Genomic DNA, 70,002 nt, shown 5'->3' with positions numbered 1-70,002 from the left:
GATGAAATAAGCTGTATTTGAGATACTAGAAGGTATTGGTGGAAAGCCTGAAGTGTAAGGGCATGAAGAATTAGTGAAAGAAAAAATAAACAGAGAAATTGAAGAGATACAGGGGAGAGCAGTTTCAAGCATCTGCTTTCCTCCCCCCCTCCCCTAAAACATGTTGGTAGATGCACTGATAAGTAGAGTATAGAATGTTAACTTTAGAGCCTCAACTGAAATGCGCACCTCAATTGATAATAATCTCCTCAGTTGAGAAGAGTTTATATAAGAAACAGAGGAGAGTGGTTTTAAATTAATACTCATGTTCACTTGTAACTAATTAGTTCCTTTCTAAGTAGCTAATTAGCTTAAATGTTTGGCTCAGGAGATCCAAATCCTCTGGGGAAAGAACCTGCTAGTTCTGCCACTTGTGGAACTACTTGATTGTCTTAAATGTAGATATTCAAATGTTTTGCTTCCTTAAGCTAATAACAGCACCTACAGTCATAGATCTAATGCTCTAAGAATGAACTTCAAGGTTGCAATTTTCAAAATGTTTTTAAAAGAGTCCAGTGGAGGTAGCTTTACTGACTTCTTTTGGTTTGCTGAAGAGTAATTCTTCTGCATAGTTTAACAGAAATCGCTGCATCCGTACAGATTGCGATAATAAACTCTGAAATACAGGCCTTTTTTAGGGAGGGTAGGTTGGTCATGCAGACTAACAACATTTTGACTTTATTTGGTTATTTTTGGTTCTGTGATGTTACTTTCAAAACGGATACTCTGATGCCTAATCTGTGACTTGTCAAGTGGCTGAAAGTATTGAAAAATCCCACAGATGCAGGGAGTGGCATTTGGACATGTGGGTGTTGGACTTGGAAGTTTACTGAAGCTCTCACCTGCCTTTCATGCCTCTTACCTTAAACTTTTTGTTGTTCTCAGTACATGTTAGTGGTGGAAAATAAGTATTTAAACTTATCTTGGGAATTTTTAGCTTCCTGAGGGATAAAAAAAAAGAAACATTCATAACTGAATATTCTGTTTCTTAAAATTCATTGTGATTGCAAACATGGAAGCATTAAAACTTCAGTGAGAATTTTTTATATTTTGGTAAGACACCTCAGTCTGTTGCTTACCAGTGATTGATTTAACAATGGATTAAATAAAGTTCAAATTTCAGATCAACATAATGCTGTGCAATGAGCTTGCTGTTTGAATCTAAGGTTAGCTTTTACAGTGGTGCCTTTGTTTTTGGGTCTGCAGGGATCCCCAGGTTGTAGTGGCTTTAGGTGGAGCTAAGAACTTGCTTCTGCTGAGCTGTTTGCAAATAAGGAAGCACTGAAGTTTAGCAAGCACTGATTTCAGTTAATTAATATCATCATATGAGCTTTGTGACATCTCCTTAAGTGAATAGGAGTGACGTTAGTCCTTGTTTTGAAACCTTGTAACCTTATAACCAAAGGAGAAGGTTAATTATGAAAAAAAAAACATTTCAGTGTGGTTGTCTAAAGGGATTATGTGAAGTTGTGAATAGGGCATGACATACTTCACTTAATTTTGTTTCTCCTATGGTAATTGCAACCACATCCATTTTTAATTGCCAGTTTTGTCAATGAATACTTGACAATTTTCTCCATAGCAGTGTTTGTTCATTGAACCAAATGAATACAGCTTCTGAATTTCTCCAGTGGGAAGATCTGCATAGTCCCAGGGTGTTTCTCTGGTTTGTGTAGTACACATCAAACATGGAATTTTTTGGTAAATGAAATGTAAACTTAGATAAAGTTGGATTTTGTAGTCTTTCAAAACTGCTGCTTATTAGAGCTGACTGCCAAGAAAGGGATGCTTGAAAGGCAATACCTTGGAGCCTGGCAGTGTAGAGACTTTGGGACTGATCATTACCTTTGGAATGCCATAATTTACAAAAAGAATGAAGTGAATAGTAAGTAAAAGAAAGTTAAGTGGTCCTGAACAGAAAGGTAGAAGTCTGATACAAAAGCTGCACAGGCACATGGGAGCTTGTTTGATGTGTGACTTGAACTCAAGTAACTTTGTCTTGTAAGGCAGGTAAATTTGGCTGTGATACAGGTTTCATATTAGAGGCTGTGTTTCTAAAACCAAGTGTTTGTAATTTCTTACAGCTACAGGATCCAACTACTTTGGAGCTGCATGGCAGAATTGTTTGCATATGGATTAATTTGTTCTTTGTCTTGTGTTTTGTAGGTTGAGATAAAAATGAAGAAGCCAGAGGCTGTAAGATGGGAGAAGCTGGAGGGCCAGGGAGATTCTCCTAAGTTAAAACAATTTACACCAGGTTTGTTCTCTGAACTATTTAGTATTAAATGGTTTATTTGTATTGAGTGAGTTACAGTTATTAATAATAGTTCTGTGTTAAATATTGTTTATAAAATCACAGCTTCATATTTGCAATGAAAAGCCCAATTGTCTTGGTTTCACTCTGTCAAGAATTGACAGAAAGTCTGCAAGCCATTAGTGAAACATAGGTATTAAATTTAGTCATAACCTCTGTTAATCTGATGAATTGTTAAGGATATATATGCTTGTCATTAATTCTGCCTATCTGCTTGGGTCCCTGTTTTGCAGTTCTGTACGTTGTTAAGTGTGTGTGTTGTGGTTTAGGACTGGTACCTCCCAGTTCAGTGCCCCATTGGGACCCTCCCAAAGGACACCATCGAGGTCTCGCTCTCCTTTCCCCTCCCCTTTCTCACTGCAGTGGGATGGAGTTGAGAATTGGAGGCACAATACGTGAAGGGTTGAGATAAAAACAGTTTACTTGAAAGAGCAATTAAATTAGAAAGCAAACAGTAACAGCAACAACATTAATAACAAAAGGCTACAAAAGAGAGAGTGATTTACATGCAAAATGCACCAGTGGACCCCGGTGACAAGGACCAGGGGATGGATGGTGTCCCTCTCCCCACACCTTTTTCTTGACTGGAAGCCCTACCCTTCTTCTGGGATGCCCAGATCATCCCACCCCAGCAATGATCTGCCCTGTTGTAGAGTATCATCCTGGCCTGGCCCACTGAGCTTCAGGCCCCATGCCTCGCCACTACTGCAAAAAATTAACTCTGTCCTGGCCAGACCCAGACAGCAGTTGTATGTTATGTGACCTGTTGCTTAAATAATTACTGTTTCCCTAAGTATTGGATTTCGCTTGGAGACTAATACATTGGGGTTTTTCAATACAGATAAACATTCTGTCTTTGACAGAATTTGAATTTCCTGATGTATTGATTTCAGATTTTTTTTTTAATTTAGCTCAACTTATTCTATGGCTCTAGGCTGCTGTTTTGGTTTTTTTTTGCTGTCAGCCAATATGTCTTTTTGATATCAATTATCTCAGTTGCTGTTGGCCAGCTTTTTGTGTGTGTGTTGGATAACAAAATTACATAATTCTGTTTACCTAAAAATAAACTTCTGCATTTCTTAGTTTCCTTTATTTTTGTTTCTGCAATGCTTATATCAGTTCAGAGGAGTCCATTTGCATTTTGATGTCCCATTATCATCTCTGATTCATCAGGTACCTGTGTCTGTGTTCTCTGATGCTCTCAAAGTAGTGAGAAAATGCTTAGTTAACGAACACTTCTATTTTCAGATACCCAGCACTTATACCCATCATCGTCTCACTATACAAGGAACTGGGACAAACTGGTAGTTGAAATCAAAGAAGAGGAGAAAAATGAGAAATTGGAAGGAGATGCTGCTTTAAATAAACTCTTCCAGCAAATCTATTCAGATGGTACAGATGAAGTAAAACGTGCCATGAACAAATCATTCGTAAGTCTTCATTTTTTTCTCTGAAGAAACCTTTGACTTTTGCACACTGATTCGATTTACTAAATTTCACATATGTGGGAAAAGCCTGTTACCAAAATTTTGCCTGTAAATGAATAAATTTTGGCCATGGGTCTGTTGGAGATACTGGTACAACTACACTCACTGAAAGCTACAGGGCTATACTCTGATGAATGTGATTCTTTATAAATCCAAGGTTGTGCTTTGTCACTGGTCTCTTCATTTCAATCTGTATTACCAAAAGAAGTAGAGGCTTGGCTCATGTAGAGCTTGAAGACTTGCCAGGGGGTGAAAGGATCAAATTCCTCTTGATTACTTGACTCTAGTTTAATTTGTAGCCATCACAGGCAAGAACGTGACTGACCCTTTAAAAGCTTCTTGTTAATGAAGCAGCATCTCACTGTGTCCAGTAGTGATAAAAGTACTGCTGGGCTGGAGATTATGGAATGATGGCTCTGTCAAATTTTATTTCATAGGTACACAATTTCTGTGTAATCACTACTCTTTGAAGTTTGCTGTAGGAACTGTGGCTTTTATATTGCTAGAATGTTCAGCAAACTAAACAAGCTCTTTCTCATATTGCAGATGGAGTCTGGTGGCACAGTTCTGAGCACCAACTGGTCTGATGTTGGTAAAAGGAAGGTAGAAGTAAATCCTCCTGATGACGTGGAATGGAAAAAATTCTAATCCTGTTTCTGATCTTTACCATCTATATGTTGCCATAGTCATGTACTGACCACTATGTATGGACATAGCATTCTTGGATTCAAAGCACTGAATGTTCCCTTGAAAACAGGAATTGTCTGTACATTTTGCGTGCTTTAGAAATTCCCTCACCTGCAGATCTTAAAGATATACTCAAGAGTGGAACCCTATTTTTATCATCTGTCTTAATTTCTGGGAATTGAGTCCATCAGTCCAAATTTTTTACCACCTTTATCAGCTCTCCTCTTTGGGATAGGGTGATCTCTAATGGCTGGTCATGATTATTGCCTTACACCTGGTATTTCTGTTCAATAACTTATTAGATCTTGGCAATTTTGGGTAAAAACACTTTTCACAACAGTGTTAAAATTGTTTGCTCCTTAACTCTGCTAAATAAAACTGTAAATACAACTTTTTCTATAAGGAAGCTGCTTTATTTCATTTTTAGTATTGTTTTTTGATAGGGGAATCACTTTAAGCATATAGGTAAGGATAAGGTAAGGATGTGAATGTACTGCTTCAAAAGAAAAGTTGGCATGTATAGGAGCTAAATGTGCATTCAGTGAAGAGGATGAGATTACTATTCTTGATGCAGACACAAACCACCCACTTTGGAGTCCTTCCACCTCTGTGATAAGTTGAATTGTAGTCACAGTCATGGAAGATAGCAAATTTGTTGTGACTGGAAATTTTTACAGAAAAGTAGGTCCTCTGTCTACCTTCTAAATTCAAAATAAATTTACCTGGAATCAAAGCCAGCAAGCAGTTGCTTTAAGTTACCTAATTTCTGAATAATAGAAACTGTTTAAAGAACAACTTGTATGTCCTTAATTGTTTCCATTAGTGCAGCTTTATTGTCATGATCAAATTGTAAATAACAATAGAGAAAAGGAATTAAGAATCTATGTACTGTCTGTGCTTGTACTTCCTGAATACAAGTTTGCAGGGACCTAGAGATGCTCAAAAGCCATCTGGATATGCTCCTGGGCACCTGCCTCGAGATGCCCCTTTTTGAGCAGGAGGGTTGGACAAGGGCACTTCCAGGGGTGCCTTCCAACCTGAGCCTTTCTGTGATTCCATGGCAGATGAACTCAGAAGGTTGTACCAAATGTGCCTTGTCTGTGTGCCACTGTCTCTTGGGAATTCAGAGTATGTTGTCATCATAGAAACACCATGAATTGCAAATATTGACAGTGCCATGAAAGCAACTTCATTCCTTGCTAATAACCATTGGATGCTGTTTTAAGTTTGCTACTTCTCCTTGCTTTCCTAATGATGTGGGGTTTCCCAGACCATTTGTTATTCTGCCTGTTGTTTTTGTATTGGACGTGTTATTTTCCTACAGTGTCAACTGGATGAGCTTGGTAAAATAGAAAGGCTGTTAGAACAGGTGTTTTTAATAGCATGAGTGAAGTCTGCAGCTAGTAGGTATTAAATGATGATTGAAAATTAAAGAGGAGGAAGGAAGGCTCTATTCTGTTCCTGCTGAGATTTTGCAGTGATGCTGGGAAAGTGCAGTGGCTTTTCCCCACTACTGTTACTATGTTTGTGCAGTAGAGAGATACTGAGGCTTTAAAAATGTTACAAATGTTAAAGAGAGAGGGATTTTTTGGATGTAGGTTTTTGGATGTAGACTATGACTACAAGTCTTGACATAATTGCAGTTTCTTGATGCACTGAGATCATGATGATGCAGTGCAGGCTGGGCAGTGATTTCTTTTGCCTCACTTCTGGCTTCAGAGTTGATACATGTTTTCCAAAGTTCAAATTTGGTAACCTTCAGAACCAAATGTTACCCTGCTCTTCGAATGCAATGAACCGAGGTGGATGGGATTTAGGAAGGGTTTTGTGTGCCTTACCTCTTGACATTTACTGAACAGTGTCTGCTTCTTGGAAGTTTCCCAAAGCATGAACTTGGGACATGTTTCAGAGAAGAATTTTTAGCTTTGGTGTGAGGCTTTTCTTGACCTTCAGAGAATTCTGAGTAGCTGGTTGCTCGATATGTAGAGCATTTGCCCATCCATATGGGATGCTAACATTGGAGTTGATTTGATTTGGAATAGGTGCTTGAACTCCCCTCTCCCAGATAAGTGCTTTGCTGCTTTTTATTTATGCGCAAAAGCATTTCTTTCTTTTTAATGTAGAAGGAAGACAAATGTCTGAGTGCTTCACTTTGTCACAAAATTGGGTTCTTGTCTCTTGGCCAGCCTTGCTTTATAAATGTCATACAGAGTACTTAACAGAGCTTAGAAAAGGCTTGCTGTGGGGAAAAGCCTAGGTAAACATCTCTTAAATAGAAATTAAAAAATAATTTGAAGATGTTTTCTGCCAATCAAGTTGCTCTTACTTACTGAAGAGTATGTAGCAGAGGTTCCTTTGCTTACTGAAAGACCATGGGACCATTATGTCAGATAAACACAATATATTCTTGTATTAAGTGGGTACTGTTTCACTGCTTTGAGATTCAATTCACTTAGCTTAAGGCAAAAAGTAAAATTAAATGCATTGCTACTTACGTACTCTTGAGGCATATGTAATGCAAATATAATGCTTTAGCTTCAGGCTAAAACTTGTAGCAATCAAGTGGTAGAGCTCCCTGTCCATCTCAATCTTGTAAACCAAGTTTGCAGGTCTAGACATAATTCCAGCATGTTTCTGAGCACCAGCAGGTAATCTGTGTGTGTTCCTCCTTCAAGTTAAGGTTAATCAATAATGGCATGTCTTGTTGCCTTATAGGTAGAGGGGAGTGTGTGTGGGGGGGAAGAGGTGTTGGGTTTTTTGTTTGGAGGGGATTGGATTAAATCAGTAGGCAAAATTTCCTTAGAAAGCTGGGGGGGAAGGTACTTCATGAACAGTGTTTTGTTCTTCTCAAAACACACACACACACACAAAATGGTACCAGAAGCTGTAGATCAAGAGAATGCTAGCAGTAGCTTGGGCGTTGAATAGAGGTTCTGAAAAACAAACCAGTGACAAAGAGAATTTCCTTTGGAACTGGAGAGGGTGAGTGAAATACATAGCAGCACTGATGATGAGTTGGCTGCAGGAAGGGAACTGCCTGCAAGGACAGAGTGGATGATGTTTTAATTGCATTCAAATTACTTGAGGGTTTTTTCCCCAAGCCCTTTGGTCATCTGTACATAGTGCTGTCTGGAAGGCCAAGGCAGTGTCACCTCAGTGCTCTGAAGTGATGGGATGACCTCAGTGATCTGTGTACTGATGGAAATACTGGAAGAGGACAGCAAGATGTAACAGTGCCCATTTAATACCATAGATGGGATTGCTCTCTGCTCCTGCTCTTGGGAAAAGATGCCTGCTGCAGCTTAAGGCTGCCTCTCTCATCTTTGATATATGTGCTTGTGGAAGACCAGTTTGTAGATGTGTATTTGTAAAAGGCCAGCTGAGCCTCTCAGAAGCAGAAGATGGTGCTCCTGGTTCAGTCTCTCTTTTGCCCTTTCTGAGCAGAGATTCTGTCCACCCAGACATGTCAATCAGCAATCAGTTCATTGCCAACTGTAGTTTTATGCTTCACTACTTTTTTTTTCCCCTGCACTGCATGGAACAAGTGCTTAGTCTGTTCTTCACTGAAACTTTCTTGGAATTTTTTTGTGCTGCAGTAGGGGTGAAGTGTTACATGGGAGGTAGAAGCCACATCACCCCATGGCTCCCAGCTGCTTTTTGCTTTTTCAATGTAGATACACGTGGAGGGTGATTCCTGTATGAAAAAGGACAAAGGGCTCATTTGTTTTAAGCAGGGAGAAAGGAAACTGTAGATTTAGTAAAAAGATTCCTCCTGCCTTCCCATCACTGGCTTTCAATCTATTTAACCATATGAGATTGCTCCCTGTTTTCCATCTCTTTTTCACCAGCCTGAATTTATCCCCTTTTTCTGCTCTAATCTGCTCTGCCATTCTAATCCTCCTAGTAGAATCACATGGGTAATTAAGTTTTAAGGATAATGGAACTGCAGTGCTCTGACAAACATACACCCACCTGTGGTGGGAGACACTGTTGATGACAGACTCATTCCTCTTCTCTTTCCCTAAACTTTGGCCAAAGGAAGGCTATCAGTTGTTTTCTGCTGGCCCAGGGTCAGGTTCAAGGAACACCCTGCTCCATACTTCCCCAAATGGTGATATGTTGTAACCTCTTTAGTGTGCCAACGCATGACATTTGTGATGGCAGTGAGAAACTTACTACTTTACTGGTACTAAATAGTGTACAGTAGTGAAAGGATCACTGTGCATGGTTAGAGCTGGAGTCTCAGCCACAACCACAGGGAATATCACAACATCTTTTCACACTGATGGCTTTTTGGTTTTACTGCCATCCCTGTGTTGTCTCAGAACTTTTCCTTCAAAATCAGATTTTGAAGGGAAGATTGGTTTTTCCCAACCTTGCTGCAGCATGAGATCTTTACTTTTCTCTCTTTGAATCCAATATGAATGTAAATAGGAATTTGCTTGCTAGAAGCTTGAGTTGGAGGAGGCATTTTGTTTCCTACCTCTTGGAAATGGATAAATGTTATGGTCACTGTGGTTTTTGTGGCATGGTGTATACAGACATGTTCTTGAGACGTACATGCCATATGTGACAGCTCTATATCCATGAGCAGGATGCTGTTTTTACTTCTTACATGCTGTGTGACTGTCTATAGAAAGCAAATGATTACAAGCTTTTGTTAAAAATTAATTCTCTTAAGTATGTGTAGATATGGAAATCACCTACAAGAAAGTTGTTTTTGTGTCTTCAGAAGGAGGCTGTTTTTTTGGGGGACACAGAGAGAAGCAGATGACAGGTTGCCTCAAGATGCAAAAGAGAGCAACACTCTAGTTTAGACATGCACACAGTCACATTTCTCTCTCTTTGCCTCCAGTGTTTCACTTGCTGATGCCCTTCTTTTCTTCCTCAGACAGTTCTTTAACGAGTATGTGAAAGTATTGTTACACCTTCTACATTGAAAAAAGCACAGAAAGCAACTGGGTTTTTTTTCATGTGTTTGTTTAATCTGCAGTAAAAAAAAAAAAGGAAAACTGACTTTTCTAAGCATATGATAGATGTACTTCTAAAACAACATAATGATCAAGGTCATTTTCAGTTTAAAAAGCAGAAACAGGCCTTGAAATCCCACTTTAAGAAGTGTATAATTTAAATATTTCAAAGCAAGTCTGTCCTTCAGATTAAGGGAAGGTGAAGTTTATACTAAAAAGCTACAATAGAACAAAATACTGAATTCTGCTCTCATTCTCATTTAACACTTTGCTTTTCAGTTATGCAGTTTAGCATTCCACATGAGGTTGTCTTTATTTTCTTTAAGCCACGATTATGTCAAATTAATTCCTCTTTTGTGTGTCACGCAGTGTTAATAACATTACTGGGCTTGCAACATCTCAAGAGCTGTTTAGTCACAAAAATGAATGCTCCAGAAAGCAGACTTTAGGAAAAGCTGAACCAGTTTGTAGATAAAGATTATGTAGATGGCTCCATAAACTTGAAGGTAGGGTTCAAGATACATAGTATTGATAAAGGCAGTGTAATACCACTAATTTTATTTTTCAAGGCTAGAAATACTAAATTGTTCCACCTTTGAGTGTTTCAGCTTAGTACTTTCCTTTGAGATTTAATGTGTAATAGGATCAATCCCAGTAATTGCAGAGTTTGCCTTAGTAAAAAGGGTGAGGTGAGAAAGGAAAGGGGGAGAAAAAAAAAAAAGGCTTTTCTTTTTTCCCTCCTCCCTTCTGGTAAACAGTTTCTCTTGTGGGGAAGGGATGTGAGCTTCAGCAAAACTAAAGGAACTGGTGTGAATGGCTGCTATCCATGTGAAATAAAGAGGGGTTGTAATCTTGTGTCAAATGTGTCTAGTTCAAGGATTTATAAATAACAGTGGCTGTTGTACATTCTGAAGGGTCTTGAGACTCCTTGGTCTGTAACTGCATGTAAATACTTTTGCTGTAGTAGCTGGATAGCAGATACTTGTTAGACACTACAGTGGTATCATGGATACAGGATTCTTGATGCTGGGGCTTCTTTGATGTTGGGATGTGCAAAGGGTTTTGATTCTGCGGCCACTCACATCCCCTTCCACAGCCCCTTTTCCTGCTGTTTGTTTCCGATTTAGCACAATGTGCGCTTTCCCGTGTACCCTGGAGCAGCTTTGTGGGAAAGGTATGCTGTAATTGGTTTATAACCATTCATAATGACCTGGCAACTCTGAATAGCAACAGGGAGCAACTTAAGTTGTGATTTATTTAAGTAAGCTACATGGATTAAAGGCACTCCCAAGTGTACAAGTTGAGCTAGTTGCTTAATTGGGTGTAAATTTTCACATATAGCTTGGAAAGAGAGGCGTTTGTTTTGAAAGGCTGAATTTAGATGTATGGGCAAGCTTCTGGACTGCTAAACCAATTTTGAGAGAAGTTTAATGTTGTCTTTTTTTGGGATGTCTCAGTTTTTTAATTCAGCAAGTGCTATTATACCCTTCCGTCTTGTAAAGCTAATGGAATATTAACTTGAGCATTTAGTTTGCAGTTGGAATATCTGACCTTGCTTTTGGTGCAGAAAAACAGGCTCTGATTTTGTAAGGCAGGATCGGTACCGCTGCTTTGGTTTTGGTCTTTTACCAGTTCATTGTATTCCTGCTCATTTTGTCAAGGCTCCAGTTGAGTTTGTTTTGTTTTGGTCAAGGGATTTCCTCACACAACGCCCATGATGCGAGCGACCCACCAGCTGCAGGGCATGATGACGCGGCAGGCGCTGCGGCAGCCCTGGTAGTTGTAGGGCCACGGCTGGAAGCCCATGAGGGGCTCGCAGATCCGCTGGCACTGCGTGTAACTGCGCCGGCACTCAATGCAGCACACGCCCAGGTGATCCAGCATGGGGTCAAAGGCCATCCCTTCACCTTCCAGCTGCTGGAATGTGAAAGATTAAATGTCATCCCAGTGCTCTCATTCTCATGGAATAGCAGAATACATCCATGCTCCCCTTAACCCCACAAAGGGTAAAACCTGCAGTCTTGGGCTGTGGAAATTGACAAAACTCCCACTAAGTGCCCCATGCATCTTGCTTTATTATTTTTTCTTTTGACTTGCTCTCTTTGGCAGAAGCATAGAATTGGTGCGATCACCCTTGCAAAATGGAAAGAACAACAGGCAGATCTAACTTCGTTATTTTTATTCTACTGCCCTTGGAAAAGCTCCAGCAACAGTAAGCTCCTCCCAAACTTTAAATATTAGTGACAGAAATGATTTCAAGATAGTTACCTGAATCTTTAATGTAGGTGAGAATTCCTGAAATATATGATGTGGTTTTTATGATCAGTTTTAGATTCTGTATTTTAATGCTTTTTACAGCACTTTTAGGAAACTATTCCTCTGGTCCCCTGCAGTTTTCTGAGGATTTGGCTCTTGTCTCTGAGTCTGGTTCCTTCCCTCCCACCCCACTACACTTAGGTGCATTGTTGACAGTGAGAATTGTCTGTTCTGTAGCTGACAGTAAGGAGTTATATGGAGCAAAGCATGCACAAAATACTTAAAAGCCTTTACTCTTCAAAATTCCTCATTTCTGGGGAAAAAAAGGTAACCTGATATTCTGCTTTTGGAAACTTGGGTTGTTCTTTGCCCATTGGTGTTACTTCAAGAAAAGCAGCAGAAATGCACAAATGCTGAAGTACCAGTCAGCTTTTTACCTGACCATTTGCCATTCATTTTTGGAAAGTAGCGGCACAACAAAAAAAGTGACACAGAAAGGTGCCACCCCTTGTCTGGGCTTGCACAGGACACTAGTGACAGCTGGGTGTTTTTAGGGACCCCAGCAACTCCTTCCCAGTCCTGAGAGCAGGGAAGATGTTTTCTTGGTCAGGATTCATCATCCTTGAATTCAGATACCTGCACCATGAACATCACCTGAGCTCATTGTCCAGACTCCACTTACAGTGAGTAAAGAGAAATAGCTCTAGGGAGGATTCATTTCATCCTTCAGGAGAGGCCTGGAGCATAATGAATGGTGCTTGTCAGTCCAGTGGCTGGTCTCTAAGAAAGCCTGGTGATAGGCATCAGTGCAGTAGCTGTTGGTGAGGGCAACCCCTGCCCTGCAGGCTGAGGGAAGCCTGATGGCTGCCTCTGTCTGGCTCTTTTCCATTCGGCCCGGCTGCTCCTGGCTGGAAGAGCAGACCTGTGGCAGTTGTGCCTCCAGAGGCAGGGCAGCTCAGACCTCATGGAGATGGTCACCTTAGTGGCTGTGAGGAGAAACTACATTCCAGTGCCACTGCTGTTTTACTGACCTCGTGAGAGAGTCGATTTAGATCCACTTTATTTGGAGTGATTAATTTAAGTTTAATTAAGGGATGTCAACTCGGCGGAATGCTGTCACAGTATAATGATCTCCTGCTGTTGCATAAATGTCAAGTCAAAGCTGGGACTTACTTCCAAAGCAGGAGGCATTTATCTTGTGACAGTGTTGTATTAAAATGACTTACTCCTGCTGCACCAAATGGTGGGTGTAAATTGTCTGGCGCTGGTGCAGCAGACTGGAAGGTGCCTCCTGCACAGCCAGTGTTCCTGCAGTGTGGCAGAGGTGTTGGGACACAGCAGGGTGGCTCCTCTGCTCTTTCTGGGGGCTGCTGCTTCTTGAAGGGTGAGAACAAGTTTTACGATAGTCATCCTCCACCCACTGCTGCTGTCTCAAAACAGATTCTTTTCTGTCAGGTTACTGCTAGTCTAGGATTGCTTACCCTCACAGAGAAGAGGTTGAGAAAGAAATTTATTTGGCTGAACCTTTATCTCTTTGCACCCAAACACTTCTGCTGTGTTTCCCTGTGGCAGTCATGTCTGGTACTAATTTCTGTTTGAGAGCAAAGCATGTTTCTAGCTACTGGACTCTCTTCACATAGTAAATGATGGGTCTCAGCTGTCTGATCAAGACCAGTTTTGGTTTGTTTCTAGAAGGTGCTACCCTTGTCATATCTCCAGTGCTGTTTCCATATGGATCTGGAAGCTTCAAAAAGAAACTTGGCATCAACTTGCCTTAACCTTGTGATCTCAAGCACTTGTGCTTGTTTCAGAGTTGTTTCAGAAATCTAAAACTGGGAGAAGAGGACAGAGGGAAGACATTTTTGAGCTTCTTAGGTGTTTTACCAGTCTATTATTTCCTAGAACAGCTGAACAAGCAAAGACTGTGCAGATAAAAAAAAAATAATGACAAGCCCCACATTACCAGTGTTACCTGTCCAACACAGTCCTGAGCTCTGAAGGAAGAGTACAGTGTAAATACTCACGTTGTATGGGTTGTCTGGATTAAATGTTTGATCAGTTTCTTGTCCCATTGGCCTGGTTTCATTAGCCTGGTGGCCAAGCTCTTGAGTCAGCTGCACGGTGTGTGACCTGGGGTTTACTTCTTCAGAAGCAGCTTCCAAGTCTTCCTCATCGAAGTTTGGTTCTGACTGGCGCTTGTTTCTCTTCATTTGTCTCCTTTGGTTATCTGAAGGAATAATCACCAAGGGACAATCTTACCTTGAGTGTATCATTGTAGTTACCTAATATTTCAGTGATTTCTTTAAATATTAAAAAAGGAGAGGATGGATGGCAGAGAGAAAGCCAAAACTGTGCCTTGGCAAACTTGAAATGCATCACCATGGGAGCTGCTTGCCTTCCTCTGTTGTGTCTGCAACAGTAGTGCCTGTCCAAAGCAGTGTGATTGCCTTTCCCCCCTCCCTCGAGGCAAAATTTGAGATTTGTTGGGGGCTTTTTGACCCAGCTGTAGTCACTAACCCAGCAGCAGTTTCCAGCACTAGCAAGACCACCTGTTCACATCTCACTTATTTTTCAAAATTCTTTTATGGCAGGATGGTGCCCTGCTCTTAAGGATATCTGGTTCTGGACAGCTTTGATATTGCTCTTTTGTTGCCAGGTGGGATATGCAAGATCATGAAGGGAAGTGGAAAATATTGGTAGCTTGGGTCCACAGGTGCTCTAAAATGTGTTAATTTTTTTTCCACATGTGTTGTCCCACCCGGGTGTTCTGATATTAACTGGACCAAGGAGGAATACATATTTTTGAGCCTTCTCTCCTCCAAAGCCTGGAAGTTACCTGGAGGAGTTGCCATCTTCCTGGTGACTCCTGAACACCTTTGCTAAGCTTGCCTATAGGCCCCAAGTTCAGAGCTGGGACTGCCCCAGGGTCTCATAAACCACCCACCAGCTGGCTGGCTTAAAGCATCTTCCTTCCACTCCACTGAATTCCTCTGGGGAAGCAGGGTAGAAAAAGGACAGGCTATGGTCCCAAACTCCTGGCCCGTGTTCCTGCTACCTGGTGTCAGCTGCCTACACATTAAGGGGGCTAGTTTAAGCTGTTGTCTTGTCCTTCTCTAGAAGTAGACTAACCTCTCTGGAAATGTTTCATTTCCTAGCAAGTCACCCACTTGGGCTATGCAAATTGTGTGAGTAAATACAAGGATGGAAAATATCTAGGGGATAAACTCCAAACCCACAATCTTGGCACAAGCCCAGGAAGGCGTGGGCAAGGGAGGAAAGGAGTCTGGTTTCCCAGATGTGCTAGTTTCAGTAGCAAACCTGATGAAGGGAAGGCATTTAGATGAAGGGAGGGATAACATACTTTTCAAATAAAAGAAATGTTACCTTTGGGATATGTTGGTCGCAGCCAGAAAATTGGAAGATCCCTGCAAAGCTCTAGAATTTTGGGGCTTAGGAAGCTGTTATGCTTGATAGGCTCATCTGCAGCCACCCAGATAAGGGAGTTTTTGTCAAATCTCACAGGCATGATTTCATCTTCCTGCAAATAGAAGAGCATAAATCCTTTGCTGCTCAGTGAGCAGTCATGTGCCTGCTCACTGCTAATTCTTGAGCACCAAACTGTATAATTATCTGCTGCAACTAATACTGAGCATCCTTCTATGTCATGAATGTGAGGGAATCGTGCTGAGCCAAAGCCTGGGGAAAGGCTGCCTCCACTGAAATGAAGGGCAAAGCCTCTGTCAGCTTTGCTGGGGCTGTGAAATCACCCATCTCACTCCTGGAAGGCTTCTGCCCCATGCATGAGGGCTGGGTGACAGAGGTCTTTGTGCCCAAAGCACCAGAATTTCAGGTGGTAGAAACCAAAGTTCTACCACCTTCAGCAAAGCAGCAATGGAATACCAGCAAAACCCAAGTCCTTCATCTTTTCCTATGCTCTGTTCTCATTTGACATACTCCCAATATATAACTATTTACAATGTGTGTATGGGGGAGGGGGGTGGTGGTGAGGGGAGGAATGTTGTTCAAAAGTTTTAGAGAGGATTATAGCTTGAGAACTGCTCCAGCTTCCAGTTTTAAGTCAATGTGATCGGTCTGATTAAAGGTCTTGTTTGGTAAAAGCAATTCAATTGACCAAAAGCTTGAAGTGCAAGTTAAAGGAGCCTGCCTTTTTGAAGTGTACCCTGCAGGTTTTTGGTTCATATCTTCAAAGTAATGTAGGAAAATGCCAGTGATTGATTCTTTAAAGTTGTTAGTTCAAAGTATTATTTTACATAAAATGTGTAAGTATTTTATAGCAACGGTGAAATATTAAAAGAAAACTAACTTTTGAATCATGAAAACCAGCATGATTTCAAAGTTAAAATTCTAAATTGCTTTCATAAAAGTCATCAAGACTTGTTATATAACTGACTAGATCAATTTATTCCCTTGCTGTTTCTTTAGTGTTTATTGATTTATTTTGTAGGTCTCAAGTCATTTAAGTTTGCTATCCAATCTGTCTACTGCTCTTTATTTATATTCTTCCACTTAAGCTTTTATCAACATCAGAAATATCTGACTCTAATTTTCAGAAATAAAAATATCCTTTGTTTCTGTTTGAAATGATCCTGACTTGTGAGCAGCCAGAACGTGGGTATCTATAAAACTCATTTTACTCAGCAATTTTTGTAGGTAGTGTTGCTATGATGCCCATTGCAGGAAAACAGCATATGCATACTTCCTCCTAAATACTTCCATATCAGAGAGATGACTTGGCCCAGAAAAATAAATACTACTTTGCCGTTCCTGTGGTACATCTGGCCTGGAAAGTTGAGTGACAGGGAAAAGTTAATGTCTTAGTGTAGCACTAAGCTGCTTGGTACATGCAATTCGTTGCAACAGTCACATAGGTGATGCATCTTGGGAGAAGATGCACAAAAAACAGGACAAGGAAATAGTTTTACTGTCAGCAGGTAGAATTAGAAATAAGGTTTTGATTATTTAGGATAGTGTCTTCAGGTCTGTGACTTTGTTTTTACAAAAAGATGAAAAATTCAAACTTTGACTTCAAGCAATCACGCTAATTAAGTCAAGGCCAGCTGCCTTTAAAATAAGGCAAGGCAGGAAAGATGGAACTGTCTGGAATTCGTGCAAGTTCTCTTTCCCATCATGGGGAAAATCCTGCCAGTTTCAGGAGGCTTTGTAACATTTGTCAGCCTTTCTGACTCTGTTAGGAAAGATCTTTTTCCCCTTAATTTTAAAGCAGATGTTCAGCAGTCACAACACCACTGCAGGGAGGTGCAGCCTTAACAGCCCCTCTCTCCCCACTAATTGTATCTTGCTTTTATTCTCCCAGGAGCACAGCAAACCCAGGGAAAGGGGCTGTGGATCTCCTGTGCTCTCCTGCCAATGACTGAGCCTCCAGCTGCATCCAGGCTCAGCTGGACTCAAGTCACTGGAGTCACTCCTGTGTGAGCAATAACTTTGGAGGTCTGAGCTCTGGGAAACTCAGGCTTTGTGCACATAAAGCAATCAGCTTTTTGGGCAAATGTGAGGAGATTTGGTGGTATCTGGGTGAGAACTGCAGCTTCTGTGCTGGTTGTGATGCAAATTCTATGAAAATTAACATGTAAAATTAAGTTTTATGCTAAGAAGACTAAGTCATATTTTTAAAATAAATTATTTCTTCTGAGATACTTTAATTTTTGCCATGTTTTCCACAATTCCCTTTTACTGACTAGAGTGATGGAGTTCATGTTTCTGCTCAAGAGCATTGACAGAAATCTCCTGGGATCTACCACAGTCCTCCTTTGCATTGACAACAGCAGCTACTTCTTCCACACCCTCCCTTCCAGCCTTGTGCACAGCCTGGTGTCAGGCAGGTGCTCTTGTCATGGAGATCTCCTGTGGATCTGGCAGAAAACAGTCTGTGGCTTCCCCACTCACTAAGCTGCAGCCTCTCATGATGTCCCTGGACATAGTGACATGTCTGACACCAACCTTGTTTTTCTTACCTTTCAGGGACTTCTTGCAACCAGTCAATAGCTGAATCCCAGCTATCCCACCCTGTCCCTACCATGAGCCAGAGTGGCTTCCAAATGTCATTTTTATTTGTATTTAAGTACCTCCTTTAGGCTCTCTCTATACAAAGATTAGTTTAAAAAAACCAACAAACTACCCCTTACCAGCTCAGATGAGAGGCCCGCTTTAGCCATAGCATCAACTTCAGGGATGTGAGCTTTTGGCTGAGCTTTGATGTAACACTTTTCTCCTTCAGCAAAACGGATCCCAGTTATGCCCTGCAAAAGCAGAAGGCAGGGGGTTGTGCACAGCCCTCCAGCTCCTCACCACCCCCAAGAAAGTGCCTCAGCTCTGCTAAAATTGCCACTGAATTTTCAGTCTGAAGGCTAACCTTATTTAAAACCAGAAGCAATAAAACACTCTTCCCTTCATCATTTTAGCTTCACAGTTTTGGTCCAATTGGTCTAGAAGTTTTTGCTTGATTTCTAAAAGTGGGGGGGTGTTTTATGTAAGTGCTTCCATGCAGGCTGTAGGCTACTTGGAGTAGCTCGTTAAGGAATTAGTTGGCATGATTTGAACTGTAACTTAGCACCTAACGTAGGCAGTCTTGAAATTGTGCTAGCTGGTGGCATAGTACCCTTGTGACACAGTTTTACAAAAATGTGGGGGCAGTTTGGTTCAGTCTGTACAAATAAGTGACTGTGATAGCAAAGGGAAGTTTGTGACGGGCAGTTTGGTGCAGAAATCTGTGTATGGGACTTTGTCTGGCCTACTAGGGTGAAATGTAATTGCATAAACCATAAATGTCTAGTTTTAAGCAAGAGAAGGAGCAAGTCTCCTGCAAGTCCTGGGATGTACCTTCCAGCCCATGCCAGAACCTTGGGCATCAACATCTTGCCATTGTAGCATCTACATTTCTACTGTAGGTTTTGGGTATCCATAAAAGAGCTCTCTTCTACATTATAAATTTAGATGCCTTGTTGTAAATGGCAAAACTTTTGTGTTTTTCATGTGGTTGCCCAAGCTCCAGTCAACCACCTAAATATAATTACCTAGTGCCCTTTAAGTTGTGCTGGTTTTCTGCCTGGCCTCTAGCTGCCAGAAAGGGGTGTGGGTGTCAGCATGTCCCCTCTCATCTGCCTTGAAGGGATATCATGGATGCCTTCATGTGCGGTGTTGGGCGCCGCAATGGAAGACATTAAACTGTTAGGGAGTGTCCAGAGGAGGGTTTGGGACATGGTGAAGGGCCTTGAGGGGAAACTGTATGAGGAGCAGCTGAGGTCACTTGGTCTGTTCAGCCTGGAGGAGACTGAGGAGAGAGCTCATTGCAGTTACAGCTTCCTCATGAGGGGAACAGGAAGGGCAGGCACTGATCTCTTCTCTGTGGTGACAGTGACAGGACCCCAGGGAATGGCCTGAGGTTGTGTAAGGGGATGTTCAGGTTGGATATCAGGAAAAGGTTCTTCAGCCAGAGGGTGGCTGAGCACTAGAACAGCTCCCCAGGGAAGTGGTCACAGCACCAGCCTGGCTGAGACCAAGAAGTATTTGGACAGTGCTCTCAGGCACACAGTGTGACACTTGGGATGGTGCTGTGCCAGGATTTGGACCTGATGTTCCTTGTGGGTCCCTTCCAACTCAGCACATTGTGATGCAGTGCAGCATGAGATGGATGGTACTGGGGCACCTGAGCCATGTCTTGTGTGTCTGCAGGTCCTGTGTAGCTGGACACACCCCCTTCACAACAAAATGACTACAAAAAGCAGTGAGAGAGGAGATGGCTATCCCAAGGATGGGTGCATTAGGATATAAAGCTTTGTGGTGTACCAGGTGTTCTAGGAATACCCCTACTATTGCCAAATCCAAGCCTTCTCTGACCATGCAGTCATTCCAGCAGTGCCAGTCCATCCAAAACTGCTAATGTAAATACCAGTCTGTTGGAAGCACATCTCTTCAGTTGCTTTCTCCTTTGTGTGCATTCTTGGCTGAAAACCCAAGTGGCATCATCCCTTTGCTGAGGTTGTCCCTGGCCCTCTTTAATTACAAGCAGGCACCGTCCCTGGGAGGTCCCTTGAGCTGGTTGGTGTTAGGAGCTGATTTGTAACCTGGCTGTGACAGGCAGTATCTCACAGGCAGCAACACACGTGGAGCAAACATGAATTCAGCATCTCTCCAGTGGACTGTGCTTCTGTGCAGATGTGAAATGGCAAAGGCAAATGAGAAGAGCTCGCTGTGGATGCTCTTACTCAGCTGCTGATAATGTTGCTATGGTGATGCTAATGAGAGTTGCATAAAGGCAGAACCACAGCTGTAGGAAAAGTTGGGGGTCCAGCATCTCCTGGCACAGATTTGTTTGTTCTTGCTGAAAAGCCAAGGAGCTGGGTTTCCTTGCCTTTCTAGATCCAGCAAGGGAAAGGTGGCTGCTCCAGAAGTAGAGATACTTCCTAGCAGCAGCATCTTTGTTTTAGGTGCTGCTTTGACTTACAGAGGGCTTAACTCTGAGGCTGAGTGTTTTGCACCTGAGAACATTTAACTGCAGGCTCTGGGCCCTGTGATGGGTTTGTGCAGCATCACACAGATGTGCCTTAGTAGCTCAGGGCAGCTCAGAGACCTACTCTGTCCGAGCTGCTGAGCTCTGCTGAGGTTTGGCGTCTGTCAGTCCAGGCTCTGTGCTGAGTAGCCACAAGTTGCTGGGGTGCCCAAGTGTGTTTGCTGTCAGCCCGAGGGGCCCAGCACCTGGCATTGGTGCACAGATGCATAAACTGTGCCAAATGCCTCCATCCTCTACCATGCATGGGGATGAAACCAGGCCAAGCCATGGAGAGAGCAGCTCCCATCCTTGACGTCAGGGCAAAGGAAGCTCCCCAAGTCAAGCACTGCAGAGTGGTCTCTCCTTGATGTCTCCTTAGCTTACTGTATTGACCCTCTGCTCCTCAAACAGGGATGTCTGGGGGAGGTGTTTCTGCCAGTTCAAACCACATGAAATCAAGCGAGAGTTGTGTCACAGCCTGACAGAATGTTTTTCTAGTGAGACCCCAAGGTCACATGTCACATTTCTGCTCAGTGGTTTGAAGATGCAAAGCATCTACATGGAGTCAAACCCGACACAGCCTAATCCACACCAGTTCCTGGAGTGGTACCTGGCATGGCTGATCTCCAAAAAGTACTTTGATTTTTGTTTTGGAGGAAACTGCCTGTCTCCCTGGGAATGCAAGCCAGGAGAGCAAAAATGTTTGTGTGGATGGTTGGAGGCTGGAATCTGAGACTAAGTGGGGCAGAGAAGTCAGGGCAGAACAAGGTGTCCTTAAGAGTCCAGTGCTGGAGTGTGTTACGTGAAGGACAAGAGTGGCACTACTTACGATCTGAAAATCATGAACTTCAACTGCCTCTTCACTCCCACTTCCTGTTTTGAATGTCTCTAAGTTGTTTCCAGCATCTATTTCCATTGATCCATCTTGTACTTTTCCATTAATGCTCATAGTATAGTGAACGTTGTACACCTGGAATCAATAAAAGAGTGGTAGCACATGCCAGTAATTACTTATTGCCTTCCTCCTACACCAGGCAATGGTCAATCTGACTCTCATATCCCTATTTAGCTCCTAAATTTTGCTGCTGTAGGCATTTGATAACCCTCCAGCAACCAACACTGCACTTCTTCAGCACTGGGGCCGGCTGGCAGTGGGGCGGCCAGCCCTGAGAGGTTGTTCAGTCTCCATCCTTGGAAGTTTTCACAGCCTGACTGGATAAAGCCCTGAGCAACCATCTCTGACCCCACAGCTGTCCCTGGTCTGAGCACCAGGTAGGACTAGAGAGCTGAGATCCCCCTGCCAGGGAGTGCTTATAGTTTTACTTCAAAACCAATGTGGGGTGAGTCCACACCCATGTTCACTCTGAGCTAAAAACCCTCTTCTAGGACATTTTAGGAATTGCTTGTTATGCTGGCATGATTCCCAAAGGATAGCAGGCATGAATGTCCTACTCTGAAGGAAGCCAAGCCCTGTTTATCTCTTAGGATGTTCTGCTGAGGCACAGGAAAACAGGTTCCTCTTGAATACGAACACACTTCCCAGCTTGTAATGGATGTAAACTTTGTTTAAATTGGATGTGAAGTTGTATAGGCTGGTATTTTCCTTGTCAGCGTATTTGCCCTTATCCTATTTTCAATGAGGAGAGCTACAGCGTGGTTTGTATTTGCTGGAGGACCACAATCTGTGGAGGGGTTTTGTGATTCTGTGCAGCTCTGCTAAAAGTGCTGCACAAGCAGTTTATTTTGGGTCTTAAAAAAGCCCTTACAGCATTTTAATGAAAAATTTACACTGACAGCTAGAGACAAATTTCTTCTTCTCTCACCTTCACTCAGGGAAGTCTAAGGTGCTAAAGATTTATGGTTCCTCAGTTATACACAGCCACTCCCATATTTCTGCTTTCTAGGATTCCTGTTGAATGTGGTCCGTAAAACCAGACCAGTGTATGTGGTCTCCCCTTGACAGGGGCTAAGCTAGAGTTGAGACTTTGATACCCCATCATTTAGGGAAGAATTTAAAGATATAAAATAAAACAAAGAATTTTAAAATTGTGTTAGTTTTTAAAAATTAATTACCCTGGATATAATTTTTGCAGTTGCTTCCTAAACATTTGCAATCCCAAGTGCAGCTTTCTGAGTTTGAAGGCAGCTTGGAAAAATAACTCTCAGCTTTCCCAGTGTCTTCACCTAGAGAGCAACTTTGAAGCTTAATGGAAACTGTGAATGTGACATATTTTGTATGGCTGAATTTAGATGACAGGAGCATTAAAAAGGGAGGCATTGTCTTGTACTCCACAAATGCACCTACCTGCTCAGAGCTGAAAGCACTGTCCCCTGCCTATGCCACCATTTGCATCACTCTCCCTTTTCAAAAGCTCAGAGAAACACACAGTTCATGCAGCACGTCTTAGAGGTCAGCAATGTGTCCTGTCTTTTTGCTGTAAAACCTTGTACTTTTCTTTCTGATTATCTGAATTATCCCTATGTGTAGGGGTGTATCTCACAGGGCCACCTTTGCTCTGGCTGCTGGAATTCACACAAGGCTCTCCTTGATGAGGGCTGGCGTGTGGCCAGAGGCAGTACAAAACTTCTTCCAAAGTAAATTCAAAGGTACTAATTTAATTTATGGAGAATGGTACATTCATGTGTGTACCATCACGTTTCAAATATGTTTTAAACACAGATTCTTTTTTCTTTCTGTGTAAACAGAAAGAAAAGTTAATCTGTAAACATGTTATAATGCTCTGAAGTTTGAGTCTTTAACTGATCACCAGCTTCTCAGTTTCATTCTTTGCATAAAGTGTACCCCAGAAACTGTAAATAATAAAACTTAACTTTAAAAATTGCTCCTCAGCTGCAAACCTAAGTGTATGCACAGTCATGCAAAGCACCAGAATTAACAGTGCCTGTTAATGGGTAATTACAGTATTACATACTTGAGGGTCCAGGTAGAATCTGGACCGAGAATACAGATGCTATGAAAAAAGAATTTACACATTTCAATGTTTTTTTGTCCTGAGAGCTGGAGTTTGCCCAGGATGAGAATCCCCAGGGACTTGTTGGGGTTTGAGTTCACTGAGGATTTGTGAGCAGAAATCAATGTGCAGTCTGTGCTCTCAAAGATGTGTTTCTTGTTTGCTAATAAATGTGCTTCCAGGAAGCTCCATCCACACAGCCACCAAAGACAACGATTATGGCTTTGGGTTTTTAGGTGTTTGGAGGTTTTTGAAAGGAAAAAACCCTACAGGTCTGCTTAAAGACCTCTTTATAGACCTCCTCGCAAGGAGCGCTTCCAGCCCGTGCCTCCCGTACGTGCGGGAGCTTCCCGCCCACCCGGCCCGGGTGCGGACGTGCCCGGGGCCCGGCCCGGCGCGCTCACCTGTCGCTCCGTGCCTTTCCAGAAGTAGAAGGCGCCGATGGCCCCGGCCAGCAGCAGGAGGGCCCCGGCGATCAGCACCGCGGCCCCGGCCTTCAGCAGCCGCCCCGGTCCGGGGGGCGCGGCAGCCGCGTACGCCTGCGGAGAGCGCGGGTGGAGCAGGGACACGGCAGGGACCCCGCCCCGGGACCCCCGGCCGGACCTGACCCGGCCCGACCCGACCCGTTTTGTCCCGATCCGGCCCGCTACATCGCGACCTGTCCAGACCCACCCGTTCCCCACCGTCCCAAACCAACCCGTCCCGTTCCGTCCCATCCCGTCCCGACTTGCTGGGTTCCGTTCCATCCCAAGCCATGCCCACAGGCTTTGTCCCGATCCCACCCTGTCCCGCCCGGTGCCAGCCGCCAGCACTCACGGGGGGCAGGCACAGCTCCACATCGTCGGGCCCCACTCGGGCGATCGGCACCTTCTCGGAGCCCTCTGCCATGGCTGCCGCGGGAGGGAGACCTGCCCGGGCTCGGCCCCGGCCCCGGCCCCGGGCCTGCACCGCCCCGGCCCGCCCCGCTCCCGGCCCCGGCCCGCGGGGAGGGCAGCACCGCCCAGCCCCGGGCACAATGAGCCCCTTGAGCTGCCCGGCAGCCGGGGGAGCTCCCAGCCGGGGCTCCTCCTGCCCCATCGCCGTCCCCTCCAAGCGGCCCCTGGGTGTCGTCTCCAGCTTCCCCCCTTCCCGAGGGGGTCGGGGGTGTAGGGGACACGCAGCCCCGCACGCCGTGGCGGAGAAGAGGGGCGCCCCATCAGACAGACGGCCGTCGTCAAAAAACACCAGCTTTTAAAACAGAACAACGCGTTGATTGATTTTTTACACTTGCCACAGGAATTTACAGGCGCTGGAGCTGACAAACTGCTGGTCGGTGACTGCTCCACAGAACACCTCGCTGACTGGCACAAGCCAACAGCCTCCGGCTTAGCCCCGTGTCCAGGCTGGGCACAACCATTCTAATATTTTACACGGCAAGCTTTTAAAGGCTACAACTGGCTATGTGTGTCTATCCACGTGTCTGTCCATGTCTGTGTTTCCTTCACACCCCTTATGGATGTCCTGCCTGTACATACATACACATGCCTATGTGTGCACGCTTTGATGCTGGAAAATAAACTGTGCTGGACTCCTTTGGGGCTGATGGTGTCAAACACAAAGCACAGCATCCTTTGTAAGGCTGGAAACCGAGACACAGACACCAGCTGCAAAAGGAGTGCGATGGGGAGTGGGTCTGAGTTGTGCCCCATCCTGCCCTGCCCTTCTTGCTCGTTGTGCCAGCTCCAGTTACCCAGGCAGGCAGCAGTGGGGAGGGTTCATCTGGGGGAACCCTGCTGCATGGGGCCCCTTCTCACTCCAGAGCAGAGCCTACACCAACCAGCATCTGCTGCAGCAATGTTTTTTTTTAAGTATGTGTCTAATTTATATTTCTCTTCCCCTTTCTTCTCCATTTTGCTCATCTGGTAGGTTGTTCAGTTGTTACACACCACTGACGTGTTCCCCCCGCCATCTTAGAATTTCTGGGATCTTGATAGTGGAAGCCAGCTGATGACCTTGTCCCACCATGGCTCATCCCACAGAAGGAAAGTCTGGCCCCCACTGTTGATTGCCTACACCTGACTTTCCTCTGTGCCCCACTCCATAACAGCAAAAATCTTTGTTTTTCCATGTCTGAATCCCCTTAACTGAGTTAACCAGTAGTTAAAACCCCATCATCAGGCACTGCAAAAGTAGAGAAAGCTCAGGCTCTCCTGACCACCTTGTGTTTGCTGAATCCCAGCAAACTGTGTTGACTGAATCCCACTACAATTCCCATTTTCCTCCCCTTCAACCTAAATTCATCCTTTCCGTCGATTACTGTCGTTAACGATCAGACCTTCAACCAAAATTTAACGGGCATAGTTGCTGCTGAAAATAAACACAATCACAGCTCATTAAATCAAAAGCAAAATCCACTGTGCAACTTCCTAAACTAGGACACATTCCAACCCGCTCTTGAATGACATACTGTGGTAGTTCGGGCTAATAATAAGATTATGATCCTCTTCATTAGCAAGTATTTTGTTACACCAAAAATCTCGTGAATGGATATGTCTATCTTGGCAAAATGTGAGAATCCCAGCCTTTGATCTCAAACCTTCATTTAGCATCTCTGCTTTAAAAAGACAGATTTATTTTAAGGTCCCTGTGCTTGTCTCCCATGGGAAAATGTGCCAGGGAAGGAGTGCTTGCCCAGGAAGAGCTGCTGCTCACTGGGGTTCAGCTTGTTTGAGCTGCTTCCCTGGGACTAAGGAGAGGGAGCTGCTGTCCCTCCCGTCCTGGCATGAATCTGAGTGCCCAGTGGCTCCTTTCTTGGGAGGTGACTGGAAGGACAGAGGGAGGCTGAGCTGTTTTGTCTTGCAAAAGTGTGGCTGAGGCTGCCCTGACAAGGACTGTTAGCAGAGACACTACCAGTGCAAGAATGAATATGTGGAATTCTGTGCTGGATATTCACAAATGGGGCCTTCACTCCAGTGCTCTGTGGTGAAATGCAATATGCCCCTGGAGCAAAAAGGATAGAGTGGGAAGGCTCACCCCCTGCTACGGATGGGGCAGCAGTGGCCCTGGCAGGTTTTGGCATGGGCAGGTTCGAGCAATTCCAAGCACTGGTGCCAGCTGCAAGCTGACCCACAGGGATTGGTGCCTGGCTGCTCCTCCTTGGGAAGCTGCAGTGTGAGATGGGTCCTGCTCACCTGGGGAAGCGTGGGTGGGAGAACCAGTCCTTTGGGAGGGACCTGTTTTGCCTAAACCCTGGGAGAGAAGCTGTGCAGCCTTTCCTCCTCAAGCCAAGGTGCAAATACCCTGAGTAATCCTCCAAACATATTTTTCTCATGCAGGGAACAATCTTAGATTATTTTTTCCCAATTCAGAGCATCACTGCCTTTTCTTCTTTTGTTCCATAGACAGAGGAAGAGCAGCATGAAATTTCAAGCAGTGAAAAAAATTGCTCCTGTTACAGGGTTCACAGCTTACCACCTCTAGCTAACCCCTATGCTCTTGCTTTGCCTTTTGTGTGGGCACAGAGCTGTTTTCCTTGGAGGGTGCAGGGAGTGCATCTTTTACCGTTTGATTGATTAGGTGACAAGAGAGAAAACAGGAATTTTTAGACAGATGCAAATCTGTGCAAATAGCTCTGCATTCAGCAGCTCCAGACTCTCGCTGCAGAGTGCAAAGACGATTGCAACAGCCACTGTTTGCAGGGCTTAGGACAAAAAAAACGTGACTTGCCTTTCACTGGCTGAACCCTTCATTTGCAATAAAGATGATGGTGATAGCAGTGTCTGAGCTCAGTCTCCTCTCTAAATAACATGTGTGTGCTCAGCTGGATTAAGCCAACTTCTGAGACTGGAAATCATAATAACAGTCTTTTACAGGACAGCCTTTCTGGTCGTCTAATACTATTATCCTCTGGGCTGAAAAGCATTCCAGAGCACTTGGAGTGCTACGATGAATGTGAGGCTGTTTAGCTGATAGTACTGGCTTGTCTCAAGGAAGCACATTTTCTCATTATTTTCAAGTTTAAAGAAAAAGTTTAGAAGAAGAAATAGAAATATTAAAAATGAGAAGGATTTGGTCATGCTGTGTGCCTTTCTGAAAGTCTCTTGTGGTGCCTTATGCATTTCATCTTCATTTTCTAAGTGGTCCAAATAGTTGTTTGAACTCCATTACGGCCTGAATGAAAATGTATGAGGGTTTCTGAGACTGGGCACCTGATTCATTGCTCTGCTTTTCCATGGCTTTACACCACCATAACATGGTGCCAATTCAGGTTCCACATACTTGATGTCTCTTCAATAATAACCAAAGTCCTTGGAGGAAAAAGTCCTGCAGAAAAAGAAAATATTGGCTTTGGTATTGTGGTGGGCTGAGCCTGGCTGGATGCCAGATGCCCGCCAAAGCTCCATCACTCCTCTCCTTGGCTGGATAGAGGACAGAAAATATAACAAAAGGCTCATGGGTCAAGATAAGGACAGGGTGAGATTAGTTTGATTTAGTACCAATCAAATCAAAGTAGGATGATAAGAAATTAAACCAAATTCTAAAAACATTTACCCCCCACCCCATCCTTCTTTCCAGGCTCAACCTTACTCCTGATTTTCTCTCCCTTCTCTCCTGCAGTGGTGCAGGGGGACAGGTAATGGGGTCTGTGGTCAGTTCATGGCATGTTGGCTCTGCTGCTCCTTCCTCCTCAGGGAAAGGACTCCTCTGACTCTGTCCCTGCTCCAGTGTGGGGTCCCTCCCACAGAGACAGTCCTCCATGAGCTTCTCCAGCATGAGAACTCCCCATGGCTGCAGTTCTGCACAAACTGCTCCAGCCTGGGTCCCTTTATGGGGTACAGTTCTTCAGGAACAGGCTGCGTCCCCCATGGGATCACAAGTCCTGCCAGCAAACCTGCTCCAGCTGGGCTTCTTTCTCCATGAGGCCACAGCTGCTGCCAGGAGCCTGCTCCAGTGTGGGCTTCCCACATGGCCACAGCCTCCTTTGGCATCCATCTGCTCCTGGAGTACCCCCTCCCCCTCCTTCATTGACCTTGGTGTCAGCAAGGCTGTTTCTCTCACATATTCCCACTCCTGTCTCCATTTGCTGTTTTGCCAGCTTTTCCTCCCCTTTCTTAACTCTCTTACCCCAGAGGTGCTACTGCTGTCCCTGATGGGCTCAGACAGGGCCAGTGGCACATCTGTCTTGGAGCTGCCTGGCATCGGCTCTGCTGGACTTGGGGAAGCTTTTGGCAGCTTCTCACAGAAGCCCCCCACAGCTCCTCTGCTCCTAAAACCAGTTATTTAACTTGTGACAGCCTAAGAATTTTGATAAACTCTAAAGATTCTTGCTGGCAGTGAGGCCAAAGGATGAAAACCCACGTATGTTTGTCATCATCATGGCTCTCATCTCTGTGGCGTCCCTGGACTCTACTGCTCCAGGGATGCTCACTTTTCCTCCTCTCCTCCCCCAGTGACAAAGTCCTCCCTTCTCTGACCAGCAGCTCATGAAATTTCAAACACCAAAATCATTGCTTTTCCTGGTAGGCTGTGAAATTCTCCCTGGAAAGCCCTGCAAGGTCCATGCTCTAATGCCACTCTGGAGAGGATGAGCATCCCTGTTTGCCCTGCTTGGGATGCATCTCCAGCAGGACAACCCTGTGCAGCTGAGCTGGCCCCAGGATGGCCTTAAGTGTGCTTGGTGCAGGATCCTGCTCATCCCAATCCTCCCTCTTCTCTCCTGTGGTTGGGTGAGGACATATGGCCCATCACAGTTTGCTCTTCCTCACCCCAGGACACTAAAAGCTGATTTGTTTTTCCTCAGGGCTGGCTCCCATCTATCCATATGTCTTCATCTTATTCTTCTTAATTTAGCTAGTGGCTGTGCCTTCTGTTTTCCTTGAATTAAAGAAATAAAATAAAATAACTAGCTGTCATTACATGCTTTCATTCCTACATTTAACGATGTGGTCTCTTTTGTAGCTGTTCTGTGCAAATTGCTCATAGGCTACTGTCTTTCTTAACCTCCAACCACAGCTCCATGCTTTGGAGGTAGTTATTATCTTAAACAACTTGGTAGCATCAATCTGTTTCTTTCCCAGAGGCTTCTTTACACTTTGATGAGAAATCTGCTAAGTCTCTTTTTGCTTTGTGGCAAAGGCTGAGCCTAGCTTTCTATTTATTTTTTTTTCCCCTCACCCAAAAGCACCCATGAATCAACTATGTTTCTCTTTTTCGTCTATGGGCTGCTCTCCCAATAATTTCATAACCTGACTTTAGAGAATATTTCCAATGAGATTGTCCCACAGGCATCTGCAGCCCCAGAATGTTTTTTACAAATCCAATCTCTTGAACTGTGTATTTGACTCACTCTTCTGACAACACTTTAAACATTTTTTTTGCTCTCATCACCTCTGTGAGACTTTTGAAGGAGTTCATTCGAGAAGATTTAATCCTTATTCACCTATTTTCTGTTCTATTACTTTGTCTCTTACATCAAGCTTTTTTTCTTTTTAGCCAATCTACAATACTTCTTCCCCCAGATTAGATCTTTTTACTTTAAAAAATAATTTTTTTACAAAATGCCATCCCTCACATCAGATTTCATAAACTAAGCCTAGGAGAGTGAAAGAACCATGAGAAATTTTAGTCCTGTGGGGCTCTCTCTCTTCAGAACCTTTTCTTGAGCCTGCTGGCCCTCAGAAATGACTGTGAGATTACAGCATGTCCATCAAGGACCTCTGTTCCCCACTGAAGGGCTGTGAGAGCTGCATTGCCTCTAAGGACCTTTGTGCTTAGGTTGGAATATGGATGAGAAAAGGGGTGAGTTCCTGCTGGAAAGTCCAGCAGCAGACAGTGCTAGGACTCCACTTTCCTTATGAAAGGAAGCACTAGCAAGAACGACAATTTTGGCCTGGCTGAGGCCAAATCTCCTATCTCAAAGACGTTATTAGGTAAGCCTGGGGCAGCAGGGTTGTTGTGTGTGTCCAGTGTGGACTGCTGAGGGGAACAAATGCTTGAGAAATAGCATGAAAAAAGCTGTGGACCTTTCACCTTGGACAGCTTGGAAGAGTGAGGGTTGGAGGGAGGGATGGCAGCCTGTGGCCCTGGAGGCCAGGTGAGTTTGGAGAGGGAATTACGAGCTTCTGGGAAGAGCTGGCTGCTCTGGAGCTCACAGCTGCAGCTGCCTCCAGGGTGCCCAGCACATTATAAAGGCTTGCCCCACAGCACCACGAGCAGCCATTTCCATGGTGCTCCCAAATCCTGAAAGGGGAACTGTCAAATAATTTAAACTCCACATGTTATAGCCCATCTGCTCTGGGCCATGCATGGCATGGGGGAGAGCTGAGGGTGGCAAACACCACCACAGGAAACCTTTCTGACTGGAGAAGGGGTGGCAGTCCCTTTGCCCACCAGTTTGTCCTCCACGGAGTCCTGTGAGTGCAAGGGCGATGCCCAGCACACCTGGCTGGGAGACGCTGGGGATGGGCATGGCCTTTCCCTGCTCCTCACCAGTCGTGCTTTCTTGTGTCTGACAGACCTTCTGGTTGCTGCCTCAACCTGTTCACCTGTCCTTGCATAGTGTCAGGGACAGCAAGGACCTATCATCAGGGCAGTTTTGGGGCTGGCTTGGGGGATAGGAACAATTAGCTCACAGAGAGCCAGATAAATGGCTGTGTAGCATCGTGATAGGTGGACACAACTGCCTTGCAGCTGCTCTGCCTTCCTGTCTTCTGTCTCCTGCAAATGCCTCTCCACCGTCCATGGCCTTGGTGGCCCAGAGGAGAGGCTCGAGGTAGCTGATTTCCTGGCCTCTGCCCATGGAAAGCCAAACTTGTAGTCCTTAGCACACACAACTCCCCTTTCCTGCAAGGAGGTGGTTGCAGCTGCCCCAGAGTATCTTGTGGCCACAAGGGAAACCCGCCTTCCATCTGGGATCAGCAAGTGGCTTTGTGGGAGAAATGTCCTCCGTGCAAACTTGGCCTGATGAAAAGAGCTTTGTTGCCTCACTGCCTCAGCTGGTTGGTGCTGAGGAAACCTGGCCTCCAGCTGTGGCAACACAGTTTTAAAGGAGGAAGAGACTGGCACAGCATTTGCTCTGTGGTCGAGATGCAGCTGGGTGGTCCCTTGTGTGATGAATTAGTTAATGTGTGAAGAGCTCTGAGGAGGATGTAAAGCACTGAGCATTTCTAGTGCCTTCTGAGGATAATGCATTTTAAAGATCAACTTGGGTTTGCCTGCAATGTGATTTGTTTAATTATTTAAAGCCTGTTAGCATATCTTCCTCAAGGGATGGAAGATCCTCAGCAAAAGGATCCTTACACCAGAACACAGGTCGCCATTGTATGCTGAAGGTTTGTGCTCATGCCCAACCACCAGCACTGATCCCATCATGCTGTGCAAATACCCACATTCCCAGCTCCAGAGGATGCTTCATTCCAGCCTCTTCTTCACACCTACAATTCACCAGTCACTAAAGGGGACTTCGTGGGGCAACTAGGGTTATAAGGGGTATGGAGAAGGCTCTGAAAGACTGTTCTCAACCTCAGCCTTTTCCAAGCCTGTGCTTGGCTGGGTATGTCCACATGGTTCAAGGTGGGATAATATTAAGACAGAGAAGTTCACCTGGGATTCTTGTCGATGCCCAAGGAAGAGCTTTTTGCTTGAGGAGTCTCATCTCCACACGGCTGCACAGTACAGGACTGTATAAGAAGGTGCAGAGCAGGTTTGGGAGCAAATGGCCTTGCCACAGGACTAAATTAAGTGGATCCCAGGTGCTTTTGCTCTGTCTGGAAACAGTTTCTTGCTCAGTTTGCTAAGCCCACTGTGACAAATGGCACGTACAAAGCTGACTCCACACTGCTGAGGTCCCAAGGGATGGAGCCTCTCTTCTTCATTGCTCCCCACCTTAAAATGACAGCTTGGAAGCTCTGGCTCCTCTATGCCACCTAGAAGTCTGACCTGCAACCTCCCACTTAAGAGGGAAAAAGCTCTCAATTGCTCCCAACTTTGAGAGAAATCACTGTGTTTTATGTGAGAAGATGTGTGTTTGCAGTGGACCGGGTGAGGTGGTGAAACAGGGCTTGTCTTGAGCATCACCATCATACCTGGAAGGTGTTACACAGCAAACAAGCTGTGCCAGCACCTCCTTTCACCTCCTTCTGTTGCACTGAGCCACGGGTGCTGACAGAGCTGCCATCCTGACTACAGGACAGTTTGGAAACATTTTGGACATGGTGTGAGAGAGCACTAAGGCTTTCCTGTCCTTGGCATGGTTCATGCCAGCTTCTCCATGAGGGAAGAGATGTCACCTGTCTGGCAGCTCAGAGACTTAGAGAGTAAGGGGGACCTTGCTTCCCCCATCTTGGACCACACATGGCACCCAGTTTTCCCAGCACTGCTCGGTGTGGCAGCTGCTGATGTACCTGGATACTGGAGCTGGCACCACGTTGCCTTGCGTGTGCTGGAGGCTGCAGCACTGCTGTCTTTCACTGCAGCACAAATTGCAGGCATAGCTCTAAGATTTGCTCTGACATTGTAATGGGGGACCCCAGAGACTGAGCACTGTTTACGCTGGCAAGGCTTGACGTCCTCGTGGCATTTGAGCTGGGTCACCGCAGATTCAAATTGTTGTTGATTTTTATTTTGGATTTACCCACGGAATCTGGACTCAAGGCTCAACTGGGGCACGGTGGATGGTTTCCACAAGGTCCATCCTTCAGCCAGTTTTACAGCTGAGTTAGCTGAGGTGCAAAGAGGTCAAGAGCCCTGAGTGAAACACACCGAACAGGAGGCTCATTAAGGGCTGAACTCCAGACCCATGTTCCCAGTCCTCTGCTCTAATCACCAGGCGAGACAGGGGAGAGCCTCATGGGGCTGATGCTGATGAAAGAAGAGTCAACAGCTTTATTTTGCAGCTTTATTAGCAAAACGATGCAAAGCCAATGTGCCTGACTCCATTATTGAACCAGTAATCTCCGTGTGCTTACATCCAGAGCTTCCCAGCCGTTTAACTAGGAGACTGAACAATAAAATATGTTTGGTCTGAAATGGCTAGAGCAGAGGCAAAGCAGGAGGTAAGCTGTCTAATTGGAGATGTTGCAGCGGGATTCTCACCCCAGGGGTCTGTCCCTTGGGATTAATGGTTTTCTGGCATGTGGGTTGCGTGGCACTGCTGCCTTGCCTTGGGTCCCGCCAGGGCTGATGGCAGGGAGCCAGAAAACAGAAAAATAACTCCCCAAACTCTTACAACAGGGAAGAGGAAGATTTATGCTGTCAATGTGGAGGCTGTTGGGAGAAATAAACTGGCAGCTTCTAGCCTGAGACATATGGGTGTGACTTCTCTTGGCTTGCAAAGCCACCTAAGGAAAGAGCGGGAACAGGGAAATGCAGTCTCTTCTCCTGACACCAGGGGTTGTCCCAACAGAGGCAACCCCACTGTCTTTTCCCATCCAGTTTTAAAAGCCTGAAGTCTTATGTCTTACACTCTGCTGAGGGATCTGGACAGGCTGGATCAATAGGCCAAGACCATTTGTATGAAGTACAGCGTGGCCAAGTGCAGGGTCCTGCCCTTGGGTCACAACAACCCCAGGCAGAGCTACAGGCTGGGGCCAGAGGGGCTGGAAAGCTGCCCTTTGGAAAAGGGCCTGGGGGTGCTGGTCAACAGCAGCTGAACATGTGCCAGCTGTGCCCAGGGGGCCAAAAATGTCAATGGCATCCTGGCCTGGATCAGAAAGAGTGTGGCCAGCAGGACCAGGGCAGGGATTGCCCCCAACAGTTGGCACTGGTGAGGCCACGCTTCAAATCCTCAGTCCAGTTCTGGGTCCCTCACTACAAAAAAGACATTGAGGGGCTGGAGTGAGTCCAGAGAAGGGCAACAGAGATGGGGTGGGGTCTGGAGCACAAGGCTTATGAGGAAGGTCTGAGGGTACTGGGGCTGTTTAGCCTGGAGAAAAGGAGGCTCCAGAGAGACCTTACCACCTTCTACAGCTCCCTGAAAAGAAGATGCAGTGAGGTGGGGGATGATCTCCTTTGCAAAGTAACAAGAAATAGGACAAAGGGAAATGGCTTCAAGCTGTTCCAGGAGAGGTTTAGATTGTATATTAGGAAAAATGTCTCCACAGAAAGGGTTGTCAAACTCAGTAAAAGCTGCCCAGGGAAGTGGGCAGCCTGGGGGTATTTAAAGACATGTACATGTGGCACTCAGGGATGTGGTTTAGTGGTGCACTTGGCAGTACTGGTGAGTTGGACTTGATGATCTTAAAACTAAGATCATCTTTCTAAACTAAATGATTCTATGATTCTATGTCAGCTACTCAGGAGGATGCCTTCATGGCAAATACACGGGCATGTGGCATCCTCTCCTGGTTTGGCAAAGTGGTCCCAGGTCCATCTCTCTCCAGGCATGCACATGTTTTTGGCATACCAGGATCTCTAGGCAGGACTTGGGCTTCTGTATACAGCATTTCTCAGCTGCAGGCACTACTGAGCCCTCAGCCACTACCAAGGACAGATTCCTTTTGTCTAGATGGGGTGCCTGGAGTAGTTAAGAGAAGGAGGTAGCAGCTAGAAGCTGGAGGAATCACCATTTAGAGACACTCATTTCTTTCACTCCCATGAATGAGACACTGCTGGGTACTGGCTCAGATGCAGACCTTTAGGGGCCATCAAACAGGTGAGACGCTGTCCCACTACCAGCCAGTTGTCACTTGCCTCTCCCTCTGGGAGTCTTTCCAGATGAAACGAAGTCATTGCTCCAGATCCTCTCCTCCCCTGTGATCCCATTGGAACCATCTACTGATGCTGATAAAAAACTGAACATGGAGAAATAAAAAAAATGAAAAAGAGCATCCAAATGTGCTACAGCTCAGGGACTGAATTGGACACATAAGCTATGGACACCTTAGGAGGGCCATCACTCCAGGTCAGCTGCTCCACACCACAGTGCAGAGTCTCACACAGACTCAGAGCTCACCGTAAATCCAGCTAAAGTACTCAGCCTGTTGTGAAATCCACCCACACCCTTGCTTTTTACAACCTCAGGAAGAAAATGGCAAATTAATCCTTTTTTTAAAAGGATGAGTTGGTTCCTTGTCATTCTCTGCGTGGCTCAGGATATGATAGTTTCTGCTGCATAAATACACATTGTTTCTTTTCACAAGTTCCCTTTCATCAGACTGATAGGAAGGCCCGGAGGTTGTTAAAAAATGTGAAAGAAACTTGCTTCCCAATTAAGGTCAGTCTCTTTTATCAGAGTCTTTGCATATAAACCTCACTTTCATAAGGATTTCTGTAAACTCCATCCCCAGCTCTGACAAAGTGGGAGATGCCCAAATCTCTGAAGGAGCTGGAGAAGAGGCTGCCTTCCTTCCCGGCTCGCAGCGCAAAGCAGGGATCTGATCTGTCATGATGACTGAGAACATGTCACAACAATCTGTTTGCATTCTTCAGGAAAGAAAAACATCTTTCTCTCCCCAAGCTGTAAGCTAATTTGGAGATTTTGCAAGCTGACATGCAACCTGATTAAAATGACCTCAGGCCAACAATTCTTCTTAGGCAGCTCCACAATTAAAGTCTAGACCTATCTGTAGCTGAGGGAATTTTTTTTCCCTTCAAATCCCTTTTAGGGAGGAGAGTTCTGTGTTTTTATTTTTAAATCTACATATTTGGAATTTTTCTTTTACACTTTGCTTCTACTGTAGCAGAATGTGCTAAGGGGATCTATATTTTTTCACATTTTGAGCAGATGAAACTTGTACGCAGAAGCCCCAGTTTCTTGCCTGCTGGAAAAATATACTGAATTTCGGAGGAAATAATACATAAATAAACTCGAGGACTCTAAGAAATACCCAAGGCACTTTGTGGCCTACATAAATCTGCCCTCTGAGGTAAAAATGTTGTGCCCTCAATTTTCCAAAGTCAGTGGATATTTTTGTAATGACCATCGCACTGCTACTCAAATCACTTTTTTGCTTTTCTCAATTAGTTAAGCAGTGGGATCAGCTTATTAATCTGCTGAATTTTTGTGAGCCCAGAGATTTGTCAGGCAGCAAGCAATGGAACATAAATGGGTGCCTTCTGGCTGGACATTTATCAGATAATGAGTAATCCCTAAACTTAATTCAGTGATCTGGGGAGATTTGGTGATTTGTCCATTAATGTTTCATTAATGTTTTAATGTCCATTTCTTTAAAAAATCACTGGTCATTTGTCATTTGTCATTCACTGGAGGTAAATCCAGGAGAGATTTTTCTTCCCCTTTGCTGATTTGGCTCAGCCTGGATCGTCATCTGGTTTCTAGCTTGTCAGCTGGCTAAAGTGATTGACAACTTGTGTTTTGCTAATGCTCTTCACAGAGTAATGAGATCCCCTAAAGGGTTTTATTTATGAATTCAAATTATATACTTTTGAATTACCAAGTAAACCGGAGTGACTTGCAGACTAACTTTTTAGCATCCCTGAAATACCCTGTACAGCCATGGTTATTTGACACTCGCTCCAGGCCCCCGAGCTGGGGTGGGAGTTTTTCGTGGGTGCAAGGGTGGGATGGTGACAGGAGATGCTGGTGGCTTTACACTGGGGACCCACGGTGGGTCATTGCGTGCCTGTCCCCAGCCCAGGCAGCTCCCTGCCCTGTGTTCCTCCGGCTGCTGGAGGGGGTTGAACACATGGGCTTTTCTCACCTGATTGCACCACCCTGCCTTGGCTTTAGCTCTTATACAAGACTTCTCTTCTTGGATTACTTCAAGAGGAATTTGCCTCCTGGCTCATTTCTTTCTGCAGACACTGCTCCAGCTCAGAGGTGGAAATTTCCCCTAAGGAGGTAAAGGACATGTCTCCTGGGAGCACAAACCCCAGGAAAGTCAGATGGAGGCTGTCTCACTGCTCTCACAGGGCAACCCCCCCTGCTCCTTCTCATGCCCCAGGAGAGTCCCTGCTCTGCCATGCCATGTTCTGCTTTCCCTACTTCTCACAGGGCCTCATGTCCCAGTCCCGAGTGGGAGCTGACAGAGCCCAGACAGCTGGCATCTGTCTGGGGAATAATACTACTGCCTTTGGTGAAGTTAGGGGAGAAGGACATATTCTCCAACCCAGCTTGCTCCCAGGACCCTGGCCATGCAGGAGCTGGGTCAGAAGCTTTTTAGAAATAGAACCGTAAAATGGTTGGGGTCAGAAGGGATTTTAAAGATCATCTGGTTCCAACTCTCCAGCCATGGGAAGGAATACCTTCCTCTAGACCAGGCTGCTCAGAGCTCCGTCCAACCTGGCCTGCTTCACAGGATGGGGCATCTGAGACCTCTGTGGGCAGCCTGTTCCAGCGTCCCATCACTCTCATCTCTTCCTAATAAATAATCTGTACCCAGCCTCTTTCAGTTTAAAACCATTCCCACTTGTGCTGACGCGACACGTCCTTGTCAGAAGTCCCTCCCCAGCTCTCTTGTAGCCTTTAGAAGGGCTGTAAGAAGGTACTACAAGGTCACCCTGAAGCTTTCTCTTGTCCAGGCTGAGGACGGCCGGCTCTCCCTGCTGCCGCCGAGCTCAGGGCTGAGCCTCCTGCCCCGCACCAGGCTGGGAACTCCGAGAAAATAAGGGGCTCGGTCACCAGAGAGCTCCTCGGTGGTACCAGACACTACGATTTTAGCACATCCCGCTGCTCTCCCGGCCCCGCCGCTCCCGCCGTTCCGCACAGGGCCCCAGCGGAGGGGCCGGGCCCGCACCGCCCCCTGGCGGGCCCCGCCGGCAGCGCCCCGGAGCGCCGCAGCTTCCTCCCGGCCTCAGGCGCCGCATCCGCCCCAGGCCCCGGCGGCACACGGCGGAGCGGGGCTCGAACAGAGCGCAGACCCGGACTGGAAGGTCCTGTTCAGAGGGACCGCCCGCCCTGGGGTACCGAACGCGCTCTGGATCGTGGATGCGCTTGGATGGGCTCACTTGTGGGCTGCCGGTGGCAGAGCGGGTGCCCGGGCGCGGCTCCGCGCGGGGCTGGCACCCGCTGCGGCCGGGGCAGGTTCCCTCGCTATCGCATCCAGCATCATCCCTTCCAGCCCCGTTCCTTTCACGCCTTACACTTCAGATTGTCTTGGATTAAACATTACCAGAGGAAATAATACTAATAGCCTTTCACAGCGAAGAAATCAACTTCTAAGGCATTTGTTATGGAAAGGATTATAATAAATTAAATGCTTAAACTAGCACTGTGCAAGCATTTTTGTCTTGGATCAAAATGTTTGCACTGGCTGTTTAAACATTTAATTTATTATAATGAGAAATATCATTGTAAAAATAAGCATGTTAATTAAACCTGAGTTTTGCAAATGTGAGTCATCCCATGTGGACACAGTATAATGAATATAGACAGGTAGAGTCTGCATGCCCTTTTTTTTCTCATTAAGAAAATTAACATTTACATCTTTAAACCCTGCAGCTATTAGTTATTTTTAATGAAACGTGTTGCCATTTCAAAGTGAAGCTCTTATATGATGCAATCAGATATTGCTAGGTCAGGGAAGAACTTTGCAAATTAAGTTGCAGAGAAGTTGTTTGCCGCAGATAATTGATTAAAGTTGTTACATGGATAATCAATTTATGCAGTTAAATAAATAAAAATAAATAACTCCTAAGAAAACGCAGGTCATGCCAGGGTGGTAAAACAAAGCAGTACCCCGGCCATCCTGGGGCCCAAAGGAGCCATGAATTTGGAAGCGACAGACTGAACCTCTTTGTTATCATCTGACAGGGGACTGAGGGACCGTGGGGACTTCTACAAAGGCAATTTGGACAGTGATGGCTTGCTGCTGGTGTGGGTGAGAGAGGATGGAGGCAAGACTCTCTTTCTCTTTCAAGTGAAGTGACTGGAAGAAATTTTTTCTACCTTCTCATGCCACTGGTCTCCGGTGCATCCATCTGGTCTTGTCCTGAATTCATTGCATGTGTCAAGCTGTATGCTGATATGTAAACAAAACGCACTTGGATTTACTCCCAGCTCTCTCACAGATATGTGGCGTAGCCTTGAACATGTTCCTTTACCTCCTAGAGGTTCATAAAATGTTCTCAGCTACGGCCTTGTGAAGGGTAGAGGCAGTGTTACTCTGTTTTAATTAACATCCTGCCAAGCTGTGTGCTCAGAAGTACCTCAGGTCTCTTGTAATTGTACATTACTCCAACAGGCAAAGGTCACAGCAGGCTGCTGGCCCTGCCTGGATCCCATTTCTGAGGTGATCTAGCCCACAAGGGAGGGAGGGAGGGAGGAGGAAAGTCTGGCACAGAAGTGAAATTAAACTCTAGGGAGGGAGGAGACCTTGGTGAATTATTTTCTAGGAGCTGCAGCAGAGAGCTGGGGATGGAATGCCCTCACTTAGGGGTCACACCCCAAATACACTGTATACTGTTGTCCCCATGCAGAGATTCAGATAGGAAATTTATAGACAAAAACAATGTAAAGATTTTGATTTGCAGAGGTGCCTCTTCATGCTATTCTCTAGCTAGTTGTCCACTGAACTCGCTCTTAGTGTCTGCTGTAGGACTTTTGGAAAGTCAAGATCCTTGAATTTCTTCCAAGTCCAGTGGACATGTTTTGCATGGGAAAAGAGGATGAATTAAGCTGAGGATCCTCTGTACATAATGAGATTGCTTATTTAACTGGGGATCATCCTCTCAAACCTTTGTGTGTTTGCAGCCTCTGGACAGCTTAGTCCCCCATCATGTGGGTCCGTCTCTCCTGTCTTCCCAAACTCCCTGCTTGTTTTTGTCTTCTCACTGTGAATGAGAGAAGATTTTTTCCAGGTGAAGGGAGGAAGCTGTTGCCCTTTCTTCTTCTTCTTTTTGTCCCTCTGTTCCTCTGAGCTCTCTATCATCATGACCTCTGCTGATATCCCACAAAACTCCCCTCTTCTTACAGGACCAAATTTAAGTTATTAAGTTATAATTAAGTTGTGTTGCTTTAACCACAAAGGAATATTTCTACACAGAACATGAAAAAAAGGAGAACTTGTCTGCAGGGACCTTTGGGCTGGTTGTTCTCCAGTGAGTTGCCCCATCCTGAGGGGATGGAGCACATGGCTCTGGTACAGTGACCATGCACAGAGTGGCCAACCTGGACAGGGTGAGGACTCATCACCCTGGCAGAGGGCTGCAGCCAGCAGTCAGGCAGGTAAAAGGTCCTGGGAGCTGGGCTGCAAAGATGGGGCTGCCTAGCAGACATCTGCAGGGACAAATGCAATTCCTGTCACCCAGCACTGGGCCATCCACTCAGGAGAATGGATAGGTGGCAGACTCCACTTCTGGCCTCCAGCACGTTCATCCGATGTCGGTTTAAGGCAAAGGTGCACAACTTGGAACAGTTTTCAGATCTGAAAGATTAAGTTGCCACAAATACCTCTACATTCTTTAGCAGCATTTGACTATATCACCACACAGGGTTGCTTCTGTACCTCAGATGTGGGGCTGGTGGATCCTCCTTACTCAAGAAGTGCCCTCTAGGCACAGTAGCCAGCCATCCACTGCAGCAGGAGCTGACAGGCAAGTGGGGTTTGCCTGCTGCAGGCTGAGTTCTCATGCCTGTGACCCTGAGGATTCTAATGCCCACTAAAAATAATTAATAATTATCAACTGAATGAACCTACTGGCTTCTCACACCCAAGCTAAGTAATTGCATTTCTCAACTTGGCGGCCATCTGCTTCCTTTCTATGGGCATCATGGGCAAGAGTGTGAAATCAGCTTTGTGTGTCCAGCTCAGGAGGGATCTGTATCACTGCTGAGGGGGAAACCAACTCCTAACCATCCATTTAAATAAGGAATACTTCAAGACCTTGCTGTATATGGTGGGAAGTAACACTTCAGTTACTAGCCCACATTCTTCAAGCTAAATTTGAGCTTAGGTGACAGTTGAAGAGTCAGTGGGCATTACCACTAGTAATGCTAAGCCTTCAAATTATCCAAAAGGCAGTGTTTTCTCCTTGATCAACCTTGAAATCGATTAGAAACCTCCAGAGGTTTTATGTTACATATAGGCTGATCTACTTTGTTGGCTGCAGCTCAAAACCACAATCCTATCTTCTTTCCAGGCCCTGGGGCCCTCTTCTCTCTCTGCTCCCTTCCTAACATTTGCTTGACATCTGGATGAGCTAAATGTGCAGCAATCTACCTGATTTTGTTACTTTGGTGCATCTGTCCATGAGCAGATGACTTTCCTGGGTGGTGCTGTCAAAGGAGTCGGGGGAAAATGAAGCTGGAGCTGGAGAGAACGGACCATCCCTTTAGGTGACAGTGCACTCACCTGAATTTCTATATCCACAAGGTCTGTGCCTGTGTTTAGGACAGGTGCCTAGTCTGCTGACATGTACAGTGGTGAGGTAGTCAACACAGTTATGGGAGACAAGAGAGCAATAGGGAAAGAGAATGCAGGTGCCTAGTGTGGGATGTCAGCCCCTCCAGGCCCCCCTGAGCAGCTCTCCTTGTTTGCCACAGGAGTGCAGATGCCTGTTATTCATGTAGACCCTACACATTGGCCACAGAAGTCACATCTGTCTGAATCTTCAGCTAAACCCCACCTGGTGTCTCTCTACCTTCAGGGTCTGGGCCAAGGCAGCATTGTCTGACACATTTTCATCACATGTCTTGCATGTGTTGAGGACACAGGATAAAGCCCCTACCCCAGAGGTCACAGCCATGTCCACTTACAAACATGGATGCTGCCACCCTGTTTTAGGAGGAGTCCTGTTCCTACAGCATGCACTGCAAGAGCCAGAACCAGGCACCTCAGTGGTGTTTGACTCCATCACACATCTCAATACATAAAGCATCCTTGAAGGCATTCAAATGGCACAGGACAGAAGAGCAGGTCAGTGGGAATTTGACTAATTTTTTGGCTGAAGCGCCAGAGAAGTCATCCCTGGGATCTTGTCTCCTTGGTGCATGTGGTGGGTAGATCTTGGTCAGCAGCCAGACCCCCTCTCCATTTCTCCTCAGCAGAACAGGGGTAGAAAATCAGATAAAAAAAGCTCATGGTTCAACATAGATACGGAGAGATCACTTACCAGTTACTGTCATAGGTGAAACAGACTTGACTTTGGGAAAATTAATTTAAATTATTGAGAGGTAAAAGAGATTTGGAGGCCTGCCTAAGGCCTCCAGGGTGTCAGATGCAAGCCCACGATACCAGAATATGAATGGGGCACTCAGGAGACATATTGCAGCTATGCCTTAATGGCTGTGAAGGTACACCTGGAAAAGAGTCTGTGGGAATTACCCACTTCTCTGTTTCATGTCCTAAAAGTGCCTGTTTCTCCCCAGTGATTGAGGAGGGTGTCGAGGATGCCTGTCTCCATTGTAGGTGACTACCAGAGATTTCAGCAGGAGCCGGCTCAAGCTCAGGAGCAGGCTCAAGCTCAGTGTCAGTGCTTTTGTGATGTCCTTCTGCTGTAGCCAGTTTGGGCCGTGGAATTAGTGCTGGCTCAATGAAGGAGTGCTATCTCCAGTCCTGTCTCTTGGCGCCCCCTCCTCACCTCTGACCTCTGAGCCAGGGAAAGGCAGACAGGAGAAGGTAGCTCTTTGTGAGCAAGCAGTTCTGTGGTCATACAGTCTCATCATGCAACGCAGAGCTGATGTTGGCAAATAAATGGAATTTAACTGATAGGACTGCTGCATTAATTCCTGAAGTATGTTAGCAAAAATCTCAGGATAATCAAAAACTAAAAGAAAAAAACTAGGACATACACAGTGAAATAGCATCAATGGAGCAAATGTTTGATCCCAGGGACTTAGCCCAGGAGCTATGCCTTGGGCTCCCCCTGCGCTCAGCTGTGCTTTGGGTGGTATGTGCTCTTATCTGATGGAGCTTGGAGACTTCCCTCATTTAATTTTAGGCATGTAAAAGTTACAGGAGTCTAGACTGCTGCCCCTTGCCCTTACAAGAAAAGGGGAGATCAGGAGCTTCAGTGATGCATCTGAATAGTCCCTGTTGCCTGGCCAGGCCAAGATGAGAAGCTCTCAGAAGAAGTCTGTATCTTTCCACTAACCAGAGAGTCTCTGTGAAATGATGGGCTCAGATTTAAATACCAAGGGGTATTTAATACTAAAATCCCACATTTTACACCATATGGGATGCCAGAACAGACAGATCTCAAACCCCAATGAGACTGTAGCTTCTTGCTGCTGAAAGCTGTTATGGGAACAAGTGACGTTAGTTTCCTACCATTTCATGGTTGCCTTGCACTGGGTTGGTCCAAACTCCTGATCAGGCAGTGAGGAGCATCAATCCACTTACAGAAGGGCACAAGCTCTGTTGCAGGAAGCAGCACAAATTTGATGCCAAAACCCAGTGCGATGAACCGTTCTTCATCTGTGACTACATCCTGTTGGCCCTGCCAGGGGAGTCTAGGAACCTGCTGTGAAGCTGTTGGGTATGTAACCCAGGCTTTTGAACTAGATGAGGAAGAACCGGCTTATCAGAGAGCCCTGCTTTTTTTGACAGAGAGCCTTTGCCTCCCTGAGTTCAGTTATGACTAATTACTTCCCATGCAGGTGTTGCTACTCTGCATCACTGGTGATTAGCCAGAAGGGAGGCTACCAGCTTTCTTTCTCAGCACCCGTCCTCCAGCCACAACTTCAGCTCTAAGTTTAACCAAGATCACCCTCTAAGTTCATTAGATGCATCACGATTTTTATTACCAGACTTTAGAGGAATCACCAGAAATGCTCACCTGTTTTCCTGACCACAGGAGATGTATCACAAATGTAGCTTCCCAACTGAATCTTGCATCAGCCTGATTTAAGTTCCCTTCAAGTACAACCTCTAAAACTCTTTAGCCACCACAACTCTTTACACTGTGGTATTTATGAAGCCCCAGTTAAAACTCAGACCCCGTGTGCATAAAAACTTGATTGGCTTCTGCCACTCTTGCTACAGAGACTTGAGAAAGCTCTAAGCTGGGGGAGGAAGGGGATTTTTGTTGGTTAAGGGACATACAGGTGGGATGTTTTTGGCTTAAATTTTGAGGCACAAAGCCAAATAGAACTCTGTTTATATCTAAGAAAGTTTTATATTTCCTTAGTGAGCCATATTTTATAGATATGTACCATACCAATTAGATAAATAGTTAAAGAACTCGTGATAAAACCCCAAAGCTTTGCCTTGTAGAGATTTTTTGATTATTGATTTTTACAAAATGTGAAGTTATATAGTCCACATAAGGAGCAGTTCTCCCTTTTGGAAAACTTCAATCAAATATTAAAACTCCAGTACAAGTGTTACTTCTGGCGTAAGCATTTTTTGAGCACAGGAAGAAACCTTCATGCTTCATTTTGTTTCATTAAATGCTATTCTATAGCATTTAATAAAACAAAATAGCAGAAGGATTTGAGATCTGCTTTTAGCTTGAAACTCCCATAGGAAGGAATTTCAAAGCTCTGTTTGTTTTTTTTTTCCCCAGGACAGTCATTTCAGTAAGAAGAGAAATACGTACCATAGGAAATGTCAATATAATCAGCATTTTTGATTCCTGTTTTATGCACCTTTCTCTTGATGTATAAATATATGTACACAAACACAAGCTACTGTCCTTTAGTAAGGCAGCTTTAACAAGGGGTAAACATTTGAGCCCACACCCATAGAGCCTGACTCAATGTCTCAGCCAGAGCAGAAAGCAAAGTGCTTGGGTGGCTGCTGATGCAAAGACATCGGCACAGCACAGACGTTTCCACTGATGAACAGAGCTTCACTTGCTTTCCTAAAATCACACCAGTCCCCACCTGTGAAGGATCGAGCTGGAAGAGCTCAGACCACGCAGTGACAAGCAAAGGCTGGCTCTGTCACCCCAGCCTCCCTCCCACCCAGCATGAGAAGATTTAGAGCTAAATCTGCAGAGGTATTGCCAGAGACCAACGATGGGCAAGACTAAAAGTAGCTCCTTCCCACTACATTTCCCAGCACAAAATACTTTTGTTGACCTTTTGTGAAGACCTCTATGCTCTGAAGCATGAAATCCATGAACAGAAGCCTCTGAACATCACAAAACCTTTATTAGTGTTTATCAGTGATACAGATTACAGGAACCAAAGGCAATTAAATAACACTTAAGTTGACCACAGACTCAAGAAATACAAGTCACATTTGGCAAGGCAAACTTCTCAGTACACTGGATTGCTTGGGTTATTATTACACTGTGAAAGAGGAATTTCCCTTACAAGATTCTACATATTCAGGATATTATTATTAATATTAATTGTTATTACTGTGTCTTTCAGACAGCTCCTTTGGCAAGAATTCCCATTTTTAAGTATTTATTATATAAAAATATAACGAATTTTCATTATGTACAAACATTACATTACACAATGTACAGGTTAAAAACACTACAAAAAATGGCAGGCCGTGGGTAAACCAAAAGCAAAACAAAAAACCCCAATGTAGAAAACATGAAAAGAAATTTAAATACTGCACATTTCATAAAAATTACATTAACTACAAACAATTTTTTTTGTTTGCAAATATCAAACAGTACTGATCTGATTGGAAATCTTTCCCAAACGACTTCATTTTTAAGGCACATCTTGCATATTTACACATACGACACTGGATCTGGTCAATAACTTAAAGGCTCTCGGGAGTGACCTAGTTGTGTGCGCAGGGAGGGGTGCACTCGAGGGGGAGCACTCTGGGCTACGCCTTCTCAGTTGTCTCAGTCTGGGGGCCCAGGTATCTAGTTGAGGGGGCTGGGAACAGGGGCACCCCGATCTCCTGAAGGTCGGGGAGCCGTGCAGGGCGCGGCGGGGAGAGGAGTGTGATCGTCCGGTCAAAGTCCCTGTGCAGCACCTTCTCATAGACGCTCTGAAGCCCCACTGTTTTGGGCAGCTGGGCTTGATAAAAGTTGTCCCTGCGAAGGGGATCCCTGGGCAAGGACGTGCTCTTGCAGAAGGTGGAAAGGGGTGCTGAAGGATATGGAGAGGGGTGAGGGTTGGCTCGGCCACAGGAAGGGCTCCAGCAGCGGTCGGAGTGCCCCAGGATCTTGCATTCAGCTGTGCATGCCCACAGACCTAGAGAGAGATAGGGGAGGAGAAACCTGTCATTACTGCAGGAATAAATCCACACCATTCACAATCCTTAGAGTTACCAGTCACAGGATGATTCACTGCACCGACGGTAGGAGTGGGGAGGTGATGCTTTACAGCGCAACAAAAACCCATGCTTGGTTAGGTAATGTTGTTCTGTTAGGGACACGCCTCACAATTCTAGCTTTAAGGGAACCTTTTTTCAGGAAAAAAATCCAACCCTACAGCACTTCTGACAAATGCTAATTTGTGCTGGGCTCTCAGTGCAGAGAGGAACCAACACCTAACAACAGCCTGCTCCAAGGAGATGGGCAGTTTGAGCCATGCAGTGTCTGGCTTCCCCTTCCAGCTGCCCTGCCTGATCACTGTGCCCTAGGGATGGGTCCCTTCATGCACCCCCTCATCCATCCATCTTTCTGTCTGAGGTCCAGTGGGGAGCAGGGGCAGAGCCCTTACCGTTCTGCATGTGTGTGATGAGATCTTTCTTCAGGGCATCTCCGCTGATATCTGAGTCGCTGTCGTTAAAATCACTGTCGCCTTTGCCGCTGTCTTTGCCACTGAACTTCTCTGCCTCCCGGCCGGAGATGGTGTTGAAGGAGTGTCCCTTCCAAATGGCCACAGGGGGAGCAGGCTCCTTGTTGTAGCTCGGAGTGGCAGCAAAACCCTGCTGGTGGGGAGGAAAATCAAAGAAGACATGAGGGAGGGAAGTGGTGAAAAGTAAACCAACCTTAGCTGCACCTCTGCAGCTAATTAATATCCTCCAAGACACCCCCCCACCCATTGCCCCACTTCCCTCTGGTGGGATCTTACCTCCCCACTCTGTCCCCTCAGCCTCTTCTGACCCTCATACAGGCAAGTGCTGTCACTGCCACTCTCAGTGGTGGAGATCTCTTCAGCTGCTGGAGAGGGGTCAGGGCTGGTGAAGGAGGTTTTGCTGGGAAAGGTTCGGACCTCAAACATGTTCCCCCTCTGGCTGCCCTCCTCCTGATGGCCCTTCTCCAGGTGGGAGATGTCTATTTGGTCCTTCAGGGCAGTGTTGTTTTTGATGTTGTTCCCCTTCTTGCGCCTGTTGCAGGTGGTGGCGATGGTGATTATAGCCACCAGGAGGAGGGTGCAGCTGCCTGCCAAGACAATGATCACGATCAGAGGGATGTCCCACTGCAAAGCCTTTCCTTCCCAGGAGCTGGGCTTGGCTATGTCTTGGATACTGGACGGAGCAGTGGCGGTCACCAGGAAGTTGACTGTGGCAGTTGTGGCCAGGGGAGGTCTGCCATTGTCTGTCACAGTGAGGATGACCTTGAATAGCTGTCCCAGCTCCTCAGAGAGGTCACCCCTCAGCACAATGTCCCCAGTACTTGGGTTGATGGTGAAGAGGTCTTGCTGGGACTCTTCCAGGAAGGCAAAGGTGAGCTCAGCATTGGCCCCATCATCTGCATCTCGAGCTTTGATTTGGGCCACTAGGGAGTCACGGGAGGTCTTGCTGGACACACCGATTTCCACAGTCCCATTGGTGAGCACTGGGTGGATGATGACAGGAGGGTTGTCATTCTGGTCCAGCATTCTCACTTTGACAACAGTGCTGCTGGAGAGCTGTGGGGAGCCACCATCAGTGGCCTGGATCCTCAGGTCCAGCTGCTTGAGGATCTCATAGTTGAATGTCCTGAGGGCGTAGATGGCCCCAGTGGCGGGGTCCACCGAGACGTAGGTGGAGATGGGGGCCCCCATGACCTGTGTCTCCAGGAGCCGGTAGGTGACCTTACCATTGTGGCCAAGATCAGGGTCACGAGCCACCACGGTGGTGATGTAGGCGCCTGGGGGGTTGTTCTCTGGCACAGCCACCTCGTAGAGGGGCTTGGCAAAGAGCGGCGCATTGTCATTTTCATCGCTCACCCGCACCGTGTACTGGCGGACGGTCTTGAAGGGCGGCGAGCCCAGGTCCTCAGCCACCACGGTGAGGTTGTACTCGGGGATGCGCTCGCGGTCCAGCGCTGCTGTGGTGACGATCATGTAGCTGTCCTCGTAGGCCCGCTGCAGGGCGAAGTGGTCGTGCCCACGGAGGCTGCAGCGCACCTGCCCATTGGCGCCCGAGTCGCGGTCCGTGGCGCTGACGAGGGCCACAAAGCTCTCCGTGGCCGCCGCCTCGCTGACGTAGGCCACGCCAGCTGCGCTGGCAGCACCACGGAGGGCGCTGATGCTGATGCGCGGGGCGTTGTCGTTGACGTCGGTGAGGCGCACGACGACGGTGCAGGTGGCAGCACGGGGGCTGGCCCCGCGATCCTGGGCACGCACGTCCAGCTCGTAGGTGCGGGTGCGCTCATAGTCCACGGCAGCCTCCAAGGTGAGGTGGCCTGAGCGTGGGTCGAGGCGGAAGAGCCGCCGTGCCTCAGGGGGCACCTGGCTGCTGAAGGCATAGACCACCTCACCATTGGGGCCCTCATCAGGGTCAGCAGCATCCAGATCGAGCAGCAGGGAGCCGGGCGGCGCATCCTCAGGCAACTCCACCGTGACTGAGCTCTGGGCAAATGTGGGACTGTTGTCATTGGCATCGAGAACACGGACATGCACGGTGGCTGTGCCTGAGCGTGCTGGGCTGCCACCGTCCTTGGCCACCAGCTCCAGGGTGTAGGAGGGCTGGCGTTCGCGGTCCAGTTCCTGGAGCAGCACCAGGTCGGCACAGCGTGCCCCATCCGCCCGTGTCTGTGCCTCCACACCGAAGTGGCTGTTGAGGGAGACCTGGAAGCTCTGGATGGAGTTGGAGCCCACGTCCTCATCCACAGCCACCTCCAGCGGGAGGCGAGTACCGGGTGCAGCACTCTCCGACACCTCCAGCGCCATCTGGGCATGGGGGAAGCGCGGTGCATTGTCATTGATGTCACGCACCTCCAGCTCCACGTGCACCAGGCGGTAGCGCTCCCGCCAGCAGCTCACCACGTCGAAGGCCAGGACACACTGCGGGGCTTGGCCGCACAGCCGTTCCCGGTCCAGCCCCGCTTCACCGATGCTCAGCTGCCCGTCCTCCTCCCGCACCCGCACCAGCGAACTGTTGCTGAACTGCCGCATCAGGCGAAAGCTCATCTCCCCCGGCGCCTTCACCGGCATCTCATCGGCCAGAGTACCGATCACCGTGCCCGGCGCGCCCTCCTCGTCGGTGCGATACCTCACCGTCTTGCAGCGGGACACGGCCAGCAGGCAGGCGGCGGCCAGCAGCCGCAGGGGGCTCATGGCAGCGGCGCGGGGCTCAGCCCGACGGCGCGGTGCAGACGGGACGAGCGCGGGCTCGAGCGGGACACACCGGGAAACCTCCACCGCCGTCTGCGCCCCCCGCGCCGCCGCGCCGCATTTCATAGACGGCGCTATGCAAATGAGCGGGCGGCGGAGCCAATGGGAGGCGGCGCAGCGCGGGCGGCGGGCGGCCCCCGGCGCGCCCCGGGCCGGGCCGGGAGCGGGGTCGGGGGGCGCCCGCCTTTGTTTTCTTTAACTCTGCGGGGTCTTGGGGGGTTCTTTTCTTTTTTCCCTTTTTTCTTTTTTTCCCCCCTTCCCCCGCACCGTCGCTATTTCTTTTCCCCCGTTTATTGATTTATTTCTTCCTCCCTCCTTCCTTTCCTCCCGCTCCCGTCTCTTCCCTCTCTCCGGAGGCGCGGCAGCGGAGCTGGCGCGGGGAGCGCGGAGCGCAGCGCGCGGTGGGGTTTGTTAATCCTGCCGACAAGTCGGGACAGGTGCCGTGCCGTGCCGTGCCGTAGCGTGTCGCGGCGTGTCGTGGCATGTCGCGGCGTGTCGCGGCGTGCCGCGCGGGCGGGGGCGCGGGGCGGGCGCGCATTAGCGGGGTGCGGGGGAGCGGCGGGGGCGGCATTCAGCTGCGCCCGGAGTGGTGTGTCACTCGCGTGAGAGCCTGTGATCAGCGCCGTAAGTCGCCTTTCAGGAGGTGTCCCCGCATGCTTTAGTATGCATGTCACCGCCCGGGTTTCTTAAGCCTGGGGCACTAGCAGGCGAGGAGGAAAAAAAGAAAAAAAAAAAGTTCCAAATAGGATTTAGCATAAGCTTGAGGAGATTTGGAAAGGTTTCAAAGATCAGGCAGTATCAAAGGCTTATGAAGCCCTCGTTAGCTGTAGAAATATAATAGCATGGCAGGCTATCCCATTCGAGGAACCAATGTCTGTATTATTTCACTATGACAGGCTAAAGGGAGAGAAAGTTGAACAGTTTCCACAGAGGAGTTGGACTAAGTTGAATATAATGAGCAAACGCCACATGTATCCATTATGTCCCTCTATTCATTCCCAATCACTGCCATAACTCTTTGACTAAACGATGATGAGCGCTGAATTACACACAATGCCCTGCTCATATTAAAATACATTTAAGACCTATCCCTCCTGGTGCCCTGTTACGCCTATTCACAGGATTTTCTTTTTGTCCTAATAGGGCCTCTCTGGGAAGCAACACCAGTCTCGTTCCAGAAGAACAAAATAACAGCATGAGGCTGAAACCTGGCACGAACCGGGGGGAACGAAACCATCTGCCCCGCAAGGCACCGAGGCCCTGCGCGGAGCCCGCCGCAGCCTCGCAGCCCCGCAGTGCCTCAGCAGCCGTGGGGAGGGCGGCTGTCGGCCCTGGCCCGCAGGGGGAAGACCTGATGGGGAGAAAGACAGGGGTCCTGAGGGGAAACTGCTTCTCCGGGAAACCTCATTCCTCTCCTCTCCGTCTCAGGGAACCCAAGAGACTCATTTTAAAGCAAGAGGGTGACAAACAGAATGCGATCCGGTCCAACCCCGCGCCGGTTTCCTTTGCCAACCCGGGATAAAAGCGCTCGGCTGGGCGCACGGAGCGCGGTCGCATCCCGGGGCTGCATCCCGGGGCTCCATCCCGGGCTGTGCGGGATGCGCGGGGCGGCACGCGAGCGGGGGGCGGCGGGCTGCCCGCAGCGCCGGCTTATGGAAATGGGATTTAAATCGCGCCTCGGCCCCGGCTGCGGGGGCGCGGGGAGGGGGGCACGCTCCGCCGCCGACAAAAGCTCCCCGAACGCGCGGTTTCCATCCGAACGAAGCTCCGCGGGGCTCTGCTCTCCCGGCCGCGGGAAGCTCCGCAGGCGGCCGCCCGGAGGGGCGGGCAGCTTTCGGGCCGGGCCGCCCAGAGCCGGGCCGGGGTCCGCAGCGGGCAGAGCTCCGAGGTGTAGAGACTGGGACCGGGCTGCCTGGGAACGGGGCCGCCGGTCGGGAGCGGGCAGTGTGCAGCGGGGCGGCCCCTCGTGTGTAACAGGATTATCTTTGCCATTTCAAGTTCCATACAGCATGTAATTTATTTTTAATTAGGATTAGATCGAGCAGGGAAGGAGACCAGACCTTTCCCCCCACCCCCCCCCCCTCCCCGCAAAGGCATGGCTATTCCACGAGGAGCTCTTATTCTTTACAAAAAAGCCAATCAATCGATAAACCAGGACCTGTGTTCACCTCCCACGCACTTTGCAGGAGAAAAGGGTGAAAAGGGCTGTATTTTCAATGTGTGCTCAAGTATCTGAATCAGAAGGGGAGGCTTGGAAATCCTTTCCTTTCCCATCTACCCAGTCCCACTCTCATATGCTTTCGATCCAAACCCATTTTTAAGAGGGACACAGTGGGGTCTTGCTCCTCATGCCTTTTTTTTTTTTTTTTTTTTTTTTTTTGTGTGTGTGTGTGTGTGTTTTGTTTTAGAGTTCAAATGCACTTTCTGCCTGCTTGGGTTATTCTTTTCCCACTGTCGTGACTTTGATTTTAAAAAACCCCAATGTATCAGTCTCTCTGCCTTCTCCCCAGTAGAGCCCACCACAGAAATGTTCTGAAAGGCTAGTGAAGGATCTTGTTTTACAGCTCAAAATAAACATACAGATCAGATGCATTAAAAGCACTTTGAAATATTGTGGTTAAACAGCCCAGATTGGTTGATTGCTCCATGTGGGGACATATGTTCTTGCAAACTGTGCGTATTGTTACTAATGGGGATTCTCACACCACAGCCTTTCCTTTGAATCTGAGGCACTGGTGGTTTCTCTGGAGCTGTTGCAAGGTTGTTTTAATAATTTACCAGCTCTCTTGCACTTAGTGTTGTTGCGGGGACGCAGAGCGTGCTAAGAAGGAGGTGTTTTGCGGTGTCCAGAGGTCTGATCTCTGCTGCCAAGCTCCTTTCTGTACCTCTTTAGACACAGAAATCAAAGCTGCTCCGAGAGATGGATGCCAGGCAAAGGAAAAAGCAAGGCTTCCCCACACACCTCTGTGAACCTGGGATCTTGGGTAATGTGTTGCTCCCAAGGAGGGGGAGCACTCCTAGACCAGCAGCCTGTTGCCAATATCAGTCAAGTAAGTGATCACCAGCAAATCAATCCAGGTTTCTCTTTTTCAGCTTTATATTTACTTCTTTCTTCCCCCAATTCAGATCTTGGAAATAAAGTTTGTGGGTGCTTTTCCCTCTCCCCAGGCAGTTATTACCTTACAAGGGGTGGCAAAACCCCAGGACCTTATCCTGTTCTTCACTCCTCCAGCTGAGCGATGACACTTCACTGCATTTTCCCATCACTTACAGCACAGTAGGTTCACATATGTCTCAAGGTGTCAAGTGTTCCCAGTGCAACGGGGTAAGGCTTCCCTCCTCGCAACAGGTGCCTGGGATCCTGCCCAGGGATCTCTGCTCATGGAGATAAGCTTGAAGGTCTTATGTTTTAGAGGTGTGAGAGAAGGCAAGGCTCCCATTGAGCTCCCATCTAGTATCTCAGGACCACATGTACCTCGAGGGAGAGTGTGCAGCTTCATGTGAACACAGGGCAGTGTGCTTCCCTGTTGCACAATGTTTGTGTGTCCCTGCTCCCAGGAGATCTTAAGGGTATCAAGCCTTGGCTATTGAAAGTGCTCCTCTCAGCACAGACTGTATAGTGAGTGCATGCCCTGGGGTTGTTGGGATGGGATCCCCTTGTGGCACAGGCCCTGGGGTGGTATGACTGCCTCTCAGGAGAAGCCAGGCTACCTGGGCATTGTCTCCAGCTGGTCCTGCTCACCCACATACCAGAGGATCTGTTTGACCCTCTCTCCAGACATGAAGTTGAGGTGCAACATGTCCCCCCACCCCTTGTCTCTTAGCCTGCAGAGTAGCAGCATGGCCCTCCCTCCTCATCTCCATGCTCAGGCCCTGCCTCTTTCTTCTTGGGCATCCCCACAGCTTGGCTGCCTTGGTGTGATCTACAAAAACAAAGGAATTCCTTCTGCTTCAGGGTCTAAACAATCCCCCCTGTTTAATCATTTCTGCTGAAACTAAGAAAGTGTGGGTTAACCTGTCAAGCTCCACAAGCCCAGGCTGACCAAAACCCCTGGAAAACAAAGGAGTGGAACGAAGCAGTGAAGGGTTTTGTTGCTCTCTGGCTGTTTGTGTTGGAGGGTAGCATGCGGCATTGTGCTTCTGTCTCCAGCCATGCTGGCTATAGGAGACATGCTGCAAACCTTCCTGTGAGCTGTGGATTGGTACCAGGGCTATAAATCATTCTGATCATTTGTTTATTCGCTTCAAATGCTGCCCTGCCTGCATCTCCCCTCTGTGAAATGTGGGTTAGAAGAAGGAGTTTGTTTTGCAGAAGAAAGAAATTGCGTGCCCGTACCCCCTACCCGGCAAGCAGTTTTGATTCCACAGGGAATTTATTTTTTAATTGGATTAATTTCTAGCCTCTCCCGGAGTAGCAGCTGGGGTCTTTGATACAAGAGGTTAAAACAAAGGGGCATGAAACAAAAGACCAGTTTTCTGCATTCCCCACACAGCATGGGCCTCGTGCGAGCTGCCTGGAGGTATCCTTGGCACACTGCATTCCTAAAGGTCTCCCCATGTTGTCCTCAGCCAGGGGCTACTGCAGGTTTTTTGGGGGTGTTCTCTGGTCTGTCTTGCTAGCAAGATATCTGAATATGAGGCTCTGCTTCCTAACCCAGCTTATGTTCCCACATAACCTTACTCCTTAGTGTCCCTTTCATTTTCCGCTCTTCCCACCCACCCTCTCACTGCCCACCCCTTTTCCAGCTCTCTTTACCCTCTACATTTTCTGCCCCAGTAGAGATAAATGAGGCTTTCAAGCTGTTAAACCAGGAGGCAGGTTCTCATATTCAGTTCTCAACTCTCTCATCTGGAGGAAGACTCAGCCCCACCAAGGTCTGGGATATTTAGGTATTCAATTATCATTGAATTCTGTAGAAATTGGACATATTTTAGCTCAACTGAGGGCTTGAAGATCTCTCAGATTCAACCCCTCATGTCTACAGACCGTGGGTGCATTGGAGTGACAGCCCAAGTCCTGCTCTTTGTCCACTAGGAGGACTGTTATTAGATCAGAGATGCCCTTAGAAGTAACTACCTTTATTATGCACATCCCTTATGGCTATTTTACCTTGGTGCCTTTGGATTTAGGGAGTGCAGGTAGCAGAGTAGTTATTCATGTCTGTCCCCAGTCTAGACTTTTAGAAGAAGTGCTTACCTTCTCCATAGCTTGAGGTCTGATCAGATCACTGGGATGTTAAAGAAGGGAGTTGCACAGCTTCTCTCCCTGGCTGTTGTGAATTGGTCCTGCTCCATGGCTGCTGCTACATGCCTGGCTGGGATGTCTTTCACAGCACTTTGAAGGTGTCCGCACTGATACATTTGGCTTTCCTCCAGCAGCTCCTTGTTTCCTCCTGGGTCTCGTTCACACTCTCCTCCTTGAAGGACTGTTTGGAATTTTAGACTCTTACAAATGATGAATGGGTGGAAGAAATACACCTCTTAGCTCCCAGAAAGATGTACAGTCCTCTGCGAATACTCATGTGAGGTGGTTGTGATGGGCTCCGCTGATTTCTCTGAGAAACAGCTCCCTGGCTATTTGGTGTGCAAAGTCCATTTCTGCATGTCCTTCCACTGCCCCTGCCCAGCCAGTGTCACCCACCCAGTGCCACACTAACAAGTATGGTCTGGTCACTCTTTGGGCTCTGCCACCTTCCTACAGTTTCGGAAGCCCTTCCCAGTAAGATCATATCCTTATACAAGCACAAGGATAGTTACGTACATGCCAATATATTTTTATTATGCCCATAAAAATAGCCTTCCCATTTCTCTGCTGTCTAAATGTTTTCAGTATCACCCTGCACATGTGATTTCTCACCCCCTCCGCTGATACATCTGTGGCATAGGAGGGGACATTGGGAAGCAATCCTTGTTAAGGTCCTGGAAACGGAGAAGTTGCATTAGCGTGATGCCATGCTGGAGGTCATTAGCCCAATATTGCAGCGGGGTTAATAGGCTTGGGCACAGTGCCACAGCTTCTGATTCCAAGGCTGAGGGGGCCTGCAGGTTCTAGCACTGGTCTGCTCCTGGTTGTTTCCCAGAGGATTACAGTGAGAGGCAGCACGGGGGGAAAGAACGCGACAGGGAATCAGGGACTCAGACATGTGCCACGAGTCCCTTCCTCCATCTCGCCTCTCCTTCTCCCCCCTGCTTCCCCCCTCGTCCTCCATCTTAATCGTGCCTCAGCTTGCAAAGTCAGAGCCCCCAGCTGTGAAGGACTAAGTCTCTTCTTCTCCCAAGCTCCTGAGCGGCAGCAGGCTGTGAGCAAGAGTGTGCCTGGTGTCACTTCTGCTGAAGAGGCTGTGAGAGCAGGGCAAGAGCTCAGACGCAGGCGGCTGCCGCACTTGGCCGCCTGCCAGGGCAGGAGCACGCTCTGCGAGCATCCTCCCTCAGCCGGCTGCTTCCAGGGCTGGGAGTCTGCCCAGCACCAGGTTTTATTTTGGCATAGTGAGAAGCACCCCACAGCTGAACGATGTGGGGGGAGTAGTGGTGAGTTCCCTCAGGCTGCTCTCCTTCATCCTGGTTTTGGGATCATCTCCCTTTCCAATGTGCAGGAGGGCTCAGTGTTAAATGCCCCTCTCTGCCCCCCCACAATGTGTTGGGTGATGGATTTTATCTTCGATGTCTGCCAGGGCGTTGCTGCCTGACATGCAGCCAGCTCCAGGCACAGCAGGGCAGGAAAACAGCACAAAGCTGTACAGAGGAGGATGGAGAGCAAACACATCCCATTACCAGAGAGATGGAAAGACTTTAGATATTCCTACTGAGCTGAAGAGAAGTAAACTTTTCAGAAGCTTGGCAAATCTGATTCTTAAATCATTTGGGTGCTCTTGAGCGTTCAATCCAGGATTTTTGCTTTGAGGTTTTCTGCTACTGCATTCTGCTGCATTTCAAGCATTTGGGGTGTTGCTCAGGATTAGATCAGACTGCTATTTGAGGCCACTGGGTGACTTTTTCTTTTTTTTACCATATCTGCCATTCTTTGACCTCTGCAGCACCTCCAGACCTATAAAATGTTCCTGTACTCACTGTTTGTCTTTCATGCATGGCATTTGCTCGTTCTCCACATACGCTTCACTGAAGGGGTCTGGCTGAGAAGGCAGAATGTTGGCCCGGGGTGATGTGACCTGGGACTGGAGCTGGTGACAGAGTGGAGAGGACTAGAGCTGTTTCTGTGGCTGAAGGATACATGTGTACCACAGCCCTGAAGGGCATATTCGCCCATCTTTATGAATTAGACAGTCAGTCCCCAAATGTCACCCATCCCTCCTGCACCTGTGAATGTGCATCACAGCAGGACAAGGAGGCAATTTGGAAACCACTGCCATCTCTATGGCTACATCTACAGCACTGAATGAAATTCTCCATATTCTGGCTCTGCTTAGTTTACTTCTGCAGACATATTCTATGGAGATATAGCCCTTTTACAGTTTGTGGGGAATTACCTGTTTGCCTTTTTGAGTTTAGCCATTTAGTGCCTTCACTTATTTAATTTACTTTAAAAAGCGGTGTACATTTCTACCCTGTGTCTGTGGTTTTTGCATCTGGAAATACAGACACCATCACATATTCCACCTCATGATCCCCAGGAAAAAAAATCATCTGCCCCCAAAGTCTGCAGAATTCTGTTCTGAAAAGTTAAATAAATTGTTATCGCTTCTTAAGTGCCATAATAAATGTATGGAATGATCTCACATAAAAGCTGGAGGCTTAGAGAGTAGGTGCTAAAGAAATGCATCAAATTAGACCAAAAAAGAGGCATAAAATCTATGTTATCCTAAAAGATAAGGGCTGGCGGCTTAAGCGACTTTTCTGTTTGCTGCTGTACTAAACATCAAATTCATTTTTCTGCCTAAAAGAATTTGCATCTCTGCAGTGAGCAGATCTGAAGGCTTTGTTTTTCCAGAGAGGTACATGGTGGTGAGGGAAAAGTAGGAAATGATGCAATCAGGCAAAATTTGTAAGCGAAGGGTCACAGATGGGTGAAGCCTTGCCGAAGTTAAAACTAACAAACAAGCAGTTGGAGATGCTCTGGGAGCATCCTGAACATTTAGAACTGAAGGGGTTTGAGTTTGCCTCAGCAACATTATGTATGTATATGCATGTGTTATATATTATAATGAATATGATAATTACAGGAGATAATTTATAATATGTGTGTATTATATATGAGTGCCTCCTCAGTAGGCTAAAACAATGCCATGAGAGTGTAAAGAAATGTGAAATCTAATTACTGTAGCTGTGTAAGTGAAGTAATGAGGAGCTTGAGAGTGTGACTGATATGCAATTAGATACCAAACTAATGAGCAAGCTGTCTACAGTCCATCAAAAGAGTGAGGGAGGCTTGTGCAAGACACCCCTGGCATTGCAAAGATATACCACATCCAAATGCAGCTCACTAATGACCGGAGATTGTGTGCTCAGCTTGGGGATAAAGCCATTAACCAGTCAAAAAACCTGTGGCAGACCCACAGGAGATAAGGACAGTAAGAAGTACAAAATATATAGAACTGCAAGTATATATAGGAGAGCTGTAGCTTGGATTGAAAGTTCTGGATTAGTGACTCCCCAGAATTTGGTTTGCTGTGCTATCTTACCTCAGATAAAACAGTCAGGGTGAGAAATTGGTGTCAGGTTTGGTTGTGTGGGTGGCAATGTAGGTCTTGCCTTGAGAGAGCCAAGCTGGGAAGGGGCAGCAGAGAGTCAGGCAAAGGTAGTGGAGGCAGAGACAGCAGGCACTGTTGGGGAAAGGCACTCAGGGCTCGCTCTGTCCTGTGATAACAGTACTTGCAGTGGATAGATGTCTGTCTACATCTGTCTATATTCTTCAGCATGTATTAACTGTTATAAACTGAAATTTTCAATCCTAGGTCTTGACTTCAGGCTGTTAGTTCTTTCTAAGAGAGTTTCAGGTGAAGCACATTAGTTATCTCCTGAACTGAAACTAGGCTAAATTTATCCTAGGCTTTATATGGTTGTTTTGCCTGTGGGATAAATATCCAGGGTCTCCTTTTTATTTTATTTTTTTCCCTATATCATGGAGTTATCATAGTTTCATTTGAGGATTTCACATTTTGCAAGAAGATGCAGGCAGGTGACTTGTGCCATTTTGGTAAGCATTCAACCAAACTGAACTACACATTTTAAATGGTGCAGCCTGTAGGAGTTAAGTAGAGTAGAGATTAAGCAGGTAACCTTCTCCTCTTTTTTCCTGGTCTGCCACAAACTTGAATCAGTATTCTGGCTACTTGAGAGACACAGCCAACTCTTTGTCTGGTATCAGGAAAGAGCCATAAAAACCCTCTAGTAAAACATCCCTAATCTCTTGATTTCTAGAATGGTTGGCCATGAAGGCCCAATGCTGGTCTTGGCTCTGTGCTTCCTCAGACAGGACATGGTCTGTATGATGGACCTAGGGTTTGCAACTCTGGGGACAACTGCAGGAGACCTGGTGGTGAAGTTACTCTTTTCCAGGATCTGTACCTTAAAATCCAAGGAGATGTGAATAAAGCATCATGGATTTTGCAATGTCAGGTCCCACAGAGTGAAAGGAAAGCTAGCCTTGAGTGTTTCAGCATAGGTGTGCAAAATTAGCAGATATTAATCTACTAACTTGCAGCTCTGTGTCTCAGCTCACCAGCTGTAATGCAGAGTTAATGATACACTTTCCTTCCACAGGTTCATTATGGAAATACGGTAATTAACATCTGTGAATCACTCTAATTTAAGAGCAGGGAAGGCCAAAGAAAAGTCTATGAGTAAATTATTGCTTCCATCCTGAGCAGGGCTTGAGTGATGTGAGGAAATTATGACCAAGGAGCGAGGACCCAGAGTACGCCACTGAAGCTCTTGGGTCTGCGGAGCAGAGTAGGAGAATGGTGGAGAAGTGACACTTCTCTGGACACATAAGGATTGCATCACAGTGTGACTGGTGCTGCAAAGACCACCTTAGGCCTCATATTTCCTAGTTTAAGTGCCTGACTTTGCAGTCTTACCCATGTACTTCCAGTGCCGCTCTCTTGGGTGTCATAGCCATGGAAATATATAGGTCTGTGGAGGGAAAACCCTGTCCTGTTTGCCCTGTAATGACACAAGCTGGCATGATGGAGGTTTAGATCAGTGATTGCTTATTAAGCTACAAACTTTGGCTGCCCAGGTGGTAACTTCTTTTGTTACTGTCCTCCAGGTATACAGTGACCTTCTTGGTCTCTTTTACCCTGCAGCTGTAAAACTTCTTTGCTCTTCCTGCCTTGAGGAAGAAACCTCTGCATGGGACTTTCTTGCTTTGCTGCTTTGGGAATGTGGCTTTAGAGAATAAATAGCAGCAAAGCTTTATTTGGAGGCTGCAGTATTTTGAGGAAGAAAAAAGGCTTCTAAAGTGATCAAAGGCTGAAGACCCAGGTGAGCTTTAAAGCAGAGCTGTGCAGAACTCATTTTGGGTGGCTAAAAATGATGCACAGGCACAGTTTGGTTAGGGCGTGCCTTGAGACTTTGAAGGTTCAGGTCTTGGGCTCTGTGTGTGTTTTTGGGCAAGACATCTCCTTGTGTTGCCATTAAAACAGCACTCCACAGAGGGCAGTGGGTTCAGCCTGTCGCTAGGTCCTTTTGAAATCCTGAAATGAAACAAATCAAACTACTGATTTTATTTTTCTAAAACCCTTCCAAACACCTAAAATCCCAGTGAAGTCTTTATGAATGGGAATTTCCTCCAGACTGACTCTTGGAGAAGAAGTGGGCAGGGAAAGGGAGCTGTGGGGTTTCATCTGGTGGGGTAAATTGGAAGCTGGAGGTCTGCTCCCATTGGGATGTCGGGCCTGTCACCAGCATGGCAGATAAAAATGGCAGGAATGCAGACAGGTAGGGCTCTCTGCATAGACAGTGAGATTGGGAGATGGGAAAATTTGGGCTGTAGGAGAGGGAGAGGGAAGAGCCGGTGGGGGGACTGGGTGGTAAAGGCACTTGGTAGGATTATTTCAAAGGGGGGAAATATGGGTATGCCCTGGAGGGACAAGAGGGAGAAATGGCAAATCTGTGGTGCAGGGTTGGGGAATGTTATGGGGTTTGGGGAAGCCTGGGGAGCTGAGGTCTTGGTGGGAAAAGTGATGGGAGAAATATGGTAGAGAATTCTGGCTTTGGGCAAAGCAGCTGGAATGGGATAGGCTAGGTCTGAAAGTAGGTGGGGAATTTGAGCTCTGAGATGGTTTAAGAGGTCTGGGACCACAAATGTTGGATATAGGCACTTTCTGAGAAGCTGAGGATCTGGACTGGGAAGGGCTGAGAAAAAGCCCCTGTCTTTGGGGGCAGCAAGCACATGGGTAGGGCTGAGTTTCTGGAAGATGAGGGATTTTAGGATGACCTCCAATAGGCATCATCCTGTCCTGGGGTGCAGGCAGAGGCCTGATCTGATGCTTGGTCCCAGAAGGCTATCACATGTCTTCTTGCTATCATAAATATGGTAATCCTAAGCATGCTGGGAGCTTCATCTGTGCATGCATCAGGCAGCTGGACTCTCACATTAGATATATCACCTGCACAAACCAGCTGCCATTAAGTGGGAACACACTGGTCTGGATGGGTTCATCCCTTGAGCAGGTCACCTGGTGATCCTATTAATATAATAAATTCTCACCTTCTCCCTCTGCTCCCCCTTCTGTGGCTTGTCCCACTTTCTTTCAACCTCCTGTTGAGACAGTGCACTCACTGTCTTTCCCATCACTCCACAACATGTCTGGTTGCTCTCACAGAGTAACCCTGGAAAAACCAGTAGATATCCTTATAAATCCTTATGAACAGATGTGTATGGCAGCACAAAGCATTTCACGGAGAGTGGTCCCACGTGTTGTTGTTAAGGGCATGGTGTCAGGGCATGGGGGATGGTTGTAGGGTGGCTCTCAAAATGCATTTAGAGCTGCACGTGGGCAAGCTCAAACTGTGCATAGCATGTTGGCTGCCATCCTGTGCTGAAGACCATGTCCGACCCAAGGATGTGAGCTGTCCTCGTCGCCTGTCTATTTCAATTTGCAATATTTCACCTGAAATCCCTCTCTAATCATAAACAGATGAGAAATTACTTATTACAGAGTGCCATAGGTGTACATGGAGCTTTACGAACATATGAGGAGACAGATTGCTGCCCTGAAGAACTCACAATTGGATTTAGACAAATACAATAAGAAAGGAAAAAACTATCGGGCTTGAAACTTTAAGCAGACAAATAAATGCCTGTATGCAATTGCATCAGTTGCAGTCCATGGAAATACTCTCTTTTTTTGATTCAAATGTTCAGCTGTGTCACATCTACTGCTGAAGATGACAGACTGCTAGTTCCTTAGGTATAAAATGCTTATATTTTAATGCTTGTTATGTCATGATTTATTAAATCAATTTAAATGTAAAAATCAACTGAAAGGACAAACTTATGTTTAAGGATGACCTGCAGCATCTAAAATGGAGACACTGACCAAACTAGTAGAAGCAAGGTCAGATTTTGTTTAGTTCAGATAATTTATGCCCAAGTTGTAACACTGATGTAATTTATGTTGCATGTAGTGCTTTGTTTCCTATGAAATTTGACTGTGCAACAGTGTGATATGAGTAATATTTTATGACAGTATTTTTATAGATGAGGCTTGTATCTAATATACACAGAGCTTTTACTGGTTTTTCTTGTGAAAGGAAGAAAAGGAGGAAGAAGGAAAGAAGGAAGTGAAAAGCACAAGGCAATAGCTGTGTGGGGTTGCATCCTCTAAATCAGGAATAATATTTTGTTTACTTTAAGTTTTTGGTGTGCTTGCCTGATAAAAATAAAAAAAGAGGTAAATATATTTTGAAAATCATGGACTGGCTAACATAGCTCTAATCTCTAGAGCAGATGTGAGGTAACCCTTCTGTCCTCTGCTCCATGCCTCTCTTTTCAGGCTTTTTGTTTATCCCTCAGTGAAGAAGTCCAGCCCCTGTGCTACAAATCAGGTGGAAAAGATCCTGCTCGTGTGCTGTGAAAAAGTGCCACTGAAGTATGCCCTGTACAGCACAGGGAATGGTCCTGAAAGGCAGCAAGTAGATTTATAAAGTATGACAGCAGAAACAAGAGGTGTTGGTTATTTTTTATGGGCGGCCATTAAAAAACAAAAAAAGAAAGAAAAAAAAAAAGAAGAAAAAAGCAAGCCCTTATATATCAAATCTGAGACAAGGGTCATATAATGAGTTTCTCGAATTCAAGGTGAATCAAAGGAAAATTGTGTCCAGGAGGACAGAGATGCTCAGCCAGCACCACTATGGCATGGCCACATGACATACCCAGCGGCAGGGACAGGGCTGTGAGTACAGCTGCCTGCAGACTCTGCCAAGGAGCCAGATGATGCTGGAAGAATATCTTTCACAGCTCTGGATCTGGCTATTCTTGGCTTGTTCTCTGGCTGCGGGAGCTGGAGCTCATTGCTGGGCAGATAAACAGAGAGACTAATAAAGGAGATGAGGAGCTGTTGATCGTTGGAGCAAATCGGAGATGAGCTGTTAAGCAGAGCAGCATGGTGATCTCTGTGAAAAATCACCTGGTGGCCGACACTTGGTCCAGGATGAAAGTGCCTTGGAATAAAACTATACTCTCCCCCCAAGCAGTCCCTCTCCCCAAATGATTAAATCCTGTGCATAATTACAAAAGTGTAAAAAGCTCTACCTCTTTCATACACTCATTTTTTTTTCTAATTCCCATAATTGGCAAGCGGGTGTACATGGGGGAAAAAAGGGGAGAAAGCTTTGATTTTTTTTTTCAAGCTGAAAACGTGCAAGCCCTGTGTGGGTTAGGTCCTTTAGATATTTAAAAAGATTGAAGCAACTTCAAAGGAGACGTTCTGTTCTATCAGGTTAAGTATATTTTAATATTAGAGAGTCTTTTTTTTTCAAGAACAGAGATCTGTTCTCTTGAGGAAATAAAACATTCTGAAAGATTTTATCCAGAATGGTTTTTCATTGTTTTTAAAGAGACAACACAGGATTTTAAGCATGCTGAAACTGGTAAATGTCCCAATTTCTGCTTATCAGTGTTGACTGCTCTGTGTTATCAGGTTGATTGTTGATAGTTATGTAAATCAAATTCTTTTATCAATAGACTGCTGGGTCGTTTTTGTTGGTTTTTTTTTTTTTTTGAAACAAGAAGGGAGAAGCATTTGGCAATAATGTTTTTATTTACCTGTTATGAAAGCCAGCATTTTGTGGCTGAACAGGATGCAGAGTGCCAGCTCTTCAGTTCGGAGACACAAGGGAGTTTTCCTAAGGAGGATCTGCTGAATTCCCTGCATATGGCCAAGAATATGATGAATTACCAGAAGGCAGAACTATTCTCTCTCCACTGCAGGTGTTTGAGCTATCTCTCCTGCCCTGCCTGGTGGACTAAGTGCATTTCTCACGACCAGTGTACTTTAAAAACAAACATGAAACGTGTGCTGGACAAATGGGAAGGTGAAGATTTAACAGAAAATGGACGAAAAATCTTAGGAGGAGGGTCACTGTGACAGCTTGAAGCAGGGGTGTGGAGTGTAAGATGTTGTGAGGTCATATAGGGATGGAGCTGCAGAGATTCCAGGCAAAAGCAATGCAAAGTGTGGGGCCCATGGTCCCACAGCTCATGATCCTCCTGGAACAGCCCTTCCAGGCCCACTGGCAAGAGATGGTGCATGTGGCAAAGATCTTCTCCAAACCCTGAGGAACCTGGTACCAATGGGGATGTGTGACTCTGCAGAGCAGTATCCCAGGTGGCACCTGCTGTGGCAGATTCAGGCTGTGACACAGATAATTTGATCTGTTTTTCAGAAAAGGAAAAGGTAGAGGCCATATTTCCATCTTCTGGTGTCAACCCTGGCTTTGGCAGCAAAGCCTCTGTGTGGGATTCGTAGCCAGCTGGTTTAACATCTGGGCAAGAAGTCTGCAGGGAAGTGACTGCCTCTTAGCCTCTTTTCTCTCTTTTTATTGTAATCCAGATAATGAAAGCAACGAGTGGCTGATCTGCCCCTTGTGAACCCCGAGGAGATCCAGCTGCCAGCTTCTGAACATTCTTGTTATTTTAGATTAACCTCCTGGCCTGCATGCCTTTTGGGGGGTCAGCACCAGAAATAAGGCAGTGAGACAGTTCAATGCTTGAGCAGGATTGTTTCTTCCCTTCTGGTTCAGATTCCACATAATGTAGCTGGGATGCTTTAGTCTGGGAATAGTCTGGAGAATGGCTCCTTGCCAGGTTCTCCCAGTGTGCAGAGCCAGGGACCCAGAGCATGTGGCAGAGGACTGCTCCACAGGTTTTCATCTGCCCCATCATGAAGGGTAGGGTGGGGAGGAGGCTCTGTGTTTGGTGAAGGTGCTCCTGAAAATGGCTATCCAGAGAACATGGGATGTGGGAACAGGTGATTGTTCACCCAGTGGATGTCCTCCCACAGTCTGTGGGAAGGCAAGATGACTTGGGACATTCTCCTGCTGGGATCAACACAGGCAGAGGGAGGACAGAGTATGCTGTCTTGTTAGATCATGTCATTACTAACAGTGGTTAAACATGTGTTTTCATGTATAACGTAGTGCATCTGTCCTCAGTTAGCCAGACTCCTGTAGCTGAAATAAGGTCACATCCTCAATGTGTATTCATCATTCTGAAAATTCCCTCTGTATTTGATGCCTCCTTGTCCTTCAGATCATTATCAGGGGGATTTTAGTTTTACTACTGGGGTTATTTTAGGCTAGAGTGATCTTGAATGAAATCTTGATGAGGCAAAGTAAAGAAGGAAAAAAAAATAGCAATCTCAGAGCTTCTGCAGTGCTCATGTGTGCCTTATGATCTCTGCATGAAGTCTTAATGGTGCACAGCAATGAGCAGAGCAATATGCTCGATAAAACAGATGCTAGACATGTTTCCTTAAATAACTCTTTTGCTAATTCAGCTCAGCTTTGCCTCTCTGCTTGCTCTGGGTGTCCAGTCTGTAATTCCCCTGATAAAGAACTTGCTGGGGATGCTATAGCTTGGCACAGAACTGTGACCAGGGAATTAGCTTCCCTGAGAAACAGCAGAAAAGGAAGATGCCCCAAAAGCAGATTATCCATAAGTGACTGTAGGTAGCCTCAAGCCATAGTTTTGATCTAAAGTGATTTGATCAGATTCATTCACAAACTGGATCAATGCAGCAAAGAAACGTTAACATTTCAATGGCAAAACTGTCTCTTTTTGCTGCTTACTTCTTAGCAGGGACATCCAGGTAGTACCAAATTAACCCCATTCTTTCCTGGATACCAGGTTATCCCACAGAAGGAATTGGAAAATCTGGTGATGCAGATTGAGTTTGCTGCACAAAAAATTATGGTTCATTCTGTGCTTGAAGTGATCTGATATATAAAATATGCAAAATGATTTAAAAAGTCAGATAAATAACAGTGTGTTTGCTCTCATTATTCATCCTCATGTTTAATTTAGAAACATAATTTTTGTAATAAATGTGACACTGAATGCTACAGAATTTCCAGCCCAGGGCACTGCAGTACCCAAAAACCAGAGGCAAGATCTGGTAGAAGTGCTCCAATCCCATGTGGCTGGTCTGCTGCCATCTTTCACTTGCCAAGCTGAAGCTCTCAAACATGGGCTTGGCTTCTCAGAGGGATTTCCATGGCCATATGCAGGGCTCACCAGACCTGGGAGCTGGGAATGGGTGGCAAAGGGCTGCCAAATTCAAAACCCGGCCAGCCCGTGGCTCCAAATGCCCCTCCTGGCTGCAGTAAAGGAGCAGGTCTCACCTCAATGACCTTTTCAAACAACAATTTCTATTTTTCTTAAAGGATGGAACAAGTCTCTTTATTTTTCTGCAAGAGACATCTGGAACACAATGAAGGATCTGTCTCTTGCATGTGTCTCTTCCTGGTTATGACAATTATCCAAGTTATAGACCCAGGTTTCTTCTCTGCTCTCATGGAGAGGGTTTGAATCTGTAGGTCACAGCTACCGGGTGATGGGCTTATGAGGTGGGGAGGAACATTGCAGGGCAAGAAACTACAAACCTCAGGCATGATTCCAGGGAGAAGGTTTGGAAGAGGGAACAGGAATTGTGAGAGACAAGATAATTGTGTGACCCTCTGTTAAAGCCCCTTCAAGCTATTCAATAGATGAAGAGTACCACTCTCAGCATCTCCTTTTGCAGATGCTTTTTAAAAGTAGAATGCCTTGGGGTGCATTTTGTGAACGCTGGGACTGCATCAGTGTTAGGTGTGCTTTGACAGTAAGTCTTGGAGAGAGCTGCACAGGGAACTTTGTTGTTTATTTTGCCTGCATCTTGTTAGTCTGTACGGCTGAGCTCCCTACACCTGGAGCAGATCTAGGCTTTCCAAGAACCAGAACTCTGAAATTTTTAGAACGTTTTCCATTGGAGAGAGAATGTTTTCAACTGGAAAGAGAATAACTATTGAATTTAGGTACTTCCAGGGCTAAATAGATGCTGAATGGGGCACCAACACCCCTAAAAAAATTACTCCTACACCAGTGGACTGCTCTGATCCTTATGTAAATATTGCCAGTGCAGCAGAGAGACTCCTTAAACACAACACTTTTGCAACCTAACATCAGCTACAACACCAGGCTTCCAAAGGTCCAAATTACCTTCAGCAGATTCTGTCGATCCCCATTCCTGTTATCTCTCATTAAAAAGTACAGCTGATGGTAAGCAAGCTTGTTAAATAAATGCAAACAACCCAAGAAAATGAAATTGTGGGCAGTTGAGGCCAGCACCTTGAAATCCTCTGTGGTGTCACCAAGCTGGTAAGTGACAAAGCACAAAAGGATGAGGACAGCAAGGGGCTAAAACAGAAAAGTGCCTGCAGTAGGAGGTGAGCTGCCCCAGCAATGTGGGTGTGGTGATCAGCCCAGCTATACCAGCTTGTTACCAATATGGAACTATTTTCTTCAGGTAGAGTGGCAGGGATGGAAACAGTTATTTTCTGATGTAGCTGTATTCAGTTGAGATTTTCTGTTAACACAGCTATGGACCAAATGCCTCTGTGAGCACCACTGCAGCAGCACAGTGAGAATCCCCTGAGTTACTGGGCAGCTTTTGTAGCATCATCTGAGAGACGGCTCAGAGTAGCCTGGAGCATCAACTGGTTTCTGGTGGTTTTGTCTTGTGGTAAACTGATAAGCAAGCAGTTTAGAAGATGCTATACTGGAATATCATTCTTGATTCTGATGTTGAGAATTTTACACATGACCCATTTACCATGAGATTTTATATTTCAACTACAATGAAAGACTTAAGGAAATGGAGAGTAGTGTTTAGGTGTTGGATTTTGGTTTTTTGGTCCCTTTTGAGGCTGTTTAGACAGAACGGAGCTCTTTTTTTCAAATGACCTCCTAAGAATTTAGTGTACCTTTTGACCTTTGTCAGTAAAATAGACAGAAAGATTTGCAGAGGAAGCAAACAAGATCTTAAAAGTGGGTAACTGGAAGTCCCAATAGCAGACTGTTGAGGTGCATTAACTCCATTTGTTATAGGAAGATTCATCAGAAGAGAAGACTAAATGGGAAACCCTGGGAAAATGTATTAAAATAAATAATTAAAAAGATAACTTTTAATTTACTGTATCCACAAACTTAGTGTTTCATGAAATAGAACAAAAAAAACCCAAAAGATTTTCCCAAAAAGTGTGCTCCCAAAACAGTGCTGTGTGTGTATGTGTTATGATTTTATTTTTTTCCCCAGCCTTTGAATTAATTAGCTACCATGTTGAATTCTAAGTGCAATAATTAAGCAAATTAATGCTGCAGTGAAGTTATTAATGAGGCAAAATATGCTAATATGCTTTCGATAAAGAACTCTCTTTTTCTCTCTTACCAAGAAACTGGAAAAACTCTCTTATTTCAGGCCAAACACCTTCTCTGGAGTTCTTAGAGAGAGGGTTCTCAGTCATATGCTGGTGAACAATTGCTTAAAGCAGGGGTTAATATCTGCATTTTTAGACACCTGTAAAATATTTCAGAAATGTTGCAGTGACAATGAAGTTATCAACCTGGTTTCTAGCAGCATCAATAATGAGGAAAGGAAGATTTCTATGACCTGTACTTCCATTATGGAAGAGGATAATACCTATTGAAGGATTGCTATTTTTATGAGGATATTTAAAATATTCAATTCATATGAAGCAACGAAGGCAATTATTACCAAGACATAATCAAAACTATGCTCCTCTATTCAGTGTGTCTGGTGCCATTATGTTTTGAGATTGCAAAAAAATATTCTGCATTGAAATATGACGGTAATTATTTAGTTGCTTGGAAATATGTGCATGCAACAAACACAATAATAACTTATAACTGGTTTCTGTAAACTTTGCCCAAGTGTTTGGAGATGGGCATGTAATCTGTGAAGCCATTTAAAATATGACAGTAAAAGGCTGTTCCTTGAAATGCTAAAAGTACCCATCTATGAAGAAAAACAGTCATGTTATAATGTAGAGATCCCTTGTATGGCTCCTGCTTTCTCTGTCTCTGCCTAACAATCACTTCTTGTAATCTCTAGCAGTCCAACAGACACTGCATTTTTCCCCACTGAGTTCTTGTTTATAAGCAGCTTCTGTGAATTTCAGGTACAGCTTCTCTGGGAAAACCTTTCAGCTTCTTTCTTTCACTCCTTACCTCTCCCTTGCTGTACTTTACCCTTCTTGTTATTGGCATCAGTTTGGTTGGATTTCCAAGTGCTGAAGGGCTTCTAACTGGTTCAAAGAGGCCCTCGAGCCAAGCCAGGCAGCTGTGTTCATTAGTTTCTTGTTTTTGTGTTTCATCATTTTTTTTCAAATTTTATTTTTATGTTCAGCAATATACATGCCTTGGAGATTTTCTTATCAATCTGATGAAAAGATGTATTCTTGCTACCTCCTAGGATTTAATTTCCTTCCTTTAAACCTTCAGGATATTTTCCTGTTCATTTGCTGACATGTTTTTTGTTTTCAAATATACTGTTAGCAGGTCCTTTTTTGGTAGCAAACTAACCCCTTGGACATGTTTTAGTTATTTTGCAGCCAGTAAAAGTGGTTCAGGTAACATTATCTACCGTGTTTTAACTCTATGCCACGAATAATCTCTCCTCCTGACATGCTTATTTCCTGGAAATGCTAATTTTAGAGCATTAAAGTAGTGAGAAATCATTTCTCTAAATTTTCTCCCTGCAGGCAGTTTGACCGGTTTACTGGACAGTGGTTGAAGTTCTCTGTTTAAAAAAAAATGTCAGGAGTTTTCTGCTGCTTTGATCTGTAACTGCAGCATCTACTTCCCTTTAACTTGTTCCAAGGCTAGCAGTTCATCCATATATTTATATCCTTACGGGCTGGATCCGTATCCAATGGGTTCTGCTGTTTAGATCTCATCACTCAACACTTTTGCATCACTGGGGGTGCAGGTTTCATTTGATTACAGCACAACTC

At 46.1% G+C, this 70,002-nt stretch overlaps 3 protein-coding genes across 5 annotated transcripts in view; 1 reads left to right on the top strand and 2 right to left on the bottom strand.

Annotated features, from left to right (window-relative positions):
• The window catches only part of SUGT1 (SGT1 homolog, MIS12 kinetochore complex assembly cochaperone), a 25,693-nt gene extending 20,764 nt beyond the window's left edge, over positions 1–4,929 (top strand). Inside the window, exons 11-13 of the mRNA XM_036406535.2 lie at positions 2,206–2,296; positions 3,602–3,783; positions 4,387–4,929. Coding sequence (XP_036262428.1) covers positions 2,206–2,296; positions 3,602–3,783; positions 4,387–4,488 — 375 coding nt within the window. The 3' untranslated portion in view covers positions 4,489–4,929. The remainder of the gene's footprint in view (positions 1–2,205; positions 2,297–3,601; positions 3,784–4,386) is intronic.
• A 4,567-nt stretch (positions 4,930–9,496) lies between these two features.
• Positions 9,497–24,141, bottom strand: CNMD (chondromodulin). 2 transcript variants are annotated; one of them, XM_036406515.2, is made up of 7 exons: positions 24,069–24,141; positions 23,657–23,791; positions 21,110–21,250; positions 17,918–18,031; positions 15,138–15,291; positions 13,778–13,980; positions 9,497–11,414 (listed from the first exon to the last, which is right to left on the bottom strand). In XM_036406515.2, exons 1-7 carry the CDS (start codon positions 24,138–24,140, stop codon positions 11,199–11,201), a joined length of 1,035 nt encoding a protein of 344 aa, XP_036262408.1. In that variant the 5' UTR covers position 24,141; the 3' UTR covers positions 9,497–11,198. The 2 variants fall into 2 exon arrangements, with proteins under 2 accessions (XP_036262408.1, XP_036262416.1); XM_036406523.2 differs by having other exon boundaries at positions 9,497–11,411.
• Positions 24,142–45,203: 21,062 nt separating this feature from the next.
• PCDH8 (protocadherin 8) lies at positions 45,204–55,184 on the bottom strand. Of its 2 annotated transcripts, none has more exons than XM_036387394.2 (4): positions 54,728–55,184; positions 47,062–50,230; positions 46,708–46,915; positions 45,204–46,236 (listed from the first exon to the last, which is right to left on the bottom strand). In XM_036387394.2, the coding sequence occupies exons 2-4, from the start codon at positions 49,594–49,596 to the stop codon at positions 45,863–45,865; spliced, it is 3,117 nt and encodes a 1,038-aa protein (XP_036243287.1). In that variant the 5' UTR covers positions 49,597–50,230; positions 54,728–55,184; the 3' UTR covers positions 45,204–45,862. The 2 variants fall into 2 exon arrangements, with proteins under 2 accessions (XP_036243287.1, XP_036243279.1); XM_036387386.2 differs by having other exon boundaries at positions 46,708–46,918; positions 54,728–55,183.
• Between the last annotated feature and the right edge of the window lie 14,818 nt (positions 55,185–70,002).

The sequence above is a fragment of the Molothrus ater genome, chromosome 2 (genome assembly GCF_012460135.2).
Source record: "Molothrus ater isolate BHLD 08-10-18 breed brown headed cowbird chromosome 2, BPBGC_Mater_1.1, whole genome shotgun sequence".
NCBI lineage: Eukaryota > Metazoa > Chordata > Aves > Passeriformes > Icteridae > Molothrus > Molothrus ater.
This window is presented reverse-complemented; position numbering and strand designations above follow the sequence as displayed.

Bases quoted from the DNA above. Each gene is read 5' to 3' on its own strand.
- CNMD (XM_036406515.2), bottom strand. From the start codon at position 24,140: ATGGCAGAGGGCTCCGAGAAGGTGCCGATCGCCCGAGTGGGGCCCGAC. The intron at 21,251-23,656 runs GTGAGCGCGCCG...TATTGATTCCAG, and splicing joins GGAAAGGCACGGAGCGACAG to GTGTACAACGTTCACTATAC. The intron at 13,981-15,137 runs GTAACATTTCTT...TTATTCCTTCAG, and splicing joins GCGACCAACATATCCCAAAG to ATAACCAAAGGAGACAAATG.
- PCDH8 (XM_036387386.2), bottom strand. From the start codon at position 49,596: ATGAAATGCGGCGCGGCGGCGCGGGGGGCGCAGACGGCGGTGGAGGTT. The intron at 46,919-47,061 runs GTAAGATCCCAC...CCTCCCCACCAG, and splicing joins TGAGGGGACAGAGTGGGGAG to CAGGGTTTTGCTGCCACTCC. The intron at 46,237-46,707 runs GTAAGGGCTCTG...ATCTCTCTCTAG, and splicing joins CATCACACACATGCAGAACG to GTCTGTGGGCATGCACAGCT.